General features: G+C 35.3%; 9 protein-coding genes, 1 long non-coding RNA gene and 1 pseudogene across 10 annotated transcripts; 3 read left to right on the top strand and 8 right to left on the bottom strand.

Annotated features, from left to right (window-relative positions):
• Window positions 1-3, bottom strand: part of LOC130719442 (L-type lectin-domain containing receptor kinase IX.1-like) — a 2,344-nt pseudogene extending 2,341 nt beyond the window's left edge.
• An 8,262-nt stretch (window positions 4-8,265) lies between these two features.
• On the top strand, window positions 8,266-8,859 carry LOC130719435 (uncharacterized). The gene has a single exon (XM_057570065.1). The coding sequence runs from the start codon at window positions 8,266-8,268 to the stop codon at window positions 8,857-8,859; it is 594 nt and encodes a 197-aa protein (XP_057426048.1).
• Window positions 8,860-12,823: 3,964 nt separating this feature from the next.
• On the top strand, window positions 12,824-18,896 carry LOC130729294 (pectin acetylesterase 5-like). Its single transcript, XM_057580992.1, has 12 exons — window positions 12,824-13,114; window positions 13,190-13,272; window positions 13,832-13,961; window positions 14,946-15,019; window positions 15,182-15,271; window positions 16,130-16,254; window positions 16,556-16,616; window positions 16,757-16,810; window positions 16,925-17,002; window positions 17,091-17,196; window positions 17,409-17,554; window positions 18,528-18,896. Exons 1-12 carry the CDS (start codon window positions 12,892-12,894, stop codon window positions 18,639-18,641), a joined length of 1,284 nt encoding a protein of 427 aa, XP_057436975.1. The 5' UTR covers window positions 12,824-12,891; the 3' UTR covers window positions 18,642-18,896.
• A 1,338-nt stretch (window positions 18,897-20,234) lies between these two features.
• LOC130719426 (protein POLYCHOME-like) lies at window positions 20,235-21,214 on the bottom strand (the record flags this gene model as incomplete). The annotated part of the gene is made up of 2 exons (XM_057570057.1): window positions 20,235-20,826; window positions 20,915-21,214. Coding segments are annotated over 2 exons (633 nt in total), but the record flags the coding sequence as incomplete, so codon positions are not given.
• A 2,946-nt stretch (window positions 21,215-24,160) lies between these two features.
• On the bottom strand, window positions 24,161-27,138 carry LOC130729293 (probable protein phosphatase 2C 4). Its single transcript, XM_057580991.1, has 4 exons — window positions 25,908-27,138; window positions 25,334-25,447; window positions 24,465-24,729; window positions 24,161-24,363 (listed from the first exon to the last, which is right to left on the bottom strand). Exons 1-4 carry the CDS (start codon window positions 26,994-26,996, stop codon window positions 24,248-24,250), a joined length of 1,584 nt encoding a protein of 527 aa, XP_057436974.1. The 5' UTR covers window positions 26,997-27,138; the 3' UTR covers window positions 24,161-24,247.
• A 10,031-nt stretch (window positions 27,139-37,169) lies between these two features.
• Window positions 37,170-38,606, bottom strand: LOC130729292 (uncharacterized). The gene is made up of 3 exons (XR_009015953.1): window positions 38,200-38,606; window positions 37,886-38,027; window positions 37,170-37,752 (listed from the first exon to the last, which is right to left on the bottom strand). It is a non-coding gene; the product is annotated as an uncharacterized LOC130729292 (long non-coding RNA).
• A 1,803-nt stretch (window positions 38,607-40,409) lies between these two features.
• Window positions 40,410-41,244, top strand: LOC130732447 (uncharacterized). The gene has a single exon (XM_057584494.1). The coding sequence runs from the start codon at window positions 40,655-40,657 to the stop codon at window positions 41,066-41,068; it is 414 nt and encodes a 137-aa protein (XP_057440477.1). The 5' UTR covers window positions 40,410-40,654; the 3' UTR covers window positions 41,069-41,244.
• Window positions 41,245-41,540: 296 nt separating this feature from the next.
• Window positions 41,541-44,596, bottom strand: LOC130729291 (heat shock cognate 70 kDa protein 2-like). Its single transcript, XM_057580989.1, has 3 exons — window positions 44,428-44,596; window positions 43,716-43,950; window positions 41,541-43,612 (listed from the first exon to the last, which is right to left on the bottom strand). The coding sequence occupies exons 2-3, from the start codon at window positions 43,945-43,947 to the stop codon at window positions 41,868-41,870; spliced, it is 1,977 nt and encodes a 658-aa protein (XP_057436972.1). The 5' UTR covers window positions 43,948-43,950; window positions 44,428-44,596; the 3' UTR covers window positions 41,541-41,867.
• Window positions 44,597-47,746: 3,150 nt separating this feature from the next.
• LOC130729290 (transcription factor bHLH101-like) lies at window positions 47,747-49,400 on the bottom strand. Its single transcript, XM_057580988.1, has 3 exons — window positions 48,928-49,400; window positions 48,446-48,830; window positions 47,747-48,314 (listed from the first exon to the last, which is right to left on the bottom strand). The coding sequence occupies exons 1-3, from the start codon at window positions 49,228-49,230 to the stop codon at window positions 48,298-48,300; spliced, it is 705 nt and encodes a 234-aa protein (XP_057436971.1). The 5' UTR covers window positions 49,231-49,400; the 3' UTR covers window positions 47,747-48,297.
• A 2,969-nt stretch (window positions 49,401-52,369) lies between these two features.
• LOC130719374 (probable pectinesterase 55) lies at window positions 52,370-60,907 on the bottom strand. The gene is made up of 5 exons (XM_057570000.1): window positions 60,675-60,907; window positions 59,733-59,892; window positions 57,108-57,302; window positions 52,666-52,905; window positions 52,370-52,549 (listed from the first exon to the last, which is right to left on the bottom strand). The coding sequence occupies exons 1-5, from the start codon at window positions 60,905-60,907 to the stop codon at window positions 52,370-52,372; spliced, it is 1,008 nt and encodes a 335-aa protein (XP_057425983.1).
• A 1,325-nt stretch (window positions 60,908-62,232) lies between these two features.
• LOC130729289 (kinesin-like protein KIN-10B) lies at window positions 62,233-67,808 on the bottom strand. Its single transcript, XM_057580987.1, has 13 exons — window positions 67,475-67,808; window positions 67,203-67,371; window positions 66,288-66,678; window positions 65,996-66,201; window positions 64,175-64,491; window positions 64,018-64,081; window positions 63,718-63,808; window positions 63,068-63,294; window positions 62,937-62,983; window positions 62,812-62,833; window positions 62,641-62,703; window positions 62,514-62,552; window positions 62,233-62,439 (listed from the first exon to the last, which is right to left on the bottom strand). Exons 1-13 carry the CDS (start codon window positions 67,702-67,704, stop codon window positions 62,368-62,370), a joined length of 1,938 nt encoding a protein of 645 aa, XP_057436970.1. The 5' UTR covers window positions 67,705-67,808; the 3' UTR covers window positions 62,233-62,367.
• Between the last annotated feature and the right edge of the window lie 2,283 nt (window positions 67,809-70,091).

The raw sequence follows: 70,091 nt of genomic DNA, 5'->3' as shown, positions 1-70,091 counted from the left end.
GGTTGCTTCAAATGACAACTAGATAACAGTATAATAGAAAAAGGTCAAAGGTAAAATCACATGGAGCTGGTTCAAACAATGATATGATAATTAAGTAACAAAACGACTAACGTGATAAAAAATGTGCGTTACAAAATACTGTTCTAATGTTCTTTGAAAATTAAATAAAATAAGAAGTGATGTTGGAAAAGGTCTAATTAAAAACATAATTAACATATATTGATTTGGTACGGCTATCAGGGAAATTGCAAAGGAATTGAGTTAGCCGGAAAAGTATAATAAAGTAAGGGCAAGATAAAGATAGGAAGGAAACTAGTTCGTCTCAAACCAATTTCAGGTGCTTTTACTTTCTTGTGTTCTAAACAACTCTTTCATCTTGTGAATTGGTGTTTCTCACAATCTCTGTTATTCAACAATCTTTTATATTACTTCGAGTGTACTGTTCACTTTCAAATTGCGTATCAAGTCCTGTGAGCTTTTTTTTGTTTTGACGGTCCCGTGTGAGCTTTTTATTATATAATGCTAGTTAATATATATATATATATATATATATATATATATATTTGGACTTAAGAAAAAAAATCTTTTTTTTATACATCGAAAAAGTCATATTTTTCTTCTTCTTTCATAATAAGAAAAGGCTTAATTGCAGTTTTGATCCCTGATGTATTGTTATTGTGCGATTTGGGTCCCTTATATTCAAAACGAGCGATTTTAATCCCTCATCTTCCATTCTGTGAAAATTGAGCCCCTCCGTCAAGTTGACATCCAAAATTAAACGGAAATTGCTGAGGTGGCATTACTATTTACACCATCTTAACCTATCTTTGCTAATTACACCACTTTAATAACACATCAGTAAATTCTTTAAAAAAAAATTAACACATTAGTAAACAAAAATGAAAACAAATAAAACAACTTAATTAAAAAACCAAATTAAAATCAGAATAGAACAAAATATAACTTAAAAAAAGTCCAAATCAATTCATCTTCTTCCTTGGTTAAAAAAAAAAAAAACTTCTTCCTCAACGTTCTGCATTCTGCATCCCTTCACCATAGCCATAGCCACAACCACCAAGCTCTACCATACACAGTCAACGCCAAGCCACCACCACTTTCTTGTCAACCCACTATCTTCTTCTCCCTCAGATCTGAACATGCTCCTCTCCATTACAAAACCCACATCCACAAAATCCACATTAACTATTTCTGACGAGGAAAAGAAAAATAGAACTCAAGAGAGAGAGAACCGAATATCATGGAAGGGAAGGGAAGATTGGAGATGATGACGAAGAGGATTGGCAAGGCGGCTCCTCTAGTGCTCGCGGCAGTTTCCGCGACAGCGGTTGTGGCGGCAAGGAGCGGCGGCGCAGTGGAGATGGAACGGCAGTTTCCCTGGCGCAGCGGCATCAATGAAGGAAGCTTCACAACAGTCGGACTTGACATAGACCTTCGATGGGGAGTCGGGGAGGACGACGGTTGTTGCAGCGTTTGTAGTGGTTGTGACCGCGGTGAAGCTTAGGGGCTGGGCAATAGAGGACGACGACAAGGTTCAGGGAGAGTTTCCAGCTATGTCTGCAAGGAATTTCTATGTTTCTAGAATTTTACCTTCTCCCCTCTTTCTGGGTTCCCTGCAAAGATTTTTATTGATGTTGTTCTTGATGAAGTTGTTGATCTGTTAAAGAAAATAACTTGAAGATTCAATTTTTGTTTGTTTCTGGAATTGATGTTAATTTGAAACCCTTTATGGGTTGTTTTACTTTGAAGCAGGGAGAAAATTGTTGATTCATCCCGTTTTTTAGATAGTTTGGGTTTGATTCAACATCTGTGGGCTTTAATTTACTGTGTAAGATTTGATTTCAAATTCATGGTATTGGATGAAGAGGGAAGAAGAAGAAGGGAGGCGTGGTGGTGCTGTGTAAAGGGTTGAAGAAGATAAAAAGTTAAAAAAAATTAAATTAAAAGAAAAAAGAAATATTTTTAAAGGAGAAGAAAATTATGTGACATGTCATCCTAGTGGCGTGCAACGTCATGGCCACGTCAGTTAAAGATGCCACATCAACAACTTCCGTTTAATTTTGGAAGGCAACTTAACGGAGCTGCCCAATTTTCACAAATTGAAAGATGATGGATTAAATTCGCTCGTTTTGAACATAAGGGACCCAAATCGCACAATGACAATATATCAGGGATAAAAAATGCAAGGCATTATGAAAAAAGCATGATTAATCCATAATATATACATTCAGGGGTTTTTCTAGGTCCAGTAATCGCATACGTGGCACCTCATGATTGGTCAATTTCATTAAAAATCCTACATGGCACGAATTCCTTCCTTCCTCTTAATGTACACCCTTCCTCTTAACCTACACTCATCTCTCTTAAAAAGCCTATTTAAGACTCTAATTCTTCATTCCTCTCTCCATAATTTGAATCTCTCTCCATCATTTGATTTCCACAACTCTCAGCCTCTCTTGGTCTTTGGCTATTGATTCTCGGTATTCATCCTCATTTTCCATTCAATCGACCAGTTAGATCTGAATTTTTTTCGTTAACTATTAACAAGTTGAGCATTTTTTCAATTGCAGATGATGATTACCAGATCAAGGTTTGGGACTACAAGCTGTACAGGTATTTATCAATTTCTTAAAAATCATATATAAGACTCTCCAATTGTTTCTTTCTTTCTCCATCATTTTATCACTGTCATCACAATTCTCTTTTCCTCTGTTTTTTTTTTTCGCAGCTTCTCACTATTCTTCATGATTGAAAGGTGTTTTTCTAATCATTATTTTCATGCATGTTCTCCTTAATCTATTCTCATGTCGTTGTGTTTCATTTTTTTTTCTAACGATCGATCTCACTTGCATTGTGTTACCTTCGTTTTTTGTGACGTTTTCACATATTCGGATACATTTTTTCGTTTCTGGTTTATGTGTTTCCATTTTCTTTATTTTCAGGTTTTGCAGTTTTCATAATAAGGGATCTTGGAGGTTTGTTTAAATTTTGTTTTTTTTTTTGCAATTTCTCATTTGATCTCTTTGATGTTGTTTTAATTTTGTTTTTTTATGTATCTTCCTAGATCCTGATATCGTTTTGGAAGTTGTAATGTACATAACTCACTAATAGAGGTTTATGTGACTTACAATTTTGCTGATTAATTTGCATTTGCTACCTTTTACTCCACAAGGCAAAGTAAAACTGGCGAGATATCATGACAGAAAGGAACAATGCACTCTAATGTTGGAAATTTCGGATTGTGATGTTTATGGCAATATGGGGCGCTTGGAAGCTATAATGTGCAGATCTCACCAATTTCGTTGTAAAAGTATAAATCACATATTTTAGTCTTAATTGCTTTTTAATTCTTGACTTATTTATAGTAAAATAGAACACGACATTATTGCTATTTAATTAATTTTAATTGTATTCAATTCATTTCCTTATTTATAGCAAAATTAATGGCGACATTAGTTTGTGATTCAAATTAAAAATTTTTGATTTCGTCAAGACAATTAATAATTATTCAAATTTGAAAACATTGATATTGAATTAAGTTTTAGTCAAAATTGAGCAATAACTATTCCATTATCAGTTTTAGTATTTAATTAGTCTTAATTGCTTTTTAATTCTTGACTTAATTATAGTAAAATAGAACACGACATTATTGCTATTTAATTCATTTTAATTGAATTCAATTCATTTCCTTATTTATAGAAAAATTAATGACGACATTGGTTAGTGATTTAAATTTTAAATTTTTGATTTCGTCAAAATAATTAATAATTATACAAATTTGAAAACGTTGATATTGAATTAATTGTTAGTCAAAATTGAGCAATAAATCTTCCATTATCTGTTTTATTATTTAATTAGTCTTAATTGTTTTTAATTCTAGACTTATTTATAAAATAATAAAGCACGACATTTTTCTATTTAATAAATTTGAATTCGGTTCAATTCATTTCCTTATTTATAGAAAACGTATTAATAATTAATATTTAAATTTAATAATCATGTATTTAATGCGTTTAAAAATGCATTAATTTGTGTAGAATTTTGAGAAATTAAATACACATCGACATTCAGTCAAATATTCAATTAATTTCCCAATTTTTCGTCAAAAAAAAATTTTCAATTAATTATACCATTACCTCTTATAATATTTAATTAGTTTTAACTATACCATTAATTATTTAATAAAAATGTGATCTTCTTTTCCTTTTACATATACAAAACGTTTATTTTTAAAAAAAAACATAATGTATCTCCATTGATTATTTAAAAGAAAAAAAACTCATCCTTCTTTCCATTTTTATATATATAACGTAATTTATTAAAAAAAATCTGATGGAATTGAATTAAATTTTGAGAATGAATTAATAACGTAATTAAAGAATTAAATAATTGCTATTTAAAAACAATCATCACGTATTCATGACTTTAAAAATAACATGTAATCCATAATCCATAATCCATAATATATACATTCAGGGGTTTTTCTAGGTCCAATCACCGCCTACGTGGCATCTCATGATTGGCTAATTCCATTAAAAATCATACATGCCAATCATTCCTCCTTTCCTCTTAATGTACACCATTCTCCTTAACTTACACCCCTCTCTATTAAAAAGCTTATATAAGACTCTTATTAGCAAAATTAATGACGACATTAGTGACGGTGACATAATTTGTTTTAGGTTTGAAAGAATAGCGAATATAACTAATGAAGTTAAGGTATAGAAATATTTAGTCAGTTGTTATTCATTCCAAAATTTAATCAGTTGTTGTTTTGTCTTGGGTATCTTTTCGTTGTTTTGTTTTTCTCAATCTACATCAGATGATTGTTCTCATGATTTACTTTTTTTATTCTGAAATTGTTCTCATGATTTACTTTGTTTTTCCTTTGTTTTACACGTACAATTTTTTCCCCGCCTTCATCACTTTGTCTTGTGAGCTGAATCAAGCTTGATATAATTGACAATTTTGCATTCATCGTCCATTTATAATAATAAGATATTCATATATGCCCAATGGTGCTTCTTTTCTTTGTCATCCTTTTACGTTCAGGATCCAAACAAGATTATATATAAAAAAGAATTTTAGTCAAATACCAAAAACAATTTTTTACCTTACCTTTTTAAAAATAAAAACTGTTTTAATAGCCAATTTAAGTTAGTCTAATATCAATATCATTCATGTCAAATTATTGCTTTATACCATTTAAAAAAATTCTTTTTGAAATAAGTTCCATTTGTAAGATGAAAAAGAAAATGTTTAAATAATTAATTACATGAATCCCCTTTTCCTTGGTTTTAAAATAATTTCAAATTTAAAAATGATAAAAAAAGGTAAAAAAAATAATAATTACTTTTTAAAATCGGAAGCCAAGTTTTATTTAATAAAATATTTTCGAAATTATTATTTATTTCCTTCAATTTCCTTATATAAACCACTTAATTATATTAATTTCCTTATTTAAAATCATAAAATACATTAAATGCTTTATGAAATAAATGTTATTTTCGTCTTTTTTAAATAAGTAAAATTAAAATAATTAAATAAATTTTAACGCATTGACTATTTATTTATGGAAAATATTTTCGAAATTAATTATTTATTTCCTTTAATTTCCTTATATAAACCACTTAATTATATTAATTTCCTTATTTAAAATCATAAAAGGCATTAAATGTTTTATGTAATAAATGCTATTTTCGTTGTTTTTAATAAGAAAAAAATAATTAAATAAATTTTAATGCATTAACTATTTATTTAAGGAAAATATTTTCTAAATTAATTAATTATTTAGTTCAATTTCCTTATATAAACAACTTAACTATATTAATTTCCTTATTTAAACTCATAAAAGACATTAAATGCTTTATGGAATTAATGTTATTTTAGTTTTTTTTAATAAAGAAATTTAAAATAATTAAATAAATTTTAATGAATTGAATATTTATTTAAGTAAAATATTTTCGAAATGAATTATTTATTTCCTTTAATTTCCTTATATAAACCACTTAATTATATTAATTTCCTTATTTAAAATCATAAAAGGCATTAAATGCTTTATGGAATAAATGTTATTTTCTTTTTTTTTTCAAATATGGAAATTTAAAATAATTAATTAAATTTTAATGCATTGACTATTTATTGAAGGAAAATATTTTCAAAATTAATTGTTTATTTCCTTCAATTTCCTTATATAAACCACTTAATTATATTAATTTCCTTATTTAAAATCGTAAAAGACATTAATGAACTTTATTCATGTGTAATTAATTTAAAATGGTGTTTATAATTGATTGATATTTAATGTTAGTAAAAACATTAATGTTAGTCAACGAAATTACATATACATTAAATTAATTTGATTTACAACATTCAAATTTTAGTCAATGATAAAAAACAATAATACTCCTATTTAATGCTTTTTAACATTCATTAATTATTTGTCAATTAATAATAAAAACATTAACTATAAAAAATTTGTTCCTTAAATATAAATTTATTTTACACACCTATTTGACTTTTTAAAAAAACATTAATGTTAGTTAATGATCAAAAATTTAATTTCGATTATCCTGTTATTCAAAATTATAAATACAAATTAACTCATTTATTCATGTGTAATTAATTTAAAATGGTGTTTATTGTCATTTAATGTTATTAAATACATTATTGTTAGTCAACGAAATTACATACTCCCTCCGTTCCTTTTTAAGTGTCGTTTTAGAAGAATTTTTTGTTCCTATTTAACTGTCATTTTAATGTTTTAAGTTTCTATTTGTCAATTATACCCTTACTTTTTCAATAACTCCACATCACATTTTCCATAAAATTCTCCTTTCTCAATAACTATGAAGAGCTTTATGACTTTATGATTGGGTGAGAGTGGTAGATGGTTTAATGATATGAGAGAGTGGAAAAAAACTAACAATCCACTATCTTTGTTGGAGAACTTTATGACTTTATGATTAAAATGTGAGAGGGTAGAATGAGAAAAAACACTCTAACAATCCACTATCTTGATTGGAGAGTTTTATGCTAAAACGACACTTAAAAAGGAACGGAGGGAGTATACGTTACATTAATTTGATTTACAACATTCAAATTTTAGTCAATATTAAAAAAACATTAATACCCCTATTTAATGGTTTTAAAAATTAATAATTATTAGTCAATACATAATACTCCCTCTGTTCCTATAGAACTGACATTTTAAGGTTGTTGCACAAGTATTAAGAAATAATAATTAGTGTTCTTGTTTTATTAAAAGTACTATGTAACTTTCTATTATACCATTTATCTCTCTTATTAATTCTAACATTTCAATCTTCCTACCACCAATAAATGAATGGTACAATTGGTAAAATATAATTAATGTTCTCTTGAACTTTGTAAAGTGACAGCTAATTAGGAACAAAATTCAACTAAAAATAGTGTCGGTTATTTAGGAACAGAGGGAGTACAAACATTGACAACAAATTTCCGTTCATTAAAAAGATACATATTTTCCACACCTATTTATTGTGTCTAAAATACATTAATGATAGTCAATGATCAGAACTTTAATTTCGAATATTCTTTAACGCTTTAAAAAAAGGTTTTAATACTTAAATTTTAATGATTTTAATTCAAAATTATAAATACATATATACTGTTATATTCTTTTCGTTTTAAAAAACCGCGTTCATTTCCTTTTTTATAAATATTACCATATTTAATACCTGCGTTCATGTCCTTTTTTTATAAATATTACCATATTTAAAACCTTAGGGATGATCTTTTAAAAACTTTAATTTTTATTCATTGATTATTTTTACACTGTGCAAAAAAAAGTAAAAACTATATCCTATTCATTAAAAATAACAATTTTAAATATACTATTAATTTTTTACTACATTACTTCTTACTGGACTAATATTTACACGCATCTACTAATTTTAAAATGAATTAATGATAAATTTCGAATTTTATAGGGTATTAAAAATCGACTTTGATGATTTTTTCAGGACTAAATATTGAAGTTGATCGGTTACAAAATTTGTGTTTGGCTGAGATAGAGAAAATACTTTAAAGAAATGGCAAATCTCTTAAGGAACATAATTGTCTGCCCTATCCAATTTTTGATGATGTGGAATAGTTTCAAAACAAGTACATAGTAGATGAGCTTAACTACAACAAAGAAGAAATGACAAATAAACATGCATCCTATCTAACAAGACAGCAGAATGAAAGGGTGTATATGACAGTATAATGCAATCGGTGTTGTTTGATAGTGGCAGAGTTTACTTTTTGTATGGATATGGAGGAACTGGCAAAACTTTTGTCTGGAATACATTATCTGCAGCCATCCGTTCAATGGGTATGATTGTTCTGAATGTTGCTTCAAGTGGTATTGCTTCTTTGTTGTTGCCGGGTGGTAGAACAGCACATTCTAGATTTTGCATTCCATTGCAAACCGATGAAACAGCTACTTGCAACATCAAACAAGATAGTTTAAGGGAAAATTTACTGATCTGTGCCAAATTCATCATTTGGGATGAAGCTCCTATGTTAAATAAGAATTGTTTTGAGGCACTTGATAGAACTTTGTGCGATATCATGAGTCAGGAAGATGAAAGCAACATGGACAAACCATTTGGCGGTAAGGTTGTAGTTCTTGGTGGTGACTTCAGACAAATTCTTCCATTCATTCCAAAAGGTGGAAGGCAAGACATTGTATCTGCTACAGTAAATTCTTCTGATCTTTGGAAATACTGTAAAGTTTTAAAGCTCACTAAAAACATGAGATTACGCACAACAGGTTCACCAGAGCTTGCAACAGAAATTAAAGAATTTGCTGACTGAATTCTTAAAATCGGAGATGGTGATTTCGAATAAAATGAGCGTGGTGAATCAGATATTGAAATTCCTAAAGATCTTTTGATACAGGATAGTGAAAATCCACTTCTTGACCTGATTGATTTGCATATCCCAATTTGGTGCAGAACATGAAGACTGAAAAGTTTTTGGAAGGACGATGCATATTGTGTCCTACATTGGAATGTGTTGAGAAAGTTAATTATTTTATGCTTGATTTACTACCAGGTAATACAACAGAGTACTTAAGCTCAGATAACACTTGCAAATCTGACGAGGACACTGAACTACAATCAGAGTGGTTTACTACAGAATTCTTAAATGATATTACATGCTCAGGAATACCAAATCAAAAAATTATATTGAAGTAAGGTGCTCCGATAATGCTATTGAGAAATATAGATCAAGCAGCCAGTTTATGCATTGGAACGCGGCTAATAGTTGCTGATCTTGGAACAAATGTTATAAAGGCCACTGTAATAACAGGAACCAACATTGGAGAAGACATTTTCATTCCAAGAATGGACATGGTTCCATCTGTCTCAAGTTACCCGTTTAAGTTTGAAAGACGTCAATTTCCGATCAGTCTATCCTAAATAATTCTGAATTTTATGAAATTTGTATGACGGTAAAATTTATGAGGCATCACAAATTTATTGGTTTTCTTTATACGTTTTGCTTCTTTACTAATTGTCCAAAAATAATGTTGAACAATCGTATTGAAACATATTACACTACGAATTTAATAATACATAAATAAATTAAAGAAGTGATTAAAAATCATAAATTCTCACATTACAAATTAATAAACGCATTTTCATGACTTTTTCATACATTTACTTTTATTCCTTAAATAATCACGCGCATTTATGTGTTTTAGTCACACATTTAATGATTTTTTTTCTGCATAAACTTTTAGTCAATAAATAATCAAGCGCATTTATGATATTTAGCATTTAAAAAATTTAAATTTAAATAAAGGTATTTTTCAACCTTTAATGCGTAAAAAAACCATATTTATTAAAAAAATACCAAATTTATTGCATTAATAACGTGATAAAGTACATTAAATTCAAAATAACAAAATAGTCTAACTTCCTTAATTACATTCAATTATTTCTAACTAATATTTCTTAAAAATTTCTTTCCTTAAAACCGTTGACTGCTATTTAGGAAAATTGAATTAAAATACTTTTAAATTAGAATTAAAAAAACAAAATTAATAACATTAATTTAATTTTAAAATTCATCCATCACAATTAAGTACATTAATTACATCGATTTGTTTTTAAAAAATAAGCAACAACTTAGTAATAATTCCTTAATTACAATTACTTGATTATATACATTAATTATACAAAATTATGTGCGTTAATTAAGTAAATAAAACCTACACACATAAATTAAAAATTCAGAATCAAGTAAAAAATTGAATAACACATTAAATTTTTAAAAAAACTCAACTTATACTAATAAAAATTCGAGCTTCAACAAAAAATAATAATAAATCAAAACAAAATCAATTAGGAATCACAGAAGAGCAATAAGCCTATATATATATACTTTAGTATACATCTCCTTTTATACACAAGTTCAGGCCAAAATTAACATACGTTAGTTTTCATCTCCAAAACTTCCTTGCATCATGAATCCGAACTATAACCTACTTGACCAACTGACTCCTTTAGCACATGATTGGATTATTGTCGTTCGAGTAATAAGGGCGTGGTTTGCTGAAGAAGAGGATGAAGAATATGAGGAAGGACACGATGGTTCGTTCTATAATCTGTTGTTGATGGATCGAAAGGTATGTAAACCAGAAACAATTTCGCTATTATTAAATATGTAATTGTATTTTAATTTAATTCACGGACATAAATTCATATGAACATTTCTAGGGTCAAACAATCCATGCAGAGTGTAGGCGTAACCTTCATGAACGTTTTGCCAACAGAAACACGGAAGGTTTGGTATACCGTTTTGAATATTTCTGGGTATGACATAATTTCCGAGGTCTTAGTGCATCTAGGCATATCTACAAGATACACTTGCAAAGTAGAACAAGGATGGTTCCATATAATATAGATGTGTTTCCTGTGCGTGATCTGATATTTGACAACGTGCATGAAATTCTAAATCATGACTTTGACAAGCGGTTCTTAGTTGGTATGTAAATATTTACCTTCATTTAAATAACTTCAAATACATCAACACTTCCATGTATTCACATTACCATTAAAACAGATGTTATGGGCAAAATAACGCACGTCAGAAATTACAACGGATTTGAGCGGAATGAAGCCCATACCTAGAGCAGAGACATTGAACTTGAATCTCAAGGGTAAATTTGCTTTTATCAATAAAAAATTAGTATTATTAATTTCTATAAATTCCTACAGAAGAAAGTTAACAACTTTTATTTAATTTTTTTCCAACAAAAAAATTAAATGTTTTTTATACGGCCAATTTGTCGACGAATTGGATGCACTTCTAAATTCAAAAGACAACAAACATGTTGTGATTATCATATTGTTGAGAGTTGTAACAATTCATCAAGGTACATTTAATTATTTTGAGCAACAAACAAACATAAACTTCTATATAATAAATCAATATGTTCAAACTTAAACTTACAATCGATCGCTAATTTTTTTTCCAGGGGAATATAAACTAACTGCTGGGTTAAACTGCACTAAAGTAATGTTCAATCCTGACATTCCACAAGCAGTGTCCTACAGAGAAAGGTATGAATGTACTGTGGATTTCATATTACTTTGAACAAATTTAGATCATAAATAACAACATAACTTTTGTTTCTTCGAAGATTATTTGAGTGTGACGGAGTTCATACTCAAGTAATGAACGTTATGATTGAAAGATTAAACGTTACAGAAAAAGATGAGTTCCTGGCGCTTTTCCCAAGCACAAGTATTAAAAATTTGGTTACTTGCATATCAGTATGTTCTTAAACACTAACTACAAACTTAAATACTTATTAAACTAATTTAATAATCACCTATTATGGGAAATTAACAACACATGAATAATGAGATAAAATATCAATTAATTAGACCATAAACTCTTATACTCTTTCATTGAATTTAATTACTTTAAATTCATAACGTTATAATAGGAAAAAAAAAGATTTTGATACACGTTTTATATTCATAATTGTTATTTATATCTACATCATGATTTCTGATTTATGATATTTCCGATTCAAATGTAAAATCTCTGACTGAGGTATTGGTCGTCACTATTGTAAAATAGGTTTGGTTTAGACATTGGTCATCACTATTATAAAATAGGTTTCTTTTGCAGATAATCACTAAAAGTGGTAAACGAAACACACCTCCAGCTATAGTTGAAGACTCCAACACACCTATTAAACGTCGTTCAGACGATGGTTCCATAACAGAAGTTGTTGGAAGTAAAGATGCAGAAATGTTGAAAAAGATCAAGGTTTCAAAGATTTAGTTGCATTTCCTTAAGATTGTTTGCAAATAAATAACGTTTGTTCTAAACTTTCACTTTTATGTCTTTGCCCACGTTGACAATTTGTTTTTTTTTTGGTAAATTGACCTCGGTGGTCACTTTCAAACATTTTGACTTTTTTTTCGTATATTGACCATGTTACTAAAATATTCAATAAATCATTTTATGTTTGCTAATCTTCGTGCATACGTCAATTTAAATGTGCTTTCGGCCCTTAAACACATTACTTTGCAAAAAAAAATAACCTACACCACAAATGTGCAAAAAACGAAAATAAACCAAATACCTATATAAAATAAATAAAAAAAGATATTAATTGATTAACAAAAATTAAAAAAAAAATCCAAAATTAAATTCCCCGTGCGGGTTAAAAACTAGTTAAGGTAAAATGTATGAAACCCCTCTACTAATGCCCAACAAAGAAAATAGAAATTACTTTTTATGTTTTGGCTGGATTGCAAGTTTCATAAGTTGACTCTTTTGCACAATCCCATTTTTCCATTCTCTATCGATCATCACGCTGCGATGTCTTCATCTCCCTCGTTCTCCATAACCAACCTTCGCCTTCGCACTCTCGTCGTCTTCTTCAGAAAATTGACCACCAAGGACTACGCAATCGCCGCATTCGCCTTCTTCCTTCTCCTCTCTCTCGCTTTCTTCTCCCAATTGCATCACCACCACCATTCCCACTCTCTCTCCAATCTCATCCCCTTCACTCCTCTCCCTAACACCATCCTAAGAGGCGCAAGTACGTTTCAACTTACCTAAACGCCTTCCGAATCGAGTCTGGGTTCGTGACGTGATTCTAAATTTTTATGTGCAGTTTGCTTGGATGGAAGTGCCCCCGGCTTCCATTTCCAAAAGGGTTTCGGATCCGGATCTCGCAGTTGGTTGCTCCATCTCGAGGTTTTTGCTTATTATTTTCGAAAATATTTGCTAGATTGTCTCTTTGAATATGATGCAATGCAATGTGATGTAAAAAGAAATTAAGTGGTGGATGTAGTGTTCAAGTATTTACTAATGAATACTCCCTCCGTTCCATAATATAGGTTGTTTAAGGTTATGTACATTGTTTAGGAACCAGTGTTGTCAAATCGCCATCGCGGACCATTGCGGTGAGTCAAAAATCCGCTACGCAGCGCCGTTATTTGATAACACTGTTAGGAACTTGTTATTTGATAAATATCTTAAATACTCCTATTTAAGTCGTGTTATATTAAGGAGAAAAAAATGTTATTATTGGTAAAAAGCATAGTGTGAGTTGTGATAGGTGAAAATTGAAGGTGATAATTAAGAGATATAATATTAAATGAGGGTATATAATGAAGAAAGAGAAAAAAAATACTTTGAATGTGCAAAACAACTTATATTTTGGAAATGAGGGAGTATTGTTTTATTATTTCTATTATGTGAAATTGGGTTTCTTTTGAAAATTGTATTGATCTGGTTTCAAATGTATGTACAGGGAGGAGGATGGTGCAATTCGATATCTTCATGTTCTCGCCGAAAATTTACTGCTTTGGGTTCATCCAAGTATATGGAGACGGTGGTTCCTTTTTCAGGGATTCTAAGCTCTGACCGGTCTCAGAATCCTGGTAAGTTACTGTTAGTAACACTCACTGGCTTGCTACTTTTTTCATTCATGAACAATATCTTGGTCTTTTCTTCTTTTTTTCAGTGTTGTAGGAATTTGCAACTTTTTTATTTTGATCTTTGCTTCTAATTGTTAAGTAACTTTTGTATTTAATTCAATGAATACATGCGTTTTCAATAGATGCGCTTTACTTTTGGTTCGTTAACTGTTACCTTAAGGGCACTAGATACCATGTTGTCAAGACACTGGGGTTCAAATGAAAGGAGGGGGGAAGGGAAGGATGAGAGGAAATTAAAGTTCCTTTGGTTGATTGAAGGGAATGGAATTAATTTTTTATCATGCTCTTGAAGGTGGAGAAAAGGAGGCAACAAAAACCTTACGGATATGACTTGAATTGTTCTGAAGAAGCTCCAAGACTGAGCCTTTATTGGCATGAAAGTGAAGAAGCTCATAGGGATGAAGTAACCTTGGTAAAAGGTTCCCAGTAATAATATATGTAAGGATGGTTTTCGATTAAAAAGTAATTGAAGGCAATTTAGTCAGTACAATACACTAATTTCAAATGATTTTTCCTCTCCTCTAAGGGGAGGCAAATATTGAAAGGGAGGGATTTTTGGCACTTCATTATCTCCCCCCCCCCCCCCCCCCCCCTTTCCAAATTTCTGAATCAAGCAAGTAGTTTTTATCTTAAAATTCTTCCCTGCCCCTCCCTTTCCCTTCATTTCCCTCAAAGCAGACAGTTAGTAAGACTTTACATTTGATATAGGGATGTAAATTTTTTTTTGTAGTATCATTGAATCATGTAAATTACCGCTGTTATAATGTTGATTTGTGTGGTGATATTTTCCCTCAAACCTGATTAAATATGCTGAGATCACCCTTAAATATGTATTTCTGGTGTTGACATGGTTTGGCTGCTTGAATGTGTACAAAAGTCTATTGAATTAAGTGATGCTACTTTGTTGGATGTGTCAAACTTATTCAGATTTCTTTAACTGGAACAAGGTGATGATACGGTATTGTGATGGTGCATCATTTGCTGGTCACCCAGAGAGCGAGGTTAGGGTTGGTTTAGCTTTGCAACTTTGACTTCAGAAAGGCTATTCATTATTTGGAACTCTTGTCGCTCTTTGCGCTGCACATCAAGATAAGAAAGTTTTGTTCACATTTGAATTTATTTTGATGTGAGTTATTCATTATTATAATTATTCTATGCTGCAGAAAGGAAGTGGGTTGTTCTTCCGAGGCCAGATCATATGGGAAGCTATTATGGATGAACTCTTATCAATTGGCATGTCTAAAGCAAAACAGGTTACACTTTCACTGCAATCCGACATATCTTTTCTTTTTTAAGAATTGAAATCTCTACAACTACCAGCATAGCAGTCAAAATCATGATTATAATCGCTTAATCACACGATTATGTGATTAATGGTGCCCTTGGCGATTAAATTGCAGCTGTAATCATTTTCTGGCTTATTCGCAAGTTTAATTGCATAATCTCACCATAATCGCACTAGAAGATGAATGATGTTGTTATTTATGCTATTTTATATGCACACACACACATAGGAAATTTGCTAAACTTACAATTATGCGATTTAGGATTAAGATCCCCCTTCCTGATTAAAGTCATAATCCCAATTTTTCCTACTATGACTACCAGTGTTAATAGTGATGTCAGCAGCAGCAGTTGTATTAAAATAGATAAATAGTATCTGGTTGTTTGTCCGTCCTTTACTTAACTTTTATCACAATTTTTTCAGACATCAAAGAATGGCCAATTTGTTGTATATTTAATTCCATTAGTTCTGGACTTATTATTCTAAGGTATGCATGGCATGTAGTGAAGGGCATATTACTTGAATGTCATAAATCTTCCTGTCCTGTTAGTCATCATTGAAGAATTTTGCTTTATGAAGGCTTGAGTTGCTTAACACAAGAAAGAGATTCTTCTTTGCGATGACTTGAGCAAGAAGCAAAATAGAAAGGGGTTGAGAGAGGGTCAAGAGCGAGGGGTCGTTTGGGATGAAGAGATTGTCAAGAGAGAGGGGGAAGTGTCGCGGTGGGTTTAGGGGATAACACTGAATGGTCTAACTTAAATTCAATTCACTCCAACTGACATTATCTACTGTTTATGAATTATAATTCATGTGGTTACTTTTGTAGGCTCTGCTTTCAGGATGCTCTGCAGGAGGGTTGGCAACTCTTGTACATTGTGATGACTTTCGACAAATACTTCCAAAGGAGACCACTGTCAAATGTCTTGCTGATGCAGGCTTCTTCCTAGATGAGTAGGTTTCTTCCAACTTATCTTTGCCTTTTCTTACCATCATATATGTTCTAGTAAAATTGAAACTGAAAGTCAGCAAAAGTACTTGTCTCTTATTACCTTATTATGGGTGATCCTAGGATGATATTTGTTGATGAGAAATAAAAATTCATAACTAGAAGATTTAAGTTTCATAATTTCATTAACTATACTTGTATCTAGTGGATTGACTACTGATTTATACCTGCATGTTGTATGGTCATCATTGTTCATGTCAATGCATTCTGTTACTAAGTTAAATAAATATTCATTCACAATTTCAGGAAGGATATTCGTGGAAATAACACAATGAGATCTTTCTATAATGATGTTGTGCAGCTTCAGGTAATGCTGTGCCTGCTTATATGTAAAATTGTCTTTTGGGTGTTCTAGCTGTACTTATCTATAAAGTATAAATAAAAAAACCTATACAAAATAGTTTTTCCACTAATATAAATTGTCTAATTCCGACATCTTGTTATCAGGGTGTTGCAAAAAGTCTGCATAAAGAGTGCCTTGCCAAAATGGAACCATCTAAGGTGGATTTTTAGTTTCTTAAAACTCGTTGCCACACCCTTTGGTATGGTCTGTGACTGTAAAATTTGATTCATATGTTTCAGCTAAGAACAACCAAGTGTTGATTTGTAATGCAGTGTCTCTTTCCATCGGAAATTCTTAAAAACATAAAGACTCCAGTGTTCCTTGTTCACTCTGCTTATGATTTTTGGCAGGTAAGCTTCCTCAGTAGGCATATTTTATTGTTGTTAAATGTTTTGTTTTTCTATGACAGATATCTGATGCAAATTAGATTGTATTTAGATACGCAATATTTTGGTACCTGAAGGATCAGATCCCTCTGGTCACTGGAAAAGCTGCAAATTGAACATTCACAATTGCAATGCAAACCTGATTGATATACTTAACCGTAAGTAACCATAGTTGCCATATATTTTCTGGATATCTTGTTAAAGACTTGATCTATTTGACATCAACCTTAAATAAAAAATCCTTTTTTAAAAAAAAAAATCACTTTGTAGTACTTCAATAGAATCAGATTCAGAATACCACAGGTGTTGGATTCAACTGTGGCATAGATAATGCTGAGGCTTGAATAACATGGGATATTACTGTTATCAGGCTTCCGTAGTTCTTTGCTGAAGGCTTTGAATGAATTCCAGCAACGGAAGCAGATTGGAATGTTTGTAAATTCTTGCTTTATCCATTGCCAGACTTGGAGGGGAGAGACATGGTATTCACCCAATTCTCCTAAAATACAAAATAAGGTAACTTTAGTTTTGGCTCCTCTATTGAAGACTTTCACCAAATTTCCTTGTGGTTCTTGCTTTATGATAGTCATCTAAAAATAATGAAGTTCTATCACTGTTTTACAATTCCATTTTCTACCTTTGAAACTGTAGTGCCAAGATTGTGGATATGCTTGCTTTGTATGTCTTTGGAAACACATTCTAAATGTATGTTTAGACCAACTTCCATTTAGACCAACTAAATGCATGTTTGAATACACGGGGGAAACCATGGTGAGCCAGTAACACAGTGAACATAAGCAACTTCCCTTAGCTTTTATGGCTATACACGGTGATTTTTGACTTCATCGTAGATTTCCGCTAAACATGCACTGAAGCCAGGTCTTCCTTGCACGTTTTAAGACCTTGGAACTTGTGCAAGCAAACATATTGCATGTTTGGTTGTGCGTTTGGAGCACCCAAACCACGTTTCCAGTCTACAAAACGTGGTTTTGTGATTTTTTAACATGTTTAAAAATAGGTTGGCCAAATTTTTCAAATGTGGTTTGGGGATGACCTGTGATTTTGGTAGAAGCGCAATTATTTTCACCTTTTGCATTCTATTGGATAAATGTCAAACATAAATCACTGTATTTCAAACCACTTAGTTCGTTCGAAACCATATTTTGCAAGCGCTCACCCAAACACATACATAGCCATTATGTGGTTGGATTGAATAACTGACACTTTGTAGTGAGTTTTGACATGTTTCCTCTTTTTAAAAAAAATTATATATGATCTTTTAATATACATTGACACTCAAAATTCATAAATTTGAAAAGTTATAATCTTGGTGCATTACAAAGGATGTGTAACTTAAATATGAATGACTTCAGGGTTATTACATTTCCTTTAAGAAAGTCTATGACTTCAGTCCCTATCTGGTTTAAATTTTAGCTTTCGAGCTTATTGTTCTTCTTGCTATCCTTGACTGATGTTGTTTCTGGAGCAGACGATTGCTGAATCTGTTGCTGATTGGTTCTTTGACCGAGAAGTGATCAATCTTATTGACTGCCCTTATCCATGCAATCCTACTTGTCGTAATTTGGATTTTACCAGAGTATAATAAAGCTAAGGGGACCATTCTCATTGCCTGATTAATCATGAATCTGCATTTCTTGAAGTTCATGAAGGAATATTCTCCTTTCCTTAGCATGAATTTTTTCATTATTTAGTTGAAATTCTGGCGGTAGCTCATCTTATTCCCCCTGTTAAAAGCTACAAGTCCCACATTGGTGGGATGAAGAAGAAAATTATAGTAAAATTCAATTCAAATGTATAATTTATTTGACAATATCTAAATTTGTAATATTTTCCCTTATGCAGCATACTAGATTCTCGTGCATTGATAATAATAATAATAATAATAATAATAATAATAATAATTAATTAATTAATTAATTATTATTATTATTATTATTTATCAAAAATAAAATAATAATAATAATAATAATAATAATAATAATAATTTGTAAAAGTAAAAAATCCATGGCGGTGAATGGAAGCAGGCCAGTAGCAGTGGAGAATTGCAGAGGACTTAAAAAGTATAAGGGTTTGTTTGTTTTTCAGTTGGGTCTTCCAAAAGCACTTTTAGTCTTTTGTATCTTTGTGCCATTTTGTTTGGCAAATTTTAAACCTACTTTTACTCAACTCACTTTCAACCCTAAATGGCTAAACCCACTTTCACTAAGTGGGTACTATGAGCTTCTACTGGCTTAGAGATTTATTCTTGCATGTTGTTAGTGTCGTTTGACAATCGTCTGGGTTTAATTTCATACATCTTTAACCACAAAAAAAAACTTCTAGTGGCCTTGTAACCGGTGAATTCTAAAAGTAAATTTTTTCAAAATTTCTGTTTTGAATTTACGTTATAGTAACCTACTCCTTCAATCGTTTCTATGGTGAACTTGCTCCAAATTTTTGTGACTCCTGTTATGATCATAGTAAACCTCTCTCATAACTCTCTTTCTGGTTAAATCCCAGAGCTGAAAAATGCAGAGAGCTAGTTTCGTTTTATTTGGCTGACAACAGTCTAACAGGAGAAATAAACCTGTGCTGATATTTCAGACGACATTCTCACTGGTCCAATCCCACAAGGGCTTCAAAACCTGAACCTTGTTCTTTTCAATGTGTCCTTCAATCCCCTGCCTCATTTTTGGAAGGAAACCCTGCTCTTTGTGGCCCTAATGGCCCAAATCTTGTTCTGATGACATGTCAAGTCACCATAATGGTGCTCTTACAACCATCACATGTGTCTTGATCTCTTTAGCCTTTCTTGCTACAACTGCCACTGTTGCTGCAATTGCAAATTGCTTGATTTTTTATGTGAACTCTGAAGATAATTCATTTGATACTTATTAACCTTCTTTGGCTTCTAATTGGGTTGTTTCTTTCTCTCATTCTCTCCTGTGCATATGGTAGCGGCAAGCCCCAAAAACATTATTTCGAGCGTTATAGCGGTGAATAGTAGAGTAGTGGTGAACCTCAGGGCGCTACGCTATGGCGCCGCTATTAACAAGTCTGGTAGAATGCCATCACTTTTGTCAAATTATAGCTGCTTATTCCTATTAGCTGTATAAATTGTGTACCATATCTGCCCTAGAATCATGGTACACAATTTATACCCTTAAACAGAAAATAAAAAAGTGCACACAATTCTGACAATTCAAAGTTTATACACATTTTACATCTTCATGACAATTCTGACTAACAAAAATCAAAACAAAGAGTTTTGTTTCCATTTGCATAAAAATGAAATCACCAAAGTATATCCCTATACAACTCACCTACAATTGAATCTTCTCCTCTCCTCCACCTCATGCAATGCTGCTCCTCCGCGACCCGAAAATCACCATTCTCATCCTTCTTCTCCTCTTCAAATTCGACCCATGATCATCTGTGCCTTCAGAACTCAGTACTCACCTCATTGACATTAGAGTTCTAACTCTCTTCTCCCTCTCAGCCTTTCTCCCACTCGGGGACTGCTTCAGCTTCTGCAGGCTTTCCCTCACAAGCTTCTCAACCATGTCAATGGAGTCTAGAAGCTTCTTCTGAGGAGTGAGAAGCTCCAATTCCCCTTCTTCTTCATCTGCAAAATTCAGCACAATCTTCGGTACCTTGCTACCAGCAGGTGTTCGAATCTTCACGCTCACAGAAGAAGAATCATCACAACAACGGTGCTCAACAACGGATCGATCCAACGGTGTTCTCTGCCCTTCTTCACTGTTCTGAATCCCCCTCCTCTCCATTGACTGAAACTCAGAAAAAGAATCCACAATTCACAAACAAATCGGAAAAAATTCAGCAACAATTGGGAAGAAGAAAGTGAGAATTTCTTACACGAACAAGAACAGTGAGGTCTCGGAGTGGGGTTCTAGGGTACCAGACGGGAAGAACGCTGCGCGATTGAGCACGACGCCTTCCTCGCGGAACGGTTGCCCATGGGGTGCTGTTCTCCGGTCCCGGAGCGAGGGTGGCGGTCGGAGAGAAACCGAATGGGGATCTGCGAGGTTGAGAGGCGTAACGCGGCGGTCTCTTGGTTCTGACATGGGTGGGAAGTGCGGGATCTGATGATCTGAGTGTGGGTATTTGTAATGTTTTGTTCACTGCACATTTGCGAGAGATGACCAAAATGGCAATTTTTCAAAATGATAAAAAGGGCGCTCTTATATATAAACTAAAACCTTCGTCTCCAGAAACCAAAATTTTCAAATGCGGTTCATTCATTTCTATTTTTTTTTTCAATGATCGCAAGTGTAACTTTTTTTTTTCTTACTAGTAAATGTTGGCTGCGCCTACCGTGTGTCAGTTTGAAACTGACACACGGTGCTTCAGTTTTACTATATGAGTGATAAGACAAAAATATCCTCATTTTCTCAAATATTTCCTTCTTTCTCCTTCCACCATCACCATCCTATCACAACCATCCGAGTTTCTCAATCACCAGGTGCCAACACATTCCAGATGAATTCAGTTTCCTTCCAGATGTCAATCAAAGAAGCATTAATAGTCATGGCACTTGTCCTAAACATAAGCATCCTAACAACCAGAAAGAATGAAATCAAACTGAGCAAATGAATCGTTCAAATGATACAATAGAAACTACTTAAATATTTGGCAATCGTACTAAGCAGCCACCGTCCCATATCAGTTTTCGGCGGCGCGTGCGACTTCTAGGACGACCCCTTTGTGTGCTGGAGATCTAGATCCTGTGCGTGGTTCTGATGCGAATTGCGAAGGCTCCACGGAACCGATGTGGCTCTCTATGGCCATCGTCGTCGGCGGGGTGCATGTGATAAGCACAGATATAAGGAAGGGAACTCAGACGGTGGAGAAAGAACCAGATCTGATGAGAGAAACCCAGATCTGATGAGAGAAAACTCAGATCTGGGTTTAATTCTTCTCTTTTTAAATTTATCTGATGATGATAATTGCAGATTTGATTTGGTATTCTGGACTTACTTGATTGGAATTGAGAAATTCAAAGTGGTGAGGAGTGCGGCTGGGCTGAATGGTGGTCAGGGAGAAAGGATCTGGTGGTAGTTAGGGTGGTACAATGTTTTTGGTGAATCCTTGGTGATGAAGCTGGTAGAATGAATCCTTGGTGAATCCGAGGGAGATTGACGGTGGCAAGCGACGACAAAGGGTTCTACAAGGAGAGTGCGGCGGTTTTGCAAGTGGAGAAAGGGGGAGAGTAGAACAGGGGTATACTTGTCATTGTCTTTTTTTTAAACATTGAACTGGAACACTCAATATTTTAGTATTATATCCAAGGGTGGAAGTTGAACTGGAGCACCGTGGATCAGTTTTGAACTGACCCACGGTAGATGAAACCGTAAAGGCTAGTTGTTAATTAGTATAACCATGTGAACCATGTCTCTTCACATACAGTAGTTACTACTAGCTTAACCATGTGAGTTACCCATCCCCCATCACAACTTTACCTTGACTATATCGCAACCATATCGTCAGCATAGTTTTGACTACCTAGGGTTCGGTAATAGTCCTGATACACGTACCACAAACAATACAGTGTTGGATCACTTGGGACACCCACTTTTGTTGTGGTTTAGGATCACCACAAAGTGGGAAATGGATGGGAAAACAATATATATTTGTGTTGGCAAATATATTTGGATCACGAATCTTTATTGGTTCAGTAAATATATCGGAACAGTACAAAACATGACATACGGTTATGTTTTGTGTTGTTATATTTTTAAGATGGAACAGAACATGAGAAAAGAGTATCAACGGAACATATTCTGTGGAAAAGGGTGAAGCGGAGAAAAACATAGCGAAACATATTTTTGAAGCTTTTACACAAACAAAAGTTATCATAATTTATATTTGAAATCTTTTAGTTAAATAACAACAGAAAAAATATTTAAAATAAATTATAAATATGAATTTTTGGGTCAATAGCCAACTTGGTCCCAACTTGTTCCCTAAACTTCTAAAATGTCTCATGTGGTCCCCGAATGTGGCAAAACTCATTCACAGTAGTCCTTGGGTTTAAAAATGCAAACGGAAGTTAACGGAAGTGTGACCTGAAGTTTTCCGGTTGGACTAGAAGTTTTTTGGTACTTTATATAAGGGTTTTGCTGGTACATAAGCATAATGTTTTGGAAAGGGTAAGAAGAGATGTTTTTAATTATATACCTAATAAACACGTTTGAAAATTGTCTTTCAAGGGTATCAACCGCTAAGACCATGAGCTTTCAAAAGAAAAGAATATGTCTTAAGCTTTCTTGAACCAAATTCATAACGTACTAGATGACCAACACGACATTTACTTATTCATGAACCTTATAGGATGACCAAGACGACTATAAGCTGAGTGACCATTTGGGCTGACCAAAACACTTGTCGTGTCTTTCCCTCCCTCCCTTGTCTTCAATTAAAATCACTCTTCTCCTCTCATTTGAACCAATAGCACACGACATTGCTTTCAAAATCAATTAGCCATAGATTTTATCTAAATATTATAATATTGAGGTCACAAGTTTTGTCATGGAAACAACCTCTTGTATAAAAATTAACTATTTTCCAGATCTGCGCATAGCAGGACAGGAGTAGTTCCCAGGGTTTCATTTTTTAATAATAATAGTAAATAAATAAATAAATAATGTCAACCAGGAAGAGTTTGAAATCGAAAGGACAAGCTCTTTAACACCAACCTACTATATCTGGGTCTATTTCCTACTTCTTCATAAGTTGACTATAATAAAACTATTTCCTGGTCCCCTCTTGCAGTTTCTCAAAGGTTGAATCCTCGATAAATTTTGTACGAAGAATTAGGATTTCTTGTCAACTGTCATTAGAAAAAAGCTCTGACTTTGTAATCAGCTATGACATGCATGGTTTTAAAATTATAAGAAACAGGGAATATTTCCCTGGCAACGTAGATATACCGGATATCCCATTGAAAGAAAACCGAAGGTTAATTAATTTGAAATAGAACGGGTCCTCTCTCATATAACACAACTTTCTAGAAGTAATACTATGAAATAGTAGCTAGCACTTGTGTGCACCTAGCTATAAAGAAAGAATGTAAAATGGGTAGCAAAACAAGTAACCAAATCAAGAAAAAGAGGATAATTTCCCCAAGCTTTATTTCAGTTAGTCACTGTAATTAGTTGTTAAATTACATTATGATCTACATGTATAATTTTACACCAAAGAACGCCATATTTTTCCCTCAAATGAGATTATAATTATAGAAATGTCATCATGGTAAAGACGCCGTTCCCCTTGTGGGATATCCAGCAGCTCATGGAGCTCCAATCCTGTAATTAATAAATAAAGTCAAGCTCACTAAGAATGTTTAATTTTGAATTATCATGAAGAAATATATATAGTTGAGGAGAAGTTCTTAATTTATATATACCTGCTTTATTGGCTGCTCGACTTAGAGCTTCTTCAACAAGAAGCTGTGCTGGATCTCTATCAGGAAACATGGTGATGAATGAGTCTACTTTGGCAACGGCTTCTTCATTGGTGAAGAATTGGTAAAGTCCATCAGAAGACAGTATTAGGAATTTGTCATCTGGGCTGAGCCTGTGGTGGTGGAGGGAAGGGGAACAAGTTATGTATGGGGATTCCCCTATGTAGTTAACTTTGAAAGTCTCCAGCACTGCATTGTTTTGTTTAGGCTGCACAATGGACCAAGAGGGTCAGTGTAGTAATTTACGCAAATATGTTAATGAAGCGCTTCTCGTATAAGCGCTTATTTTTAAGCCCACTTAATAAATTTATTGAAATAAGTTAAAAATAAGTCCTAAATAAACATAAAGTTTTATTCATAAACTAATATGAGCAGCTAATTTAAAAATATACTAGCTTATTTGAAAATAGACTTAAAACAACTTAAGTGTAGTCTTTAAGCTATCTATCAACATAGGCTTCTCTTAAACATCTTCATAATCGCTTATGCTATAAAATAAGCTCTTCCATTTGGGGCCTTAATCAAACTCTTAGACTTTAGATTAGGTTCAATTCCACCACAAAAGTTAACTCAAGAGTGAGGGTTGGTCTTACTCTTCATAAAACTAATTTAGTTATATGATATCTCTAGACGGTAGTCAATACGAGACTTCTCAGCACAAGCAATTAAGACTAATCCTATCGCTCATCATATCTCAGTCTTGAATGTGGGGTGAAATTGGAGTGTAGAATATGCAAAATAATCTAATTAAACATAAAAGGAAAGGGAAAAACGGTAACCTAAAAGCAGTTCAGCATTGACCAAGAAATTACCTGTTTAAGGAATCCAGCTCCGAAAGCCCTTGTGACATTCAAGTAACCTTTCACTCGGCCATTAGTCACTGCAGAAGGGTCATCTGGGTGCTCCCTTCTGATTCTGTAAACCTCCTAGGGGATTGAGAAACAAGATGTCAAAAATTGTGATACATCATATGAATGAACTTAATTAAAATTAAATGCCAATTATTTTTTTTCTAAGTATCTTCCATGTGAGACAATTCTACTCGAGTTGAGAACATCCACATTCTAGTGGACTCTCCCAAAAGGGGTTTTTTATCCACAAGAGTCGAACTTGAGACCTTACTTAAAGAAAATATACATATCTCTCCACTCCTTTTTCATCTTCATTTCTATCTATTTCTTTTTTCTTTATCAATCAAATCATCTATCACATCTTTACTTTCTCTCTCATTTCTTCCTATCTCTCTCTTCATCCACCTCTTCACACCTCATTTTTGATGTGTGAAGATATAATTATTGCCATGTGAACCAATCACTCCCTTTCGTAAAAGATCAATTATCTTTATTTCTCACAATTTTGTAAAAAAAAAAGACAACTTTGTTTTACCTCTTTGACATGAGTGCTATGCTCTTCTGTGAGCTGAATGGGATCCCCAGACTGAGTAGCTAACACAGCACGACTGTCTCCGACGTTCATCAAGTAAACATCTTCTCCCTTCATCACCATCACCAGAACACAAGAACCCATCATAGCCAACACAGGATTATGAGCAATCATCTCATCACAAGTTCTCAGAAACGCATCCTCTGTCTTCTTCAACGCCTCAGAAAGTGATTCTAACACATCATCTTTCTTACAATCCAAACCTGACTTTTCACTTCCCATTGGACAGTTTTCCTCTAATAACTCCGATTCAGAAATGTGACCACAAAGCAGCACATTGATCTCATCATGAATAGCAGAAAACAGATTATTGAGAAGGTAATCAGTGGCATCAGGGCCATTGAATCCATCATAAATCCCCGCAAAAACCCATCCATGATACTCACAAATCACAATGTGCACACGATCCTCACCGGCTTTACCTTGAGTCCAATGAAGATTCTGACACCCCATGAACAGATCATCATCACACTCACCAAGATCATCATCATCATCACCATCAAGAGGACCACTGCAACTCACTCTGGCATTACCATTCTCTTTTTTCTTCAGAATTGGCCGTTTCCCAAGAGACAGTGAGCTTAAAAATGCTCTGCTCAGAACCTTCTTCAAGCTTCTTCTCTGTTTCTCCACAGGTTCAGAACCACCGTTCAAAGCGCCGCCATCACGGGGACTTGGCCTGAAGCCACCCACAGCGAAGCCACGTTGCAGCAGAGGCACCGTCGCGGCAGAAGTAAAAGAATTAGAGCTCTCAAATGAAGCAGAGGAATCCAGAGCGATGCTGTGCTGAACAGAGTCATCAAGGCAAGTGGACGGTGCTGCTGACGAGTTTGCGCTCACGGTGGCTACGGAAACGGACCGGAATGGCACGATGGTGGCGGCGCCATCGCCGGAAAACTCACATGGGTCTGGTCTGACGTAGAAGATGGAGTTTACATTAGCTTTATCGCATTTGTTCTCCGATCTGCCGGAGATGTCTCCGACGCCGGTGCCGGCGGAGCAGAGGCAGAGGTTTCCGATTCTGTTACCCATTGGAGGGTGCAATGCAATGCAAAGTTAAAGTTTTGAGCTGCAACTTCTAACACTTGCATTACAGAGAAAAAGAGAAAGAGAGGAAATGGAATAAGAACAGAACAAGGTTTAACTTGAGTATGCTTTGGTTCATAAGAGAATGAGAGGAGAGAAACAAGGGAGGGTGTGTTGACTTTGATGTATTATTTAAGAACAATAAAGTTCACTTGTCAATGACATGAAGAGATAGATAAATAAATAAATAAATATATATATATATATATATATATATATATATATATATATATATACTCTTACGGTGTATACATTGTTTGGTGGTACATGTAAAATCATTTTCTTAAAAAGAATGTTGATTTTTTCTACTATTTTCGTTCCTTATTTATTGCTTACTTTAAAGAAAAATTGTTTCTATATATCTATTTCAAAACAATATTAATTTGCGTTTAATTTTGAAGCACTGACAGTGTACAGTTTTTTTACACTGTCAATCAATCAGATTTCAAAGATTTGTTATGTCAATCAATTCAACTAAATAAAAAATTCAACTTTCCCACATTTACAAAATCTGATTGGTTGACCAAATTAATTATAGTCCTTAATATTTGTGTTTTTTTTTCTAGACAATTAATTAGGAACCATAGTAAATAGGAGTTGACTATGAGTTTAAGTAAAAGGATATGACTCATAGGATAAGAAGTTATTTACTATTTTTGGAGTTATGAATATGAATGAGGAAGAGTTCTTAATTGGCAATGAATTCTGGTGCTTTTGACTTTTGGCAGGAGTTCAGGAAAACATTATTTGGGTGTGGGAGGCATTTATAAAGGTTTTTATTGCTTCCTCTATTTTTCCAACTCAATTAATCAGTGTTCAAGACTTTTTGAAGTTTCCAGATAGCTCAAGTGGTAGGACCTGAAGACATATGGGTTGGGCAGGGGGGGTCCATGGATCGATTCATGCCGGGTGCAATTTATCTTTCCGATGTAAAAAAAAAAGACTTTTTGAAAGCTTTAAATGTAAGTTGAACTCCGACAACTGTCAGCTCCTCATTCTATGTCTTTCTTCATAAGTTTTTTCTTCGTACTATAATTAATAGGTAGATGACGTCATATTTATATTTTCTAATCTTTTTGTAATTTAAATATTAAATAATTACATATTTTCGAAAATAACTAATGTATTAGTATTGCATTTGATAGTTGTTAATGACATTAGAATAATTAACAAAAGTTAATTGTGACTTATTTCAAAAATAACTACTGTTTTAATTTGACTTTTTATAGCTTTTAATGACATTAGAATAATTAATAAAAGTCAATTGTGACTTTTCTACCATTAAGATGTATGCTGATAGAGTTTTTTTTAGTAGCTGCATGATACAGTGCTTCTCTAAAATCAAGAAAAGTTGAAATTAGAATTAATGCATATATTGATGATAAGGCCAGAAGAAACAACCCTGCAATGGCCTCGGCATAACGGTCACCGATCGACTTGAACCTCAAGTGAAAACCCTTTTTTGGTTAATCTCAACCAAAATGTTCTCTCAACTTAGCGCCAAGTAAACTAATGTAGCTAGTAGCCGCCTATCGTTGCTCATTTGCTGCAAGTTGTAGCGTAAAGAATCTCTCATTGATCGGGAGCTGCATCAAGCACGACACGTCATATAATGTGACAATCGTCTCTCAAATTGATACGTGGAACGAGGAAGTCTCCTTGTGCCACCTCTCGACAAAAGTAAAAAGAACCCCCTTGTGCACCATGGAGTAAAAGCAGGTGACAAGTGGATACAAGGAAGAACGTTCCACTATGCCAAAGACCTCAAGGTGATTCTCACAATGCAACTTCTCTATCTTGTTCTCAATAGTGGTGATTGTTGATACATCGATTATAAACTGAATCTTTGAAGATATTAGAAAAACAAGAAATGTATACCTATGTTTCTAGCAACGTGTGCCATAAAGTTGGCGCCACATGGTATGGGTAAGTCAGGAGCAAGAAAAGATCCTCGGGCCCTGCAAGAAATGGTGGCTCCCGTTGAAGAACAACTAGAACATGTGTCTACTCGTGTGGTGCAATGACCTTCCACTTAGGCAGTTCAAAATCCTCCTTTGCAACATGCTCTTCCTAAGCATCGATAGCATCAATATGTGCTTGTGTCTATGGAGCCGAGGGCTCAACATGAGTCTCCTCCTTGGACAGGACAAGTCATCATCATTTTAGCTCAGAAGCCTTTGGGGGCAGACGATGTCCCTATTCACGTATGTCGTAGAGGATATGACCCATGTCGGTGCCACTAGCACTTCTATAGTGAATTCCTCGTGTCCTAGACATCTGATAATAAAATCACTAACAAGAATATTCCGGGTTCTAAATCCTGGTACAATAAATAAATTTCAAGGTGAGGAACATTTCAAGTTCTAACTCCCGAAATAAAATTTATCCTAACCTGAATTTTGATCTCGAATATTTTCGATATTGAAAACTCGAAAGTTAATATATGTTTCGGGTTTAAAACCTAGAACGATGAAGCTCCACTCTAATGGTGGAAGCTTCTTCTACGAGAAAATGAAAGGAAAATGAAGATGAAGCAGCCAAAACTAGAAGCGAGAGTGGTATAAATGTAGATGTAGCAACAGAAGCAAGGCGCGAGAGTGGTGCAAATGAAGATGAAGATGAAGATGAAGCAGCGGAAGCGAAATAGTAGAGAGAGAGAGAGAGAGAGTTTTGAGAGAATGGTGGAAGTGGAGAAGGTTGAGAATGAGACATGTTATTGGGGATTTTTGAAAAAAATAGTATTTTTGAGTTTTTAAAAATTGGGTAGGGTGAGAGTTTTAACGTGTCGGGTGTTAAATTGAACCCCCAAAATTTAATATGAAAGGATCCATTCCCCTCAAAATTTACTTGCACCAAGAGAGATAAGAATGAGATCGGTCGGAAATACTATTTTTTTTTCAAAAAAAAAAAAATTAATTCAGACTTTATTTTCACTCACACAAACAATGAGATAGGAAGAGAAGAGAGATAAATGAGTGATGTGATAAAAAATGCAGAAAGAAACATAAGAAAAAAAACTGAATAAAAATGAGATGAAAGAAAAAACTAGTGTGAATAAATCCTTACCTAAACATTTTAGTCCCTCAAGATGTATATTATTAATCACTTTCAAAAAAAAAGATGCATATTATTAATCCCCTTATATGGTGTGGTCATGTTCACAAGTGCTATTTATTATAAATAACATTAATTAATTTGGACTAAATGTTGTATGATATCAGTCTATCGTTTTATTTTATTTTCGGTAAGCATGCACATTTAGAATCCCTACATATTGTCAACTAATTTTAATAATGATTTCATTGATCAATTTCATTTTCCTGATATTACGAGTAAACAATTTGTGCCTTCTAGTTAGTGATTTGCTTACTTTATTTCCGTGATTGTTGACTAGCAGAGGCATTGGATGATTGCAGATGCTAAAAATCTAAAATCAAAGTCAGGACTCCCTGATACGCTAGATTATATATAGTTGATTAACAAGAGGCTAGCATGGATTCACTTAAACTGGCTCAAGTACATAGAATGATCAAAAAGTGGTGGAGAATCTGAGTAAGTAGTTGAACTGGGAGATTCCTATATTTCAATTAGACAACAAAGACAAAGCCGACACTTAAATTGATGGGTAATGACTGCAGCTAAGGAGGATACAAAATATTTTATTCGCATAATTCCACCTCCACTTTTAGAGAGATATGAATTGAAAAAAAATGAATATATAATGAGTGAAGAGATGAGAAAAAAAGGGAAATTGATAGGAAGAGAATGTGGAAACGGAATGAAAAAGAAAAAGAGATGTAAATATATCACAGTTGAAAGATGATTGATCAGAGTAACCTATGCCCAAAATTTATTAATCTTTTTATAAATCATATAGGTTTAATATAAAAAATATGGACTTTAATTGGACAAAACAAAACTTTTAACATGTTCCTTATATCCATTTCATCAAGTTTCCTATCATATGAATCAACATATATAATTTTTTGAAATATAACAATAAACTCTTAATGAGAGTGTTAAGCCCGGCTCAAATGATCACAAGATCCAATGTTATCCCAAACATTCCAAGAGGTTTCACAAAACCAAGTGAATTTCGTGTTAGCCGACCAAGACAACCAAAACGAGTTTATCTCAGAAAACAATCAACTGAGCCGACACAACAAATAAAACAATTAAAGGTTGTCAAAGCATGGTCATTGACTCGGAAGTCATTCACGACGACTTCACCAAGGTCGTGTGCTTTACTATACCTCATATTAGACTTTATAAATACATGTTTGATCATTTAATTACATTAGCATTATTCATTTTACTCATTATGTTCAACTTGAACTTCGAATTCTCTCACTGCTCCTAAACTAACTTGAGCATCAGAGTGCCTTATACACATTTTCTATCGTGTCCCGTCATGCCAATCAACTCACAACCGAGTGTAAGGCCTAGAACCACCACAAGAAGAAGATGACGGAAAAAACTCAATTTGTGGACAAACATAATGTCAATTATTTTTAGAAATAAAGTTCATTTATCATTATTTAAACGGAGAACATCATCAACCAACATCATCTCCCAGAACATTGGATTCAATTTTGATCTCAGAAACGACCACTCATGAACCAAGTTTTGAACTTGTTGAGGACAGCACCACAACACCCCCTCTAGACTAAACATCATACCAAAGAGACCAAATCTTCTCATAATGGAACAAAAGATGACTAGTAGTTTCCAGCCCAGTACCATAAATGCTACATCTTCCAGCATTTTCATTAACCAAGCTACGCGCCACAAAATTTGCCTTCACTGCAATCTTATTGGCCACTGCCTGCCAAAGGAATAACACCACCTTGGGGGGGTACAATCTTCTTCACACATTTGGGGGCAATCCAAACAACATGACTCATAATTTTTTCCTCCACCAAATAGCACAAAGCCTTCACCGAGAATAAACCTCACCGGTCACCCACCCATATTAAGCATCTTCCCCATACATGACAAGTAGGAGTTAATTACCGCATAGAATCTAGCATGTTTAGCCTGTTCCCAACCAGGAGCACCAGCTGCAGAAACTCATTTGTCTTACCCTACAATTTTTTTTGACGGCTAAAGCATACATACGGGGGAAGGACATGTGTAATGGAATAGAATCAACCCAAGGGTCGAGCCAAAAGCGGGTAGCAATTCCTGGACCAATCACACATATGAGTTGCTCCCGAAAATCCTTAGCAAGGACGATGCCTTCAAAGAGAGTTTTCAAGATATCCTAGAATACAATCGAACAGGAACTAAATGTGTCTACTAGCAAATGAAGGACTAGAGCATTGCTATCCAACCGTATTTACCACAAGCCAGCTTTCTCCATAGAGTACCCTTGTCAGTTCCAAAGCATCAGACCCATTTCAGAAGAAGGAACCTTGTTTCTCCACACTAGAAACCCAAGATCGAGACCACCAAGGTTAGAATTTCTGCATACTTGTTCCCAGGAGAACTATGATATCCTTCGTTGACCCTCAGTGCTTCCCCACAAGAAGGATCACATTATTTTCTCAAAATCACCAACCACTCCTATCGAGGCTCTAAAGATCGACATGTAGTAAACTGGGATTTTTGAGATAGCGACCTTCAGCAGCACCAGTCTCCCACTTAGAGAGAGGACTGGCTGCTGAAGATAGCGACCTTCGCATTTTCGATCTTAGTACACATAGCGTGCATACCATCTAAGCATGTGAAAATGCGGGGTGTTACGCATTACAACTACTAATCAGCTTCAATGTGCATCATATTCCAAGAGCCCGAGATTCAGAGATTACTCTTTTGTATTCTGCATCATGGAATTGACAAAACTACAAATTTCTCCAATCTCGAATCATAACAATTAACAATTAACAACAAGTATCATACACCACTGTTTCTGCACTTTATCACCACTATTTCTGTCATGATTTTTATGTTTAATATGCGATATCATTGTCTAAACAAAGTTGAGCTAAAGTAAACAAACATAAATATGCAGAAAGCATAAGATAAAGTAAATTCACAGACATCAAAACATTGATAATTAAAATCATGTCATCGATTGCAGTTGAAGAGAAAATTAGAACAATACTAAAGACACTCTGTGAAACAACAAAGTCCATGTATACCATTTTAAAACAGGGAACACTACATAGAAAACATTGATAAAATCATGTCATTGATTATAGTTGTTTGACACTAGTTTCTTGCCTCATCAGAAATCATCTACTCAACTCAACCCTCCATTTCTCCTAGTGCCCCTATTGCAGAAGAAAATTTGATAACAAGAAAAATTACATCTTTAAGAAACGGGTCTCTCGGGGAAGCTCATCTAATGAGCCAAAACACCCTAACATCAAAATCTCACTGTTGAAAACAGAAAAAAGAAAGGAAAATTCAACAGGGTAGTAATTGAAAGTTTAAATACATTTGAGTTGGGGAAGTTGATTTGGGGATTGAGAATGGAGGTAATCGCAGCACAGCTTCCTCAGTTTCAATTGGGTCGGACCTTAGTATCTGTGACATAGTACAGAAGAAGAATATATAACAATACAAAAGAAAGTAGAAACTGAAGAGAGAGCGAGAGATAGAGAGTGAGAGTGTGTACTGGGTCTTGAAGCACAGGCTTGGTGTCATCCTTTGCTGGTCTGAAAGGAGGCTTGTGATTGTTGTTGGGTTTGGATGAATTGTTACTGCTGTTTGCTTTGGTTGAACATTCTGAACCATTCTTCATCGTTCAAGCTCGGTAATCCCAAAATCACACAAAACCTACTCTTGAGTTTTTTTAAACAAAATATGGTTAAGTATGTTTTGATCCCTAGGCCTACATAAATGAATAAATAAGGAGGGGTTTTTGCCTTTTTGGTAGGATTGAACAAACAACGAAAATAGAATTAAGAACAAAACTAAAAGGAATATAACCTGATTTTATATGAACCCGATAAGTTGAAAAACCCTTGAACCCAAAGTTAAATGAATTATGCGCACCCCAAGAAAGCTAAAAATTAATACCCTAAGTGTTGAGGACGCTAAAAGGATGATTAAGTCTTAATAATTAGAAAAAGTTTAATGAAGACTTTCAAATTTCCGAATACCAAAAAATTATGTTTGCATTACTCAAAATTTGATCTTCAAATTGTTTCTATTTATAGTCTCTAGTAATGTTCTCCATATTCCACCACTCAATATTTGCTCCACCAGTAAATAAACACCCACTAGAATTGAAAATTTAATTAAGAACTCACTAATGATGGCTTAATAGCTCAAAAGACAATAAGAACTATCGGACTAAATTTGTCCAAATACAATCAGTTGAACATAAAACATTATTTTTAGCTCAAAATAGCATGATTAAGATTTTTTTTTGTCAAAGCATGATTAAGCTTAAATGCAATTAGCCCATGTATAGTCTATGGCCTAAACCCCTTAGTGTGAAATTTCCGGCCCAAAACTCCTTCAAAATCTGCATCTTTGGCCCAAATGATGTTAAAGACACAGTGAAGCTACCCCTTGGTGCCTTATTGGGGACTTTAATGATATCTTGTATGCCCATGAAAAGGAAGGAATCAGGCCTCAAGCGCCTTCTGTCTTGCAAAGATTCAGAGAGTTTGTTCATTGCTCAGGGCTCATGGATGTAGCTCTCAAAGGCAATAGGTTTACTTGGCAGAGCAATCCAAGGGACGGCTTTGTCACTAGAGAAAAGCTTGATAGGGTTTTGGCTAATTGGGCCTGGAGAGATCTCTTCCCAAATGCTTCAGCCTTGGCATATCCACAAGTGACTTCAGATCACTCCCCAATTCTCCTCAATCCGCTTTCCCCTTCTCGGAGCAAAACTCCCTTCAAGTATGAAGTATTTTGGGATGAACACGAGCAGTGCAAGGGGATAGTCACTCAAGGCTGGAATAGACCAACTCTTCATGATGACTGTTGGATAAACTTGTCCAACAGAATACAGAGCTCCAAGCAGAATTTATGGTCATGACAGAAAAGGACTTTTAGAGCAGCGGATAAGGAAATAGTCAGGCTAAAACAAGAGATGCATCGCATGGAGGAAAGACCAAACCACCTTGTGGATTGGGCTGGAGTCAGAGTCATCAAGCTGAAAATAGATACTCTTTGGAGACAAGAGGAACTTTATTGGGGCCAAAGATCCCGAGTTAAGTGGGCAAAATACGGTGATAAAAATTCCAAATTTTTTCATGCTTCCACTATTCAGCGAAGGAACAGGAATCGGATTGATAGGGTTCGTGACTCTCTTGGGATCTGGAAGGAAGGGCAATCAGATGTGATGGGGGCCTTCATCTCCCACTATGAGGATATTTTCCATACAGAAGGAGTCAGCCAAATTGAGGAGTGTTTGCACAACTTCCCTAAGAAGGTCACTCAACAACTCAACAACAAACTGATCCTAGCAGTTTCAGATTTAGAGATAACAGAGGCTGTCAATAAGTTAGGTGGCCTGAAAGCCCCTGGGCCGGATGGGTTAAATGGTCTTTTCTTCAAAAATCATTGGGGTGCTATCAAGGATACTGTTTGCCCAGCCATCAAGGAGTTCTTCCTTTCTGAAAATTTATCCTCGGAAATCAATGAGACTATAGTGGCTTTGATCCCAAAGGTTGATTCCCCAGAGAGTGTTGTGCAATTTAGACCTATTAGTTGTTGTAACTACATCCTTAAGGTCATTTCACGGATAATGGTTACTAGGCTAAAGGAAGATTTGGATTCTCTCATCTCTCCTAATCAAAGTGCCTTTGTGGGTGGGAGATTAATACAAGACAACATTGTTGTGGCTCAGGAGGCCTTTCATCTGTTACTTAAAGGAGGGCAAAGCTCAAAAAATTACATGGCTCTTAAGGTTGATATGAGTAAGGCATATGATAGATTGGAATGGACTTTCATTGAAAGAACCCTTTTGGCTTACGGTTTTCATCCCACTTGGATTGACAGAGTCCTTACACTTGTCAGAGGAGCAACTTATAGACTTAAAGTGAATGGATTTCTAAGCCCTTCTTTGATTCCGGGTAGAGGTCTCAGACAAGGGGATCCTCTTTCCCCTTATCTCTTTGTTCTTGCCACAGACGTCCTTTCCTTTATGTTATCCCAAGCCCAGCAAGAAGGGAAATTTTTTGGCCTCAGGTTCACTGCTGAGTCCCCTGCCTTGACACACTTATTTTTTGCTGATGATTCTTTGTTGTTTGCAGAAGCTTCAGTTAGAGAAGCTACTTCCATTATTCAGGTTTTGAACTTATATAACAGGGCCTCAGGACAGAAAATTAATGTTGCAAAATCTGGGCTTATTTTTGGGAAGTTGGCTCCTTTCAGAAACAAGAGGGACATAGCTAATCTGCTTCACATGCCAATCTGGGATGATCCTGGTCACTACCTGGGCCTACCAGCAATCTGGGGGCGAAATAAGAGTCATTCCCTTGTCTGGATTGAGGAGAAAGTCAAGGAAAAATTAGAAGGCTGGAAGGAAACCCTCTTGAATCAAGCGGGCAAGGAGGTGTTGATCAAGGCTATCATCCAAGCAATCCCTTCTTATGCTATGACTATTGTCCACTTCCCTAAGACCTTCTGTAATTCTCTAAATGCTTTGGTGGCCAATTTTTGGTGGAAAAGTCAGGGGAAGGACCGTGGAATACACTGGCGCAGTTGGGACAAAATGACCTTGAGTAAGGAAAAGGGGGGCATGGGCTTCAGGGACTTGAGAACTCAGAACCTTGCCTTCCTAGCTAGGCAAGCCTGGCGTGTGCTAACAAACCCGGAGGCCTTGTGGGTACGTGTCATGAAATCTCTCTATTTCCCAAACACCAGCTTTATGTTTGCTGCTCTGGGACGGAACCCATCTTGGATGTGGAGGAGTTTGTTGGCAGGCAGGGATTTTATTAGCAGATACAGCAGGTGGGTTGTGGGTGATGGAAAATCAGTTCAGGTTTGGGGAGACAATTGGCTCAGTTCAGGAGAGGCCTTAGTGAAACCAATCAATGCTGCGGATTTGAAAGTCAGTGATTTGATTTCTCCAAATGGAGAAGGCTGGAATGACAACCTGATTAAGGGTCTCTTCCAACCAGAGTTAGCAATCAAGATTTTACAGACTCCTGTTAGTAAGTTCAATCAAGCAGATGTTATTTTCTGGCCTCATACGCCTAGAGGGGATTATACTGTCAATTCAGGTTTCAGAGTAGCAAGAAATAATACAATTATCACCCAAACCCATAGCTCAAGTTCTCATGTTATCTCAGAAGATCTTTGGAATACGATCTGGAGTTCTCATGTCCCCCAAAAGGTAAAAGTCTTCCTCTGGAAAGCCAGTCATAATTCCTTAGCAGTTAAATATAACTTATGGAGGAAAAGAATTTCACCTTCTGGCCAATGCCCTGTTTGTTGTGATAGTCTTGAAACTGTGGAACACCTCTTCCTGGTCTGCCCCTGGACCCGAGCGGTGTGGTTCGGCTCCTCCTTGCAATGGATTGTCACCTTGGAAGGAATGGGCCCTTTTGATTCCTGGCTATTGCAGAGGATCACCATCTTGAAAAGGCTTTCTCAGGACTTTGATAGAGAATTCTCCTTGCTAGCCAGTCTTCTCTGGTCCATCTGGAGAGGCAGAAATAACTCAGTCTTCAAAGCAATTTGTCCAGACCCTGAGTTTACCATCCAACAAGCAACTAGACTCTTGTCTACCATGGACCTAGCCAAACCAGTTAAGGAAGACAGAATTATTGAAAGTATTCAAAGTCAGAGGACAAGAGCTTCAGATTGGATCCCTCCTGAGGGAAATAGCCTTAAAATAAACGTGGATGCTAGCTGGGTGGAAAACTTACCCCAAGCTGCTCTGGGAGTGCTGATCCGGGACAAGTACTCTACTCTTCTCTCAGGTACCCATGCTAAGATCTACTGCTCCTCCCCCCTCACTGTTGAGGCTTGTGCCATCAGGGAAGGTCTGAACTTGGCGTATAACCTGGGCTGCACAGAGGTAGTCTTAGAATCAGATAACAAATCCTTAGTTGAAGCATGCAAAGCAAATGCCTTAATTGGAGAGGCGAGTACAATTCTGCAAGACATTTTCTGCCTTAAAAGACTTTTCCATGGCTGCAATTTTGTTTGGACCAATAGGGAAAGAAACAAGTCTGCTCACCTAGTAGCAAAGGCTTGCATGCAAAGTTTACTGAGCTGGAACTGGCTGTTTATGCCCCCTCAGGAGCTTCGGAGGGCCCTTGTTGATGATGCTCAAGCAGCAGCTTCAAGGAATGGTTTTCCGATTTGGAGATCTTGCTGATGGACTCTAAACACCTTTTTCCACTCCCTGCCTTTTAGACCTTCTAGTCCTCTCTAGCTGAATTCTCTCTTGGTAGCAGGTTTTATCTTTGTCCTTGCTGGTGTTGTTTTGAAGGAAGAGTGTAGTTATGGCTTTTCTCAGCTTGGTTGTCTCCTGGTTCATTTGGGAGAGATAAGACTATTCCACTAGTACTACTCCACTAGCATTATTGCCTCTTGATTCTTTACAAAGTGGTTGAAGTAATTCAAGTCTCTACAGCTCCCCATGTGCCTTTTGTTTTTATTAGTTAAGAGGGATCATGTGCTTTCCTTGTAATTACCGAGTGGAGTGTGTTTCTCCTTGCTGGCTAACGTGTCCCAGCTTCTTGTGCCTCCCCTTTGTGGGCTCGGCCTAGGGCCTCTTTCTAAATACAATCATATTTGACCCAAAAAAAAAAAAAGCTCAAAGTCAATTTTGTTTAGCCTAAGTGTCCTGAAAGTGTTTCTTTGACCCTTTGTCCTTTGTCTTGTGTAATTGGTCCACTTGCAATTTGTTATGCATTCTTCTAAAGCTTGAATTAACTAGTTCCAACTCTTGATTTACATCACTTCCTATGATCTCTTTTTTTTTTATCGTATACAAAATGGAAAAGACAAAAAAATGCAAGTTAAATAATGTGGGTCAGATAAACAAAATGTTACAGAAATAACATAATCAAGCATAGCATAAAGAAATTGCTCTGACTCTAGTTGCCTTTTATGGCTCTGGGTCATTCATATCATTCGTGAAAGCCATTCAATAAATTGTTTCTTTCCAGATGCTTTTGTGGTGATTTGAATGTCTCATGGAGGAAAATAAGCAGATTGCTATGAAACTAATTGAAGTGAGCGAAATATCTGCTCTAACATAGCATATCTGCTTGTTTCATTAGTTTCATTATACAGTCACATAAGTAGCCATTTCATTATGGAGTGAGCGAAAAGAATGATGGGAATGGCAAGGTGTTTAATTGTTTGAGAAAGATCCACTTCCTTCAAAACCAGTGGCTCAAATAACCTTTTGGTCCTTAAAATTGTAAAGGGAATCAAATTGAATTCCTGAAAAAATTTCGCATCAAATTAGATCCATATAATATTTTTTTTAATCAAATTAAGTTATTTTACTCAATTTTGACCGGTCAACGGTCCAGTGGCAAGCCTAGTTAGCTGAGGATGACCACGAGGACTTTTTCAGATCAATTTTAGTCCCTTGAAAAATATTTTAATCAATTTTAGTCCATGTTCTTCCAACTTGAAAAATATTTTTTTGTTGTCTATGATTTTCTAGGTTTTGGAAGAACAAGTTGAATATGATGAACATATAGTTTTTTAGGGTTTTTGAATTTCTGGGTTTAAGGATTTGAGTTATGGAGGAAGGGGAAGAGGAAGAAGATGAAGGTGGAAAAACAGGGACTAAAATTGATTAAAATATTTTTCAAGGGACTAAAATTGATGTGAAAAAGTCTACGTGGTCATCCTCAGCTGAATAGGCTTGCCACTGGACCGTTGACCGGTCAAAATTGAGCAAAATGACTTAATTATATTAAAAAAAAGAATTTATTAGGGACCCAATTTTATGCGAAATTTTTACAGGGGTAAGGTTTGATTTCCTTTATAATTTCAAGCATTAAAAGAGTATTTAACCAGTTTATGGTGGTCTGAGCCCTCACGAATGAGATCTAATGCTCTGTAGGCTCATATCTTTCTGATATATAATTTCATAATGATTTCTACACTTCAAAACAAAAGTATTGATATTATTATTAAGCAGAGGAAAAAGTTGTGAAGCAACATACAAAGCAGAATATACCAAGAAGATCCTTTATGTAATGTTAAAATAATAAATGGGTATCCTAGTTTAAGACTTTGACTTAGCTACGCGATGTTTACTGGTTTGACCAACACAGAAGGTATTAGAACCTGACCCATGTATTCTAAGCCATTTGATTTAAATATTTTACCCCTACATGCTGTATTGCTGATTATTTTCCACTGTAAATCTATGGATTAGTGGAAGGGAGACAGAACAATTCAAACAATCAAGAGAAGCATCCAATTTAGTAGGTTAGGCAAAAAGAATAAACAAATCAAACAAGGGACTCAAAAACAACCCAAGGTTTCTATACCATTTCTTTTTTGCCAACCAAGTTAGTTTATTAGAATATATGCTCTTGGAACCATATATATACTAGGAAGAATCTAACTCTTGTCATCAAAGCACTAGCATTTGCAATCCTATAACTCATTTTGCTCATATAAACCACCTTCCTCCATTTGAAATCAAGTAGAAAAGAAAGATGAGTGTAGAAATATTGGATGGTGCCACCATTGTCAACTTCCTTGAGGATGAAGAAGCGTTTAATATCTCGGTATGCAACCGGTTCGCTCTCCTTGACACAAACAAGGACGGTCTTCTCTCCTATGAGGAGATGCTGAAGGAGCTCCAGTGCCTGAGAGTTCTAGAGACCCACTTTGGCATTGATGTGAAGCCTGACCCTGATGAGCTTGGTCGCGTTTACAAGTCATTGTTCATCCAATTCGACCATAACTTGAATGGTTCAGTTGATCTAGAAGAGTTCAAGATGGAAACCAGGGAGATGATGCTTGCCATGGCAGATGGAATGGGTTTCTTGCCAGTTCAGATGGCCCTTGAAGAAGACAGCATCCTGAAGAGAGCTGTTGAAAGGGAGTGCAATAAAGTCGTTGCTTAAGTACTATGCTACTTAAGCTTGAGTTTTAACAAGTTCTGCAATTATTTTAATATCTAATGTCCTGTTTGTTTATAACTGTTTTCAGTTATCTGCTTACACTATCTTAATCTGAGGTTTTACGTCTGTCGGAAAAGGATAATGGAATTGTACTTACAAGAATGATTAATCAATTCATATCCCTGTGTGCATTTCAGTTACTATATGAATTTTCTATTAGGATGCAATACAGAATATGCCATGGTAAGCAAACATTAGACTCTAATCACTATCCAAATAGCAATACAATCCAACATCCAACTGTGTGTTTAGATTTCCGTTGTGAAACTGAAAATTCGAGAATTAAAGAGTATATGATCTGAATGAAATGCAAAGAGAAGAAAAATACAATTGCAGCAAATGAATTCGACATTCACTTCATTTGCAATCTGTTACATTTATAATGCAAAAGCAAAACAGAAGAGTGGTTCTCCTTGATTTAGGCCACTAAACCATTGTCTCCAAGATTAAGCAACCAACCCATTATTTTTTATGATTTAAGCCATTATAATTCAGGAAAATAAAATTTAAAACTTAACAAACTGTACTTAGTAGCAGCCTTGAAGTATATAATTAACTGTACATCTGTACTCACTAACTGTACTTAGTGACTCTAACCTATCAATTGGTAGTCGTTTTGTAAACAAATCTACCAAATGCTAGGACTTTATTCCAACAGAAATTATTCCTCAAACTAAGGATATAGCCCTAGAGGTGGCTTGATCCTATTAAGTGGAATATTCTGGAATGTTAACTAAAAACATCAAACAGATATATTAAGCTTCTTCAACTTGCGCCTAATCCAAGCAGCAACTGATTGGACCAACCCAGAAGTGCTACCATAATCCTGATCACTGTCCTCATGAGTCCAACCATTGTTGATATTGGCCATTGCAGGTTCAAATATGCTCTTAAGCTCCCTTAATAAGTCAACAAACACAAACGCCTCTTGCTCCTTGCCACCATCAAGCAAATTTTTGCCCTTTACTATAGCTGAATTGATCTTAACTTGGACCTTTGGAGGAAGCTTAGAACTGACACACGTATCCTTCATAAGTTTGTTCATATTGTAAAGGTAATCATCAAGAGCATTCATCGCTTTCCTCTTGTTCTTGAACATCATATCATCAACCTCATAATTCACCGCTTCTTTAATCACTCTTCTGATTTCTTTAGCTGACAGCCTGTGTGTTTCACTGGTAATGGTAATCTCATTCTTATTACCAGTGGTTCTTTCCTCAGCTGAAACAGTTAGAATGCCATTTTCATCTATGGAAAAGCATACATTGTAAGGATGGCCGCGAGGAGCAGAAGGTGGGCCAGAAAGAATAAAAGAGCCTAACAAATTGTTACCACTGGCTCTAACTCTCTCACCCTCATAAACCTTAATCGAGACTTTGCGTTGGTTATCTTTAGTTGTTTTGCATATTTGTTTCTTCTTTGTCGGGATAGTGGTATTCCTTGGAATCATTACATACATGAGATCTCTTCTTACCCCCATCCCTAAAGACAGGGGCGTAACATCCATCAACACCAAGTTTGGAACATTCTTAATGCCTTCTTCACCCAACAAAGCAGCTTGCACAGCTGCACCATAAGCAACAGCCTCATCAGGATTGATGCCCTTGCATAGTTCCTTCCCTTTGAAAAAATCCTGCAATAGCTGCTGTACTTTGGGAATCCTAGAAGAACCACCAACAAGAACAACATCATCTATGTCACTCTTGTCCATCTTAGAGTCTTCAAGACACCTCTCAACTGTCTCCATACACTTCATAAAGAGATCATTGTTCAGTTCCTCAAACCTGGTGCGAGTAATTGTTGAATACAAGTCAGTTCTCTCAAATAAAGCATCTACCTCAATGGTGGTATCTACTGCGAATGAGAGTGTCCTCTTTGCCTTCTCACACGCACTTCTCAGCCTCCTTAAGGCCCTTGGGTTACCACTAATGTCCTTCTTGTGCTTCCTCTTGAACTCCTTAACAAAATGGTCGACCATTCTGTTATTGAAGTTCTCTCCTCCAAGGTGAGTATCACCAGTAGTGGCCTTCACTTCAAAGCTATCATCCTCAATTGTGAGGATAGACACATCAAAAGTGCCGCCACCAAGATCAAAGATGAAAACATTGTGCTTAACATCAAAAGTAGATTTCTTTTGTATGCCATATGCGAGACCTGCAGCAGTTGGTTCATTGATTATCCGTATAACATCAAGACCAGCAATTGCACCGGCATCTTTGGTGGATTTTCGCTGAGAGTCATTGAAATAAGCAGGCACAGTGATAACCTTTTTCACTGGTGACCCCAAAAATGCCTCAGCAATCTCTTTCATCTTTGTGAGAACCATGGATGATATTTCCTCAGGAACAAGCTGCATCACTTCACCCTTGTACTTAACAACAAAAGTGGGTTTGTCATCAGTACCAGCAATGACCTGAAAAGGCCAGAGCTTAACATCATCCTGAACAACGGAATCACTGTATTTCCTACCGATCAACCTCTTTGCATCTGCAAAAGTAAAAGCAATATTGATGTATATATTTTTTCTTATGATAAAAACATAGCAGGCATGAATGAAATTTAGACATAAAAACAAAAGAAAACCAATTACCAAAGACAGTGTTTGATGGGTTTGTTGCAGCCTGATTTTTGGCAGCATCACCAATCAACTTTTGTGTATCAGTGAAAGCAACCAAGGAAGGAGTGGTTCTGTTTCCTTGTTCATTTGGAATGATCTCAGCTCGATTGTTCTGTTCTTGCCATATAGCAACACATGAGTAGGAAGTGCCTAAATCAATTCCAATTGCAGGACCCTCATATTTTTTGGCCATTACACTCTTCATAATCTATTAACAGAATCAAATAAAAAAAAATTGAAGAAAGAATCTCAAGTCAGGATTGGTAAGAAGGAACCATAGTATAGTGATTAACATAAAAACCTTTAAAAATATGTTTAGATTAGATGCTACTTCTATCAAAAATTAGAATTAGAGGATACTTCTAGGACACAGGTTTAGGAGTAATCCATCGGTCGGAACTTATGATTCAGAACCAAGGATTTTCTTTTTGAGCTCTTATTACAATATTCTTATCTATATACAACACAGGTACCAATTTTCAGGTTTACATCTATTACTCAACTTGTTTACCATGGAATGCTTTTTGTGCCCATTTGATACACATCAAAAAATGGTTCCTTTCCTCCTCCACTCTCTCCAGTCCTAAATATTTCTAAATAACCCTAGAGTTTCTCATTCTCTCACAAATTTCTCATTATTACACATAGACATCGACAAAGATAAAGGAAGATGGAAAAAGCTTACCTGAAAAATGGAGCTAAATGATCTTGAGAGAGTGAGTGGCTTTTATTTCAATGTTTGATTTGTTTCCATTCCTCTGTTCAGTGCTACATTTGCTATCTATATTGTATGTGAGTGAGTGTGAGCTGCTTACTTCCATTTCCAGTAGATAGTAGGAAAATCATGTATATCTCTTCACATTTTTTGTTCTATTTCTACATTTTGAAAGTTGATTTACTTTGATCAATTTTTAGAATTAGGCTAAAAAGCATTTTTGGCCCCTGATGTTTTAAGTTTGTGCAAATTCTGCCCCTATCTATTTTGTCGATGTTTCTACCCCTCATGTTTTTAAACAGTGCACCATCTACCCCTCACGGAGGGGTAGACGGTGCACTGTTTGAAAACATGAGGGGTAAACGATGCACTGTTTGAAAACATGAGGGGTAGAAACATCGACAAAAATAGAGTAGGGGCAGAATTTGCACAAACTTGAAACATCAGGGGCCAAAAGTGCTTTTTAGCCTTAGAATTATTAGCTTACAGAGTAGTATTCTATTTCCAGCATTTATTCTTTTTTCCTGGAATTTGAGATTGTGAAGTTTTTCTTTTCCTGATTTTGGAAATGAGTATTGCGTGATCAACAATCTATCTATCCTCAAATAACGAACCATAGCATAGCATAGTGATAAAAACCAAAACCTCTTTACTTGCTTGCTTGTGTTGTACGTAATGGAAACTGCACTACTAACAGCAAGAATGGGTATAATCTGGTTAATTTCATAATAATGAAAAGAAGAAAAGAAAAAAAACTAATACCATGTGGGTTGTTTTGGCCATGTATGAAGATTATGTGGCTTTGCCATTGAAAATCGTCTCAAATGAGGTAAGTTATGCATTAATTGTGGTTAAAAAGACGTTTTTGTTCCATAACCATCATATAACGGATCCTCTCAATTTTATTTTCTCTCAATTTTCTGCAGTGCATATTTGTGGTTGTTTTTAGCCGCCACAAATGTTGAAAAGGCGCCACAAATGTTGTCAATATTTGAAACTAATGAAATAAGAAGATAATTGAAGTTGTTTTTGTTCTTCTCGAACATTGATACCCTCTGATATTTGCAAAGTTTGTTGATGGGTGAATGTTCTGAATGCGGCGCGATGTCCATGGTGGAGCACGGTGAGGAATGGGGAGGGTTGTACTTATAAAAGGAACTATGCCGCTCAAATCATATTTTATGTCAAGCAATCAATTATCCCAAAAGTTTAAGTTATTTGTCAAGGTTATATGAGTAGTTTCATCATATAATTGTTTCTAACACACCCTCACACAAGAGCTTGCTTGAGCTTAAAGCATGGATAATTCACATGTTCACCTACCATATGCTAAAATTCAACTTTTTATTAGAAGAATTGGAGGCGACAAGTATCGAACTCTAGACCGCTTAGTCATGAGGACTCTAATTAATACTATGTCAAACAACCAATTATCTAAAAAGTTTAAGTTATCAATAATGGTCATATGAATGATTTATATTATTGTTTTCTAACATTCTAGACTAGAGAAAGATGGAAAAAATTATTATGGTCATGTAAAAACTTGTGCATAGTTACACTTGGCCATTTTAACCTGCTGCTCCAGGTTTTTTATTTTTTATTTTTGTATTTTCGAAAATTAAAATGAGTTTAATAAAAAGAAAATTAAAATGGGTTAGGTTAATTAATACTACATCAGATCCATCTCTCTCTCCATCCTCTAATACTAAATAAATTATTTCTCCAAAATAAAAAATACAATCTCCAGAATCTTTTCCAGAACCAATTGACCTAGCAACCTCCTTTCATCTTCTTTCGTTTCCTTCCTTCTCAACCTTTTCTCCTTTTTTTCCTCACAAAACAGCGCTGCCGCCACGCTCCTCCTCTGTTGCCGGTTCCAGCGTCGGTCTCCCTCACGAGTTCCAATACGCCGCTCCTCTCTCGCGCCGCCACAAGCTCTAGATCTGAAGAGAAAAGGGAAAGGGAGGAGTGATGATGAATCTGGCAGAGATGAGTTCGAATCTGGCATGTGACAAGGAAAAGTTTTGATTTTTCCACTCTAACATCTTCTCTCTTTCTCCTGTTGTGGTGTGTGGGTGAGGGCTTCTGGGTTGTTGGGGGTTGGTGGGTCTTATTCTTGTTCTGATTTTTCTGGATTTTGGGGTTGGTTGTTGTATTTGGATTTTGATTTGGTTCATTCTTGATGAATTTCACTTCCACTGTCTATATATATTTATTAATTTTATTCATCTCAATGGTTGGCGAGGGTTTCTGGATTTGGTGATACCATTTGGTCTTGAGCAACAACACTTTTGTGTTTTTTTGTCTCTGAACTTGAACCCTGTTCATTCGTGTTTGTGTTTCTTTTCATATTTTTCTTCCCTTCAGCTTTTCTTTTGCCATTTGTTTGGGGAAGATGAAGAATTACGGTGGTGTTAAAACCCACTGATTTCTTGATCCAATTTTTTTTTTCCAAAATCTGGGGAATGAAGAAGATGGATGATGAAGATGAATTTCTGGAAGTGAAGAACTGTTACCACACCCACTTAACTATAATCATTCACTAACTATTTCCCTAATTATACCATAATATATTAAATATTTGTATTTTAAAAAAATGGGAATTACCTACAAAACCTGCTACCATAGGTCAAAAGTGCTTGGTGCAACCTTGCACAAGTTTTTAGATGACCGTAATAAACTCCTCCGATACTCAAAAGTCTAAGAAGAACTAAAAAATTAGCAAATGAGTGATGTTTATATGTAGAAATGACAAAACATGTATATATAGGAGTGGAGTGCTCAATATTTGAGACTTAATTATTACTGTTTGGGTTGTCAGTTTGGCTTAACCAAAACTTAGTTGAGATATTGTAGCTGTGATAAAATGGCTGACCACTTTTGGCCGAACTCTTTTGGCCGAGCAGACGATTTTTGGCTGAGATATATACTAGGTAGAACACTTCATAAGTGTGTTAAATTAATTATTTTGGCAGTTGGTGTGGAATTTAAACACTTATTCAATTGTCTTTTAGTATATATGCATTTGATCGATGGACATCATGACATATACAAGGTGCCTATGCCTGTGTAAGATATTATTGTGCTGACTTTTACTTCTTAAACTTTCGAACAAAACCTTCCCTGGTAACATATATGGGAGACAATTAGTGTATAAAAAGAAACTAAGCAGTTTCATAAAACCAAACATAAGTCTGTTTGAGCTAATAAGTAGAAGTGATGTTGTATTGTTTTCATGATTTTCTACTGTCTTTTGAAACATTGGTTCTTTTTTTATTTAAGATTTGTGTTCCATGATAATTTTCTTCACATGTGCTCATCCTGTCCCCTGCAAGCTAATTAAATTGGTGAAGCTTATTAAACTTGTATATTTGTATATAGTTAGTTTGTTTGTTAAGAGTTTGTTAGGACAGCTAAGCATTCTGTTAGAGTTTGTTACACAGCTAAACTTGTATATAAACCTAACTATACTTTCATTATCAATACAGTGAGAGTTTATTTACTCCTATGCTTTCTACAAAGCTCCCCCAGTGTAAGCAAGTTAAAACATTATAAGAATGATAACAGAAGTTCGAACCTCAGGAAAATAATTTATTCAGAAACATTTATACTTTTGAGAACGGATTGAAACATTAGGATCAAAGAAAAAAAAAACACTATAAGCCTGCCATCCGTGCTTTCCCAAATATATACAACTGTTACGCAAACTTAATATCAGAGTAGTGAAGATCATTTGGTTCTTCATAATTTGAGCCAACACTTATAATATATGACTAGAACATTCTTTGCTTCTTCTCATATATTGACAAAAGCTTCTGAGTTATAATATCAGACTCTAATCTATGAGTTTTTTCCACCTGCGCATGCAAACCCCTTAATTAATTAGTATTGAAACGGAAACAATTCTCAAACAAATAACCAATTAACAATAACAACATATAAAAGAAGAAGTACAAGAAGAAACAGTATAAAGTATAAACAAACATACTTGAAAATGCAAGATGTAGAAGACTTCCTCCAAAGGTTTCAGTAGAAGAAGCATTTAGCAGAAAATACCCATTATTTTCTAAACACAGTATGATCTCGGGCAGTGGAGTCTTGTGATTGTGAGCCTCCTCATAATTAGAGGAAATAATATGAATTGCAGCCTCACAATCATTGAGCCAGCTATTTGAAACTATAAAATCTGCAGAGTTGTGATGGGGATTAATAAACTTCTTCCTTTTTCGAGATTCTTCGTTTACTGCATCTCCTTGCTGAGAAATTCTTGATAGAAGCTTCTCTTTTTTCTTAGTTAGTCCTTTTACTTGCTGTTGTAACTCTGGTAAATACTTTATGACTCCAGAAATTGTGGCCGGAATGCTCATTTTTTTCTGCAACAATATTAATAACATCTTTATTCTTTACAAATATCAATTTAATTAAGAAATTTCTATAAGGAGAAATTAAATTAAGAGAAAAGCTAAGTACCATTTGATCTTGCCCTGCAGGAAGCAGTGAACGAAGTGAAGCAATCAAGCTATTGATCTTTTTGCGGCGATCACGTTCACTAGCATTGTGGTTAAGTTTCTTGGTGTCTGGGGATGGAGCAGTTAACATTTCCACCACCTTAGCTTGCAGTACTACTGCAGGCTGTGGTTGATTTGGAAATGAGTACTCTGATGAGGACACCCTTTCTTTATTGAAGTTGTTCTGGTTATGATTAAAGGGTTCATCATCTAAGAGACATTCCATGTTTGAGTATGAGAACACAGGAGAGGGGAATCTTAGCATGATGGGATTTGTTCTTAATTGCTTACATAACTATAGAGATGATCATGGCTTATATATACATATAATATAATGTATACAATGTAAGGTAGTGTTTGGTAGACAGGTGGGAAGGGAACGGAACAAGACACATGAGTTCCGTTTTGTGTATCATCCTTCAGGTCAGCGCACGTATATTCATATTGTTAGATGAATTAATAATTAGTGGCCATTTAAAAACATAATAAAATTAAAGGTGTGTAAATTGATAGTGTAAACAAATTTTACATAATTATTCTAGTTGAATTTCGTTGCATCATAAAATATATTTTTGTATTAATTGTTTTTTAAAACTCTATATTTTGTTTTAATTAAAATTTAGAACGAAAGGCGATATGCTATAATTAATTTTGCACCGTAGTTATCTGTTAATCTCATAAAAAAATTGTTTTTCATTCTTGTCCACATAATTAACAATTCAAACGAATTAGCCATGACAAAAAAATCATTTCTTACCAGGGATATAAGCTAGCTAGGTGATGCGCAAGCTTTGCGCATGTCTCAAGTGTGGTATCCATGTGTCTCTGTGTGTTGGGGAGACGGTGAGAAGGTGTGAGCACGTGATGAAAATAAACTTTTATTTGGACTTCGTTTACTTTCTTAGTGTTTATTAGCAATCACAAAAGAGCAGTGCTATTGAGCACGAGAGAATTGTGCACGAGAGTGCATCGTGCACGAGCATCATTTAGTGGCGGTTTCACACCCCCACAAATTTTCGGTGCCAGAGAAAAAACACAAATTGTAACAATTCTGGCGGTTTAAACCGCCACTAATATTGGGTGCCAGAAAAAACGGCAAGCGTTATAAGTTTCTGACGGTTTAAAACCGTCATAAACTGTCTCGTGCACATTTCACGAAAAACTTGTCGTGCCCTTCAGCATTTTCCATCACAAAAATATCACTACCTAGATACTAAACAATATATACACCACAAGAAAAAGATTTAAAGTTAACACTTTAAACGTGTCATTTAGTAGATGCTAAATTTCAGTGTCAATTAAAGCTACTCTAAGCCGATGCAACGCGCTAGTGGCCATGGCCGACAATAAATCGTAAATATTAGTGTTTGTGGTATAGGCTGACGGCCGGTACTTTGTGCGGAGAATCACAAGTACACAAGAAGGGGTTGAATTGTGTATGTGTTCCTTAATGGTTTTGTATGTTTTCTAAAATCTTCTTGCATCGTTTTAGACGTTGTTAGTGCCAGTAGATGAATAATGAGTGTGAGTTGCAAGAAGTTAGACAATAGAAGGCGCACATAATTTTATCTTGGTTCGCTTAAAAAGGCTACATCTGCTCCTCGGTCATTCAACCAAGATTTCCAATAAACATAGAGTATTAGCAGGACTCTTCCTTGTACAAGTATTAGAGAGACTTGTACAATTTACAATTTTGTTATATATGTTATATTTAGAGTTTCATTTTACAATTTTGTTTCATTTTTATGCGCTTAATTGTATGATGTAATTAACCATATCAATAGTGATCAATCTAACCATGGCGGGGGAAATTAATCATGGAATTAAAAAAGGGAATTAGTTTTGGTACGCTCGTGACAGATTTATTTGGATTAGTTTTTGTTTTCTTCCAACTTCCTTCGATTAGAAAGTGAAATATCTATAGGACAGCTCTATATGCTTCATGCTTGATTTCACCTATTACCTTGCAATGAATGACAATATGCTTGTAAGTGGTGCAGTAGGATAGGAAAATTAAAAATATCTTGACGGGGAGTTAATTATACCAAGAGGGTATAGCTGGCACAATATGTAATTAGATAATATGTATAATAACGGGGTAGATGATCCAATTACTTTGCAATCTTGAGACTTTCTTATCAAAATTCCTATTTTAACTACTCTTTCCGTTTTAAAATAACTGTCCACTTAAAGAGAATATTTGTTTCATTATAACTGTCCACATAGAATTTCAATGCAGCATTAATTGATTTTTTCCATACAATGTCTCTATAAGAAGAATAAATGATGAGAGATAAAAATACACTTTAAAAGGTAAAGTAGGAAAATATATATTATGTTTTAAAAAGTTAACAAAATTCATTATATTTCTTAATATATGTGTATCTTCTTTAAGTTGACACTTATATTGAAACGGAGGGAGCATTCATATATCCTCGTTCTTGCTTTTGATCTGTCTCTGCTGTCTGGAAAATGAGCTGCTGGATTGTATAAGGTTAGAACAGAGTTTAAGGATGCCGTGGGGTGGGATTCAAGGTTGTATCTTTGTCACTGCTGCACTGTTTGCTGCTGAAATTCTGCACTGTCTAATTCTCTGAACTGGCATTGCTATATTGATTGATTCAGCATCTTGGTGGCTTTCTCGTTTGGTTTGGAAGGTGGTACCAGGCCTGCTTTTTATGCCACGGCTGCATTGTTTATGATGATCTAGTTTCATGCCAAGAGTAGTTTGTTTTGCAAGGAATGGTGTGTTCAATTGTATCTGGCTCTTGTTACGTTTTTCTATTGCTGGTTGTCTTCTTTGTTTTCTTTTTTCCCTCTTCCTCTTTTGTTCCTCTCTTTTGTACATTTTGGTTTGAAGCTTGACCTAGTGCTTCCTTAATATATTTGGCTTATAAAAAAAACCACTTCAAAAATCTTCAATATTTTTTTTTTGATAAGCAAAAAAAACCTTCAATATTAATTTGCTTAAACTATATATGAATCACCCCATAGAATTTGTTGTCCTTATGATCCCTTGGTTTTCAACTTACATTTCCTATTAATAAAAAACAATTTCTCAGTGATCTTCACTGTATATTTTTTGGGGAATTATTAATGTAATATGATATCATTTTTTTGGACGCATTAATATGGAATCATGAGAATAAAACATTATTCATCAAAAATCACACAATAATATTCTATATCTCCTAAATTACAAATTATAAAATGTATTATATATAGTTGATAAGAAATATATTTTGAGTTGAAACTATAATTACCAATCTACTCAAAATTTCTGATTAAAATAGAAGATATTTATTCTTATCTAAACATGTTTTTTTGTTAAGTACACCAAAAACACATTTAGTTTTGGCTAATTAATGTACTAAAGGAACAATTGGAACAAGAAGTTACTAGAATTAATAACCGATCCTTAGGCTGATATTAAGCCAACCAACAGTGTCAATAAAAGCAAAACTCGACATCCACTGAACTGTTGATAAACTCAATTTATTAATCCATTTAACACGCTGGGGCGAGTGAGAACCTGGTCCATAGTTGTTATACTCTCCGAATGATAGCTGATTCCTGTAAAAGTTCTCATATTGATCAAAACCTTAATCCCCAAGAAGTAAACAAACAAAATAACAAAAATTATGTTGAGCATGATTTGATGTGTTTGTATAGAAATAGATGTAGAAGAGGGATCTTACACTGGGTAAGGTCTATTATCCCAACCTTGAGGTTGTATAATGTTTAATATTTTGCAGTTGTGAAAAATAACTCTAGCATATTCTTTCCAAGGTCTCCCCAAGTAAGTTGTACCAGTTCCATTTATAAAACAACTTTTAAAAGTGAACCCATTTGTTTCCCTCAGACTTGTCCTCCCTTGTGCTGTGATATAACCAGAAATTCCTGGACCTAAACGCCCAGCAATAACTCTTATGTCACAATCCTGCAAAAACAAATTATATTAATAATATTATACACACACGCACACGCACAAACACACGCGCGCACATACACATCTATATATGATCCATATTTATGAAGCTCTAATACCACAAAAGTAAAATACATCATTACAGAACATCCTCTCTTTGAAATCCATTCTTCGCTGTTTTGAATTAACATCGGGTTTAAAAGTCAATTTTCTCAAGACTTGTTGTGTGGGAATCAATGTACCTGGTTATGTTCTGCGAATGTTCGCAACCATTCTGAACTGTAGAATTGGAAACCTCCCTCTTACATATCTTGGCATTCCAATTGGTGGAAATCCCAGAAGGGCGACTCTTTGGCAACCGGTGTTGGATCGCTTGAGAAAGAAGCTATCCTCTTGGAAACAAAAGACCTTTTCTTTTGGAGGTCGTGTCTGCTTAATAAACAATGTGTTGACCGCAATACCACTGTTTTTTCTTTCATTCTTCCGAATCCCCAAAGCTATTTTTGAGGGAAGCTAAGAAGATTATGAGAAATTTTATGTGGGGAAGGAATGATTCAACCTCAAAAATCACTTGGGTGAAGTGGGATGCAATCTGTAAACCAAAAGATGAGGGTGGTTTGGGGGTCAAGGATTGGGATACTTTCAACTTGGCACTTTTGGGAAAATGGAGGTGGAAATTCTTGAGGCAGGACAATGATCTTTGTAGCAAGGTTATTTGGGCTTGCTATGGAAATAGAGAGGTGATCGGGGGCTTGAATAGCACGAATAAAGATTCTCCTTGGTGGTGTGACTTATTCAAAGCTTGTTATCAATCTAGCTTGAATGTTTGTTGGTTTGACTTAGGTCTTCGACGAAAGATTGGGTGCGGGAACACGGTGAGGTTTTGGAAAGATGAATGGTGTGGGAATGGACTTCTGAAAATTGGCTTTAGCAAACTTTTTCACCTCTCAATTCAGAAGAATTGCACTTTGATGGACATGGTTCAGTGGGTTAATGGGCATTTAAACTGGAACTTCAAGTGGAGAAGGACTCTTAGCATGCGCGAAGACCTGATGGTGGAAGAACTTAGAAGGACTATTGGGGGATTGCAAGTGCAATTGCATAATGGGATATCTGATTCTTGGTTGTGGACCTTGGAACCAACTGGTACTTTCACAGTTCATTCAGCTTACAATTTAATCAAAGGTTTCCCCTCCGAGAATGTGGATCCGATCTTCAAACTGATTTGGGGGTCTAGAGCCCCATCCAATGTGTGTGTTTTTGCCTGGAGATTGTTATTGGTGTTGGGGTTGATTGTCAAGTCCCACATTGCCCAAGTTTCTAAAATAAAGAAGGAGGTTAAAAATTAGCTATTAGAGAAGTCCCACATCGCTTAGTGTTGTGAAGCAAGGGGGAGACCAAGGCTATATATTGGACCTAGGTTCTTTGTTTTTAGATGCACCAATCAGTAGCACTTTAAGCTTATATCTGACTTAGTTTAATATTTGCTTTGTGAGAGTGTGGTTGTACTGGGGCATTGGGGCGAGAGTGAGAGTGAGAGTGAGAGAAGTCTATGTGTTGTAACAATTTTCACATAGTGATATTTCTCTGGTTGTCGGTTTAGACAACGGTCGTGGTTTTTTCTCCGGTTTTGGAGTTTCCACGTAATTTTCTTGTGTTGTGATTGTGTTTTATTTTTTCTTCAGCTCTGTTGTTTCCCAACAGTGGTATCAAGAGCTTCGGTTCGATGAGATATCACAATTCTTAGTATGCTCTGTGGTCGTAGAATTATCTGATCTTCCACACCAGAAAAGAAGTGTGATATTGTGGAGGTGGTGAAGAAGAAGTTTGCAGCTGCTATGTTTTACTCGAGTGCTATAAAGTTTGACATAGAGAAGTTTGATGGAAGAATCAACTTTGGCTTGTGGAAAGTACAAGTCAAGGATGTGCTGATACAATCAGGATTACACAAGGCGCTGAAAGGAAACACTTCTAACATGGAGGCCGACAAGTGGGAGGAACTAGATTTGAGGGCTGCAAGTGCAATCCGTCTGTGTTTGCAAAAGAATGTTCTCGCAAATGTGCAGAATTTGTCATCAGCCAAGGAGCTCTGGGAGAAGCTTGAAGGGTTATATCAGGCAAAGGGCATCTCAAATCGGTTGTTGCTGAAAGAGCAATTCCACAATCTACGCATGGATGAAGGTACGAAAATATCTGATCATTTGAGTACTTTGAATAATATTATCTCCGAGCTGGAATCTATCAAAGTAGAGATTGATGATGAAGATAAAGCGTTAAGGCTCATTTTGTCCCTTCCATCTTCCTATGTTCATCTGAAACCTGTTTTGATGTATGGGAAGGAAAGTTTGAGTTTTGAAGAAGTTGCAACTAAAATTATTTCGGAAGAAAGGAGAATGAAAAATGATGAAAGCACTTCAACAAGCTCAATATTGCTAACTGGAGGTGGGGCTAATGGGAAGAAGATCCTTGCAAAGAATCTGGCGTGCTGGAAGTGAGGAGAGTCTGGGCATGTGAAGAGAAATTGTCCAGGTGGAGCAGTATCTGAAAAAGTCTCTGAGGTAAGTGCTAGCACTGTCTCCCTTGTTTTGGGAGATGATGGTAATGATCTCATCTAGAAGATAAAGTTTGTCCTTATGGTATTTCCGCTATACCATGGAAAAGGACAAGTTATTGCTAGCGGATTCAGAAACAACACACGGGCATTGGTTGGCATTGATGCAAGGTGTGTGGTGAAAGATGTCGATGGCTGAAGAACTTCCTGGAAGCCAACATGGGAGTTGCACCATAAAATTTCAGCAAGGTTTCGACATGTGGAAATTATTGGAATGGTTTAGTTTCAAGTGAAGAAATTTCTTGGGATGGTTTGTTTCCAAGTAAAGTGTACTCTTTTATGGTGGAGTATGATTGTCGGTATAGACAATGCAAGCGGAAGATGTGTAACTCTTACAATCAAGGTGGAGATTGTTGGGGTTGATTGTCAAGTCCCACATTGCCCAAGTTTCTAAAATAAAGAAGGAGGTTAAAAATTAGCTATTAGAGAAGTCCCACATCGCTTAGTGTTGTGAAGCAAGGGGGAGACCAAGGCTATATATTGGACCTAGGTTCTTTGTTTTTAGATGCACCAGTCAGTAGCACTTTAAGCTTATATCTGACTTAGTTTAATATTTGCTTTGTGAGAGTGTGGTTGTACTGGGGCATTGGGGTGAGAGTGAGAGTGAGAGTGAGAGAAGTCTATGTGTTGTAACAATTTTCACATAGTGATATTTCTCTGGTTGTCGGTTTAGACAACGGTCGTGGTTTTTTCTCCAGTTTTGGAGTTTCCACGTAATTTTCTTGTGTTGTGATTGTGTTTTATTTTTTCTTCAGCTCTGTTGTTTCCCAACAATTGGACAGATTGCCAACCAAATCAAACCTGCTGCAGCGAAGAGCCCTACCTGCAGATGCTGATTTGAATTGTATTTTCTGTATGCAGGAAACTGAAACAGCAAACCACCTATTTGTGAGATGTCCTTTTACTCTCAGTTTGTGGAGTAGATGTTATAGATGGTTTGGAGGTCTATTAGCGACTCCGGGAAATTGCAGAGATCTCCTACTGCAATTTATCTGGCCAGGATTATCATCAAAACAAAATGCAGCTTTCAGAATTATTTGGTTTGCGATGAATTGGTCATTGTGGATGCATAGGAACGGGATAATTTTTAATGGGGGAGAGCTGCTGCAACAAGATGAACTCTTTGACAGGGCACAAATCCGTGTATGGCATTGGCTTTCTGGGAGGGCTACAAGATTCCATTGTTCTCTATATGAATGGATCTCACAACCCATTCTATGTCTCCAAGCGGTGCATTAGAAGGATATTACTAATTGTTTATCTGGACATTGCCTTACTTTTCCTTATCTATTTGTAGGTTGCAATTCTCCTTTACTCGGTGATTTGCTGGCATAGTCATGGGCATCCCTTATATTGTTTTTGCTATGATCCTGTACTGTTTCTTTCTTCCTCTGTTTTTTCTCCTTTTTGCTTAGTTTTTTCCCTTGTAATGGGTGGCACCCCTTGTGCCTTTTTAATTAATATTACTATGGCTTATAAAAAAAAAATGGATCATATATAGATGTGTATGTGCGCGCGTGTGTTTGTGCGTGTGTATACTATAAGTTGTCTTCTCTACCATGTGATGCAAAAAAGAGAAAAAGAAACAATGGAACATTATTACCTCGTATAATGATTGTCCTGCACCAAAGATAAAATCAACAGCACCTTGGATGGTACAAGACTTGTAGTAATGATGTCCATAATTATCCCACAAAGTATCTTGAAAACCAAAGAAACCAACACTAAGGAAGTAAGACTTGTCACCGCTTACCAAGGCAGCTACTGCAGGTTGTGGGGGGTTGTTATTGTATGAATTCTGTTCCATACGCATATCAAAAATATAAATTATGTCACAACAATGATATTTTATTTTTTGTTGTTGAGAAAGACCAACACATCTTATTGCACAAACTTAGATATCACTACAAGATATAAATTCGAGACAAAGCTATGAATGAACTAAAAGGATCAACTTTAATATATATATATATATATATATATATATATATATTCACCTCTCTCTTTTCCATCTCACTTTCACATAAGTTTTTCCCTTTCTCTTATTTTTATATCACATCAATTATCATATCTTTCAAAATTCTCTCTTGGATTTATTATTATTATTATTATTATTATTATTATTATTATTTCTCACATGGTGCGGGTGAAATTGTTGTTGACTCATAATTTTTCCTAATAGGAAAAACTAGAAGAGAAAATTCATGAGTATATTTTTCCTTAGAGCAACGTATGCTAGGATGAAATTGAACTTATCCATGAAAAAACCAAAAACAAAAAGAACTTAGAAATGCAGATCGTTACGATCAAGAAATAATCGTCATCAAACGAAGAAACTAAAACGCTATCGTCTTCGACGAAACAATGCTAGAACTCCCTCCATGCCATGACACCATAGAGAGCAGATCATTCCAATGCCATCGTAGAAAGGGCGCTCCACCTCTACCACAACAAACCCAGAATCAGTGTAAAATAACCCTCTAATCTGAAACGCCTCCCCATGATGAACATCAATCTGGTAGAAGACTCATACCGATGGGCTTATAGTTATTGGACCTTATGGACATTGGGCCCTATGAAGTTTATCTTTTTATTGCATGTTTATAGTTTTATTATTCTAGCTTTAGTTTCCATACTCTTATAAGGTGTCAAGCTTCTAGTATATTCCCTCTATTAAGATGATGTCACTTGTTGGTCATCAAGAAAATTAAGCTTTAGCTATAAACACTACAATTTAAATTGTATCTTTTGCTGTTGAAATTAATAACAAGAAAATTGACAAAGTTTTATTTTATCTTATTTTCTTAGTTTTCTTTTGATTTTCTTCCTTTGATTTTACTTGGTAGAGTTTCTCTCTACCAATTTGGTGCTTTCATTCATGATCTCCATGCCTCCTGTTAGAGATTCACCGGTTATACACACTGTGCTTGATGCCATAGACGCTAAACTTGCTTCCATGGCCACCAAGTTACAGGTCGACTTTGATACTCGAACTTCTGCCATCTCAGGGCTCATTGATCAGGTATCGTTTCTGAATGGCCACCTTCACTCCATCCCACCACAACCTCCACCTATCTACCACCACAACCCAGCCCACTATCACAATTATCCATCCCAGACACAACATTCTGCACTCTCATCTCCACCATTGAAACTTATCAAGTTCTCTGGATCCGATCCTACTTTTTGGCTATTGAACACTGAAGTGTTTTTCCTGCAGCATCCATGGCCACTGGAACTTCGGTTTCAGTTCATTGCCCTTTATCTAGAGGGACAAGCCTTAACATGGTTCAATTTATGGCGCCACCAGCTTGACTCATGGGAGAAATTTTGCGAGGTGTTCAAATTGCAGTTTATACAATTCAAATCTGAGCACATTGCAGCATCAAGTGGGACTGTGCTTGAGAAAACAACAGTTGTTGTGCCTCCACGAAAAGGTGTGACGGTTTACCATGACGAATTGGAGACAACGGCATATCCACAAACAGAAACCTCAGGTTTTATCTGATGCTAAGCCTCATACCCCAACATCTATGGCTCTTTCTTCTCTGGCTTCTACTCAGTAGGGATCAGCTGGAATTAGGGTCCAATATCTATAAGCCCATCGGTATGAGTCTTCTACCACAATCCCACATCAAAGACCGACTTCCCCCGCATAACAAATTAACATTTCAAGAGAGCATTAAATGATGTTTTTCCAAGTAATGCCCTTGTGGGAACAATAAATGAGGAAAGATAAATTACATTCTAAAGGGTAGAATTGGAAAATAAACAATACTTCTACTATTTCTCCGGACAATTAAATAAGAACAGAGGTAGTATTATTTTAAATTAATTTCAATATTTTATTTTTATTTAATAACTAAAAAAATTTAACACATAAAATATTGTTAAATGAATTTTCAATTTTTAAACATAATTCATTGAGTTTAATGGATATGCACTGACAGTGTAAAATAGTTTTACACAGTCATCCAATCAAAGCATGTCACATAGGAGAGATAATTACATTTGACTTTAATTTTAATTAAAAGAATAATATATTTTCTGATTTGGCGGAATTCAATTGGATGTCTGTGTAAAACTATTTTACACTGTCAGTGCATATCCATTAAACTCTAATTCATTATCAATTCATTTACTAATGTTTCCTTATCATTTCATCATCAACTAATTAACACTAAAAGGTAATTAATAATATGAAATAGCAAGAGATAATGTCACTCACAATAAAACTGATATACTTGACGACAATATATTCTGCCATGGTGGAGAATGTAGGGCTCTGGGATGTTGTATCATGGTCACCCCACTCAACAAGGGTTTTCGTCTTTCCCTCTCCTTGTAGTAAAATGTAAGGCTGGTCATCACGAATTACCAACTTTTCCCTGAAAACATTAGAAATCATATAATCCTTCTGTTTCAATATAAGTCCATTTATATATAAAAAAATTGTTCATAAACATAAGTCCTTTTACCGTATCAATGGAGCATTAAATATTTTTTTTCCCAAAACTATCTCATATTTGATATGAAATAGATTATGAGATTTTGAAATAATAACTTCAAGAGAGAAATTAAATAAGGTATCTAGAAAAGTGAATAAATTCTTTTATAAATTATTGCTTGTAAATATTTTTTTTATATAATAGAATTAGGTAAAATGAACTTATCTATAGGAACTGAGGGAGTACAAATTTATTACTAGTAACAACTTTTATTTATTAACAATTTGATTTGTGAGGCATAAAATATGGAAATTAATTTTTGCACTCCTCTTTTTATATTTATACATTCTTTTCTTTTGAAATTAAAACTGAAAATATGAGTTCAAGGTGTGTAAATAGCAAAAATGGGTATGAAAACAGCAATCCCTTATAAATATTTGAACCTCACTGTTTTATCACACTCTCCGTCCAATATACACAAAAAAATGTCTTCATCATACCCCTATGTTATATAAAATTAAAACTTGTTAACGCAATACTGAAAACTCAAATAACAAAATTAAGATGCAGAGCAAGCAGAAGACAGAGATTTTTGGGTTTGGTCATATGCTTGTTAAAAAAACACACTAACATGAACACACTTATTTGATATGTATGTAATATATAGTTCTTGATTTTATATGTACTATAAGATTAATGGAGGTTGGTATTCATAATTTTACCTGTAGATACCTGCCTTCACATTGATGGAAACCCAATGCCTATTGTTGGAAGGGACTGAACCAATAGCAGATTGTATGGTAGTGAAGTTTCCATGCCCTGATGGATCCACAACTATTGTCCAGCAAGGAAGGATCTTTCCTCCAACTCTTCTACAAGTCTGAGAATTTGCTAGGTCTACTCCAAAACCCAAAAGAAGAAAAAAGCAAGTGAAGTGACACCAAGGGAAATACATGATGGATCAAAGAGGAAAAATTGATCCAAGAAGTTTGTGATCTTCACACATTTGAATGTTTAGTTTTGAAGATTATCCACGATAGTTGTCATATGTGAGTGAATAAAGTTGACTTGCATTAATAACAATATTTATTAGTTATTAATGTCATTTACAATCCTGAAATAAATGCCACCACTTCTGTGTCCTAACCTTTCCCTACGGGAACGATAAGTCTGACACCACTTTCGAAAAACACATGAATGCATCACCCTTATGACAATCCATTCCTTTAACACTTCAGGTCGTCACTCGAGAACATAGCACCTACCAAGACCCACTCTTTATCGAGTTTGAATACCCTATCAACTTTCAGTCAAGACGACACAACCTCTTTGGTCTTCCTAGTCCATTGGCTAGAACACGTGATCCCATAACACATCAATACATCGACCTAATGTTGAGTCTCATCATTGAATTGGTTGGTCCCTAGGAAATTCCATCTCTAGAATAACCATCTTTGTGAAATTAAATAAATTAACACAAGAAAGGCGGGGGGGGTTTGAATTGTGTTCGTGTGAGTTTTCAAACGATTATAAGTTTATATAAAACATTTTTGCAATCGTTTGGTGCAGCGGATATAAGAATAAGATAGTAAACGATAAGGGCACAACAATATATTATGGTTCACCCACAAACGACGGGCTACGTCTAGTCCTTGGCAACAACCAAGATTTCCACTATCATCTTGGATTGTCGTTTGTATAACTTGTAATATCATTCACATTAGATGAAAAACTTAACGATAAGGATGAAAACAATCAAGGGATGATGAAAAACGACTTTTTTCCAATGAATAAAATCGAAAAACATGATATATTCTAAGGACAAAAAGTTATTTAAGCCTAATTATTTTTTACATATTTATTCTTCTTTCTTTTTAAAATTATAAATACGCATTATTTCACACATATATCTTGTGAAAAAAGAAACAAGATTTTGTCATTCCTGAGACATTCTTTACTTCCTTAACCCTAAAAAAAGAGAGTTTAGAGCGTGTTTGAAAAAACATTAGTTAACATTATCACATCATACTAACAGAAAATCGCAAATTTTTGTATACTAACAGAAAAACACATTTTATGAAAGAAAGAAAAAGCACTTAGTACTTATTAAAAAGCACTTTGACTTTTATAATAACTACAACATAAACACGTACTTAGAGATTGACAGTTAGCTTGTTATCTCATATGTATATATTTCAATCCTGTGGGAACCATAGAACTCACCAATAGAACCAGTGGCTGCTCAGAGGCAAGTGACTAGTTGAAATAATTTACATCATGTTAAAACTTAAAAGAATAACAACTTTTCTTCAATGCTGGGTAAAATATTTTGTTACAACTCACAAGAACACAAAGCAAGTTAGTTTTTTTGCAAAGATAAGATACATTCAAAGTTACATTTAGAGTCACAGAACTTCAACTGAGTATTGAATCTTTTGCTTTGTCGTCAAATAGTTTTTTTGCAGCTTTAGTGAACAGGTTATGTGCCTGCAAGAATTTGGTAAAAGTCAGAATTTTATTTAGCAAATTTTTAGTTAATATAGTATGCTTTAATATCATACCTGCTTCGAAGAGAGACCAATCTTCTCCAAATCACTTAACTGCAAAATGCCAAAACAAAAGCATCAACAAAAGCAAACATGCTTGAATTAGTTCAGTATCTGTCTCATAAATGTTCTTTTAACTAACCGATTTCAGGGGGCTTTCTTCTCTAAGGCCAATTATGTATTCTGCCATTTTCTCTCCTATACCCTGAAGGTTTTGAATCCCAAAAATTAGAAAATGAACAAAACTAATAGAAGGATGCAATAAATGAATAAAAGAAAACTCTGGGAATGTCTGGGACAACCCTCCATGTACCTTTAACTCTAGTAGTTCCTCTCTGCATTTAAGAATTAAACCCATTGTTAGGGCCACCTTCAAATAAGGTTTGCTAGATATGCTTAAGAAAGTAGAAAATATACGAAGAAAGCGATATTTTTTACCTGCTTGCATTGTTTAGGAAATCAATGTATTCTTGAACAAGATGGTTCTGCACATGGAGAAATTCATGATGTGTAAAAGGCAGTTCAAAGTCCATTTTGTTAGTGGAGTAAAAAACAACTAGCTTTATTACCTTCAGGGCAGAACTTCGTGTACTGAATTTGTCAAGTGGGGTGCCATTCTTTTGTAACCCTTTGTTAGTGGAGCAGTTTGCAGAAAAAAGTGTTTGTGTCAAAGACAAAGCCTCATGGGGCTTTTGATTGCCATTGATGGGGGAAAGTGCTTTTCTTAAAGGACTTTGTACTGCATCTTTACTTTCATTTGTAATAGGAGAGTTCATTCCCTTGCTCAATGGCTCAACTACACACAGAAGCATGTTGCTCAAAGCTTTAGAAAGCAAAATACATAAGACTATGGACCGTTTAGAAGAGTCTATTTGAGTTTATCTTATAGCATAACCGTTTATGCAAGTGTTTGAGAAAGCTTATGTAAATAGCTTTTGACCTACCTGTAAGCTGTTTTGTGCTTATTTTCCTAAGCTAATAAATAAGAGCTTATGTTTATCTATAACCTATTTTCAGCTTATTTCAGTAAAATTTTCAAATTTGGTAATGAATAAGTGCTTATTTCCATAACCGCTTAATTAAGTTGTTTACCAAAATGCACCATTTATACTAGGCATCAGTCGTTGTAACATATCAAAACTCTAAATTTTCGCCATTGTACTATTATAGTGTTGAATAATGCAAATAAGTTCAGATATCTAACAAAGTACAGACATACCAGGCAAATTTTCATCTGATCCCCTATCAGCCGTATTGGCATGATGCTCTTTCTCTCTGTCATTATTGTCCTTAACACCACAATGTACATCCTGAACAGCATTCAATATTATTATATTCGAGAAAAATGCAAAGATTTATTCACTAGGCATGAAATATTTTAAGATCTATTGAGACAAGAACAGTTCCTTCTTGTACTTTTTCTTGCTTCTTTTGATAATGCTGGTCTTTTCACTTAGTACTTATATTACTCAACAATTAACATGATTGCACATGTATTGTGGTTGTGACACTCACTTACCTCCATGAAAGAATCAAAAGGACCTTCACCATCTAGTAAATTTCTAAACGCCACAGCAAAGGCCCTGCTTACACAGTGAGACATTTGTAAGCAAGAGAAAGTCAATGAGAAAATCATTTTCCCTAATTATATACGCAATAATAGGACCACTAGTCACCTTTCATTTGTATGTTTAGCATCTTGGTTGGTAGCAGTTCTTCCTTCTTTCACTGAACTATTAAAGGTAACGGATCTTTTAGCAGATGTAATGATAGAACTGGGAGTTTTCTTTGGCAGTGGAGAATTGAATGCTCCTAGTTTTTGTGAGCTCTTTGCTTTGCCTTTTGATTCTAACCAAGCTCTCAATTTGGCTTCCATGTCAACCATAACTTTTGGGGTCTCTTCTTTATGAGCTGAAGGCACAACATTAGTGATATGCCTTGACCGAGCGGCCAAACTAACAGTATGAACAGATTCCTGGTATTCTCCTGTATTCTGAAGTACAAATAGGGCAACAATAAAATTTTGAATTTAATCAATAATTTGAACTAAACCAGTTGGGAAACAGAAGAGAATAGAACTAAACCAAACCAAATCATGGAAAATACAGCAATCTATTGCTGTCCCAGAGTCCTATGAGGCACACAGATTATTCTTTGTCCAAACTAACAGTATTTAGTTATTTACTTCAACTCAACCAACTCTTTATATGGATTTTCAACCTGCCTTCTACCAGACCTTACAACCAAGGCTATTTTAAATATTGCCCGGTGTGACAGGAACTTAAGTTACCAAATGGAAATGGAATTAAGCCAAACCGAATTACAGAAAACACAGCAATATCTTGCTGTCCGAGAGTCCTATGACTCCTACAGAGAGTATTCTTTGTCCGAACTCACAAATAAAAATACATCGCTATTTCTTTCACACATCCCTGCAGCATATATTCCTAATGGGCTAATACATAACTGCCCATAATTCCTATCATAAACTTCCCTGCTTTCAAAGATTAACATCCACTTTCTCTTCCATCTCATTTCCACCCACTTTCTATTCCTTTCTCTCCCTTTGTTTCCTATCACATAACTCGTCATATCTCTAATTGCTCTATCTTCTATTCCTATCTCTCTCTTGAAGGTGGAGTTGAATGGATAATTTTCCTAAACTGTCTATAATTGTTACCTTATTAGCTATTAACAAATGACACAGGTAAAGCTACTTTTAGACACCATTGCAACATATATTCCTACTACACAAACTCAAGGTTTTCAAATTACAGATCATATCACAATATTGTAGCTGCTTGCAATCGCATCACACTGCAATTGTAGTGCTTTTGAAAATTAGATGGAAATTTCCAACATGGCGCCGCAACATTATTATTTACAAAAATTATAGAATTCTAGAATAGTTCTTGAGTGTTCTACGTAAAAACTTCAATTAAAGAAGTGAGTTAGACTTCTCTGTTGTGCCTACAAATACCCACATTTACTTGACATTTGCAACCAAGCATGTTTGTGTTCCCTCTTAAAAATCTCTTCCCTTCTTCTAACACACAACAAACGCAATGGCCAAATCAAGCCATGCAGACTGCAACAGTGCTTAAAGTCCTTAGACCAAGTGTTTTTCATTCTTTCTCTTTCTTTTTTAGTAGATTTAGAGGGAACTTTATTGGTTAGGGAGAGCTTAGGAATTGAGGTGATAATGAAACAAAGATGTGATTTGAGTAGAGGGAGGAGGAGATATAGGATTTTGAAGGTCGGTCATGGCAGGTTACAATCGGTGCAAATATAAAACAAGTTAAGGCCACAACAACCATAATGCCATTGCAATAGCCATAATGCACACAATCACAGTGGTCGCAGCAACTGCAACTATAAATTAAAACTATGTAACTACTCAAATGCATAACTACTAATAACTACTATATCTTACTCTTGGTTCCTATCAGACTAACAGAAAACGAGTAGAAAAAGAACTATAAAGTTTCTAGCTTTACCAGGCAAGCAACCATCAATGCACGACTAGTTCCCCCCAGCGAATCCTGCAATATACGAGTCAATTTGCTTTCTCGGTAGGGTACTCTTGGTTTGTTGTTGTTCAAAGCATATATCACATTTGACAGTGCAAACAAGGACTGGTTTATCTTGGCACTCTCTTGGAGACGAATCCCTTCATTACAGGTCCTTCTGTTGTCTTCATTACCTGCCTCAATCTTAAACTCATTAGTACAACCATGAATGCTTGCAACACCATCAAATCCCTAAACCAAAATGAGCAAGGAAGTAAACCTGCCAAGTCTATGAGATTCAACTTTCCACATACAACACCTCCAGTCCTATCAGAAGGTGTGGATACAGATATCACAAGCACTCCATGACTCCTACTGGAGACATCATTGAGGCCTGTGTGTGCAACTTTTCGTCTCTGAACTCCACAGGAGAAAACCTCTTGAAATTCCGACATTGTGTTTATAGGAACTTGAGATAGTCCCCGGAGGTGAACTTGTCCATCTTTGTCATCCCAAACTGAAATCTCCTTTGCTTTGACCTCCAAGAGGTCATAACATCGGTCCATGTAGACCTCATAGTATGAAACCAGTGCTGTGCTGCCAGTCCTTTGGCAAATAGACAGGACCATGGACATTGCCAGTGGTATCAACCCAGCTTGTTCCTCAGTTCCCTGCAACACCAAGCATCCATTCAGAAAAAAAATCTCCAGGACCCATTTTGTTACACATAAGAATTGAAAAAAAGGTAATAATCCTTATCCACTTCACTCTTTGTTCACACTTACAACAAGGTACTCCCAATATAAAGAATCTAAGACTAGAGTGTACAAAGATTTTTTGAACCTCACATAACACCATAATTGCAACACACTAGATTAGTACTTAGAAAAATCTAACCAGGACCTGTACTAATATAATCCTCATCCCTAACGAAATGTTTGTCACAACCTGTTTGTTTTTTTAAAACAGTTCGCATTTTCAGTTTTTAAAACTAAACTATTAGAACATCTTCCTATTTCTGTTTTTTTTAATGTTGGTCTAATTCAAGCGGTTTTTTCCGTTCTTTTATTTTGAAAAATTGTTTTTAAAAACCGACCCTAAAAATTTTGCGAAAAATTAAAACTAATTTATATGTAAGAGTTAAAAAATGGAAAAAATGAATTAATTAATATAAAGGTTTGATTAACACACTAACTTGCATGGTGTATGTCTTGCCACTCCCTGTAGCCCCATAAGCAAACACAGTAGCGTTGCAGCCATTGAAGATTCCTGGAATCATGGGGCTTACTTCAGTGCGGAAAATCTGAGCCACATTGTTATCTTCTTGGGCAAAGAAAGAGTCCAATTGGTAGCACTCGCTTCGGCTAAGATCAAATTATCAGAAAAAAACTGCGTCATCATCAAAAGAAAAAGGAAAGAAAGAATTGAGAAATTGGAAAAAAGAAAAGGGAAATTATGGAGACCGACCTGCTTTGTGAGTCTTTGAGAAGAACCGCTACTTCTTCATCATCTTGGTCGAGCACAGAGATACAGGAAACAAGCGGGTTTGTTGGTGAGATTTCGTGAAGAAGGAAGGGTCTGACTCTGACTCTGACGATGACCCTGACATTGGAAATTGAAATGGGGTTGTTGGAGAGTTTGTTAGGGGTGCGAGGAGTGATGATGGATGATGAGGAGCTCAGAGTTGAAGAAGCCATTGTTGTAGCGGGTGAGAATTATTATGATTTAATGTGAAGTGAGATCCAAGAGAGGGAGAGTGCGAGCGAGAGAAGGAGAGGTTTTTGAATGAATGTACCTGACCGTTGCTTTTTGCATATTAGGAATTTGGGAAGCACTTTTTTCTTTTCATTTGAATTTAATTTGTCGGACCCACAAATTCCCTATTATTTCCTTTGGTTTTGGGGTCCTTAGATATGTACCAATTTTAATTTTAATAATTAAATCAGTCTTTGTGTTTAATATCAAGTTTAATTTTTGTTCATGTTTTCTTAAAAAAAAGTTTAATTATAGTTCTCGTGGGAAAATAGTTTGGTCTCTATCATCATGATCGTGATTTTTTTCAAATTCGTCCAACTTTTCCTCCACTCCCCATATGACTTCTTGAACATTATTAGCGATCATCGTCTTTGAAATTTGCTCTCATTGAGGAAAAATTCTTTGAGACGTGCTTATGGAGAATTTTCTTTTCTTTGAGATCCTTCTTCTTGGGAATTTTCTTTTGAACGTGATCCTTCTCCATATTGTTGCCTTTGCACTTGAACCCTTGATTCTCTTAAAATTCTTGTTTGAGAAAATTTGATTTCATCTTTCTTCCCCACAGAAAGTGCCAAATGTTTTTTCTAAGATCAGAACAAGATAATCTCCGGTCTTAGCGGTGGAGCACGACCAAGAGTGGGTTAGAATGCAATGGTGCTAATTGCCCGTGTTGAGGAATACCCGAAGAAGACACTTCGACACTCAAGTTAGTGTGTGAGAAAAGAGAGAACTCAAGATAAAATGCTAAGAATGATTAGTATTTTATGTAAATAAACGACTACATCTGTATTTTTAGGTTCAAAGCCTATGTTCAATGTCTCTTCAAGTATATGGCAAGTCCTTAAGTGGGAGTTTTCGAGCGCAAGGTTGGCTTCGCGTCGTCATGCTTTGTTCGTTGCATCTTGGCTAGTGTGTGGTCGTTCAGACACTTTCCGGGGGTGATGTTCCTTTACTTGGTCATTGTAATACCCCGAGTATTGAATAATTTGTTAAGTTCAAATGCATATTTATGTCTTTCATCATATTTTTGAATGATAACAATTTTAAGGGTATAAGTGGAATACGAAAAATTTCATATTTCAGGAATACAGTGACCAATTGTCTATGCCCTACATTGTTCTGTCCAAGCCAAACACTATATGTACAAGACAGTTCAATCTTTGTGAAGAAGCTTCAAATGATTGGTCAAATCTTATCGTTTAACTCTCTTTCTAACCAATGGAGAAAAAGAAAGAAAACCGTCTGAGGAAAGAATGTCTAAAGAATGAAAGAGGACTATCCTATGAAGAATGTTGCATTGTCTAGAGAATGAGCGCAATCTTCAAATTAGAAAAGATCTCAGACAACTTGGTGAAGAAGCTTCAAGGCAATATCACGTGATCTGACAAAGCACAATGACCAAAGCTAAACTACAATGTGTCACAATCAAATTGCTCAATCTTCACATCAACGGATAGAAGCAAAGATCAACGCCACCTACTAGCTGTCAAGCTATTTTTTTCGCAAAAGTTCTTCATCAAACAATATCATACATTAAATGCACCTGACGAAAGTACTGTTTGATCCAAGGATAGAATCTCTGTGAAGTACAAGCAACAACCCTATTATCTCTCTCACAAAAGATCTCAAAGTATAAAAGCAAGACTTGAAGATTTATGCCTTTGATGATCCAAGCTCAACTGAACCAAATACAACGAACAAATCAACAAGATAAAAAGCAAGAAAACTTCACAAGCTTAAGAGTCAAATCTTATTGACATGTTCTGCTTCAAAAAGAGAGAACCATTTCTTACTCCCTCTATAAAGTCTAATAGTCAAATCTCATATCAAATACTTATAGTTTTAGAGCTTGAAATTTCTCTACTATCACTCTTGAAAGAAGAGAATCATGTAGAAGAAAACTATTTTGAAAAAGATTGTTTAGGAGAAATCCTTGAGAATACTTGTAGGAGAAGTCCTTGAGAATACTTGTAGGAGAAAAGTCCTTGAGAATACTTGCATAGTAAAAATTCTTAATTCATAATCATTCATCTCCCTTTTTATTCATCTTCATCTTAATTGTATGTTGGACACATGACTTCCACTCTCTTAAAAATGGAATCATTTTTTACAACTTAATAATCACTTACATTTAAAGTATACACAAGATGAACGAAGGCTCTTGCGTCGCATTTGACGAGTTCCCCCTTCGTTCATTATAGCTTCTTTGTGTATGGACGTAGCGGTGTAGTTTCTTGTTCTTTTAGTCTTCCTCTTGTAACAAAAAAAAAGCATACACAAGATGACACATGTAATATAAAGATGTCAATTGTGGATTGGTTGGTCAAAA

The sequence above is a fragment of the Lotus japonicus genome, chromosome 1 (assembly GCF_012489685.1).
Source record: "Lotus japonicus ecotype B-129 chromosome 1, LjGifu_v1.2".
In the NCBI taxonomy this organism is placed as follows: Eukaryota; Viridiplantae; Streptophyta; class Magnoliopsida; order Fabales; family Fabaceae; genus Lotus; species Lotus japonicus.
Note: the sequence above shows the minus strand (reverse complement) of the source record. Positions and strands in the feature narration are given on the sequence as shown.

What these genes read in the sequence shown, in the direction of transcription:
- LOC130729291 (XM_057580989.1), bottom strand. Translation starts at nt 43,947, where the DNA reads ATGAAGAGTGTAATGGCCAAAAAATATGAGGGTCCTGCAATTGGAATT. An exon ending in CCCATCAAACACTGTCTTTG is followed by an intron (nt 43,613 to 43,715) that starts GTAATTGGTTTT and finishes TTACTTTTGCAG; the next exon opens with ATGCAAAGAGGTTGATCGGT.
- LOC130729293 (XM_057580991.1), bottom strand. Translation starts at nt 26,996, where the DNA reads ATGGGTAACAGAATCGGAAACCTCTGCCTCTGCTCCGCCGGCACCGGC. An exon ending in ATAGCACTCATGTCAAAGAG is followed by an intron (nt 25,448 to 25,907) that starts GTAAAACAAAGT and finishes TCAATCCCCTAG; the next exon opens with GAGGTTTACAGAATCAGAAG. An exon ending in TCGAGCAGCCAATAAAGCAG is followed by an intron (nt 24,364 to 24,464) that starts GTATATATAAAT and finishes TATTAATTACAG; the next exon opens with GATTGGAGCTCCATGAGCTG.
- LOC130719374 (XM_057570000.1), bottom strand. Translation starts at nt 60,907, where the DNA reads ATGTATTTCCCTTGGTGTCACTTCACTTGCTTTTTTCTTCTTTTGGGT. An exon ending in TCAAGTATATCAGTTTTATT is followed by an intron (nt 57,303 to 59,732) that starts GTGAGTGACATT and finishes CGTATGGAACAG; the next exon opens with AATTCATACAATAACAACCC. An exon ending in CAGGACAATCATTATACGAG is followed by an intron (nt 52,906 to 57,107) that starts GTAATAATGTTC and finishes TTGTTTTTGCAG; the next exon opens with GATTGTGACATAAGAGTTAT.
- LOC130729290 (XM_057580988.1), bottom strand. Translation starts at nt 49,230, where the DNA reads ATGCTAAGATTCCCCTCTCCTGTGTTCTCATACTCAAACATGGAATGT. An exon ending in CTGCAGGGCAAGATCAAATG is followed by an intron (nt 48,831 to 48,927) that starts GTACTTAGCTTT and finishes ATATTGTTGCAG; the next exon opens with AAAAAAATGAGCATTCCGGC.
- LOC130729294 (XM_057580992.1), top strand. Translation starts at nt 12,892, where the DNA reads ATGTCTTCATCTCCCTCGTTCTCCATAACCAACCTTCGCCTTCGCACT. An exon ending in TGACCGGTCTCAGAATCCTG is followed by an intron (nt 13,962 to 14,945) that starts GTAAGTTACTGT and finishes AAACTTATTCAG; the next exon opens with ATTTCTTTAACTGGAACAAG. An exon ending in GCATGTCTAAAGCAAAACAG is followed by an intron (nt 15,272 to 16,129) that starts GTTACACTTTCA and finishes TTACTTTTGTAG; the next exon opens with GCTCTGCTTTCAGGATGCTC.
- LOC130719435 (XM_057570065.1), top strand. Translation starts at nt 8,266, where the DNA reads ATGCAATCGGTGTTGTTTGATAGTGGCAGAGTTTACTTTTTGTATGGA.
- LOC130732447 (XM_057584494.1), top strand. Translation starts at nt 40,655, where the DNA reads ATGAGTGTAGAAATATTGGATGGTGCCACCATTGTCAACTTCCTTGAG.
- LOC130729289 (XM_057580987.1), bottom strand. Translation starts at nt 67,704, where the DNA reads ATGGCTTCTTCAACTCTGAGCTCCTCATCATCCATCATCACTCCTCGC. An exon ending in GAATCTCATAGACTTGGCAG is followed by an intron (nt 66,202 to 66,287) that starts GTTTACTTCCTT and finishes AGATTGAGGCAG; the next exon opens with GTAATGAAGACAACAGAAGG. An exon ending in GCTAAACATACAAATGAAAG is followed by an intron (nt 64,082 to 64,174) that starts GTGACTAGTGGT and finishes CTGTGTAAGCAG; the next exon opens with GGCCTTTGCTGTGGCGTTTA.